Here is a 72,089-nt window from a genome sequence, read left to right as displayed (position 1 = left end):
TGGAAAAGCAGGTGTCAGTTATTTGTATTATAAAACAAATCTCGTTGCTTTCTAAATGTAAGATTTCAGGGAAATCATTTAAATTCTTTGTGATGGATTTTCTCTGTCTGTAAAGTTCTTGTAATTATTAAGAATATGTATAATGTGAAGAAAAGTGAGGGATACTTCACTATCTAAGGTAAGTCTAAATAGAAAATAAATATGGATTCAAGGAAGTTTGAAAACAGTTTATAGCATCTACTATGGATTCCTTTATTATTAATTATATACTATGTGTATATACCATAGTCAAGAAAAAACAAAAACAAAACCCAAAAATAGTTATTATTTATTCTGACTTGAGGATTTGAGGCACAAAATAGTTTTTTTCCGAATTCATTAAAAAGGTATGTATTCTATAAAGAATCCATTTTCTTGGTAACAAACTTCTGCAATTTAGAAGATAATCCTCCTCACCTATCGGGGTAACAAATATAGGGTTTTGTGCTGGTTTATTACCAATGATTTCTTCAGACCAAAAGCACAAGTTATGGCCCAATATCAAAGACAGGTCTTTGAGCCAAAAAATATGATAACATTTTTACATATTTAAATGTAGATTTTCATTTAATAATTAAGTAAATCCTAGATTTTATTAAATCATGTACAATAAAGCATTTAAATTTGCTCCCTAATAGGTTGTGAAATTTCTTTATTGCCAAAAACACAAGAATAGCTTTCTTATCTCAAAATATTGCTTTTTCTCTATTGGAAGAATAAATTTCCTATTTGAATATATAATTTGAGTAGATGAAAACAGTCAAACAAATCAAAGACAAGGAAAAATACAATGGACATAATTATATTATTAAGGTAAATAGGGAGTTAGTCTAAATTAATTTTGAAATTTCATACATAAAATATGTCATTTTAAAATTTGATGCAAAACCAGTACTTTTGAAATAAGTTAGGATATTTGATTCCACAATGGAGAATGCCTTGGCAACCTGACAAGCATGTGTCTAATGAATGGAAAAGGTGTAGGTAATTGAGAACAGAGAAACAATAACCTGCCTAGGCAAGAAGGAAAAAGTTTACCAACTCTGGCTTAAAAGATAGTCTCAATTCTACAGCATGAATATATTCCTTTTCCTTTTGGAACCATCAGAGTATAGATTTTATTTTCTTTTTGGGAACACAATCTCTTTAATCAGCTCACATTAAACTGCCTTCCTGATAAGAGATTAATAGATAAATCATTTGATCTCTACTTCTTATATAATTGAATAATGTGGGACCATTATTAAAAGAGCGCTAGGGGGCGTTCCCTGGTGGCGCAGTGATTGAGAGTCCGCCTGCCGATGCAGGGGACACGGGTTCGTGCCCCGGTCCCGGAAGATCCCACATGCCGTGGAGTGGCTGGGCCCATGAGCCATGGCCGCTGGGACTGCGCGTCCGGAGCCTGTGCTCTGCAACGGGAGAGGCCACAACAGTGAGAGCCCTGCGTACCACAAACAAACAAACAAACAAAACATTAAAAAATGTCATCCAGCCACTTCCTTCATCCTCCTTTCTTGTCCCAGAATATCAGAACTACCAGTGATATGGGATTATAAAAGTGTCCATTTCCTTTCCCCATTGATTTTGTCAATAAAAAATGACAAAATCCAACGTGCATTCCTGATAAAACTCAGCAAAGTAGGACTAGAACAGAACTTTCTAAGCTTGATTAAAGGGCATATACAAAAAACCTATAGGTAACATCATCATACTTAGTAGTGAAATATCCATGTATTTTTCCTAAGGTCAAAAGCAAGACAAAGACATCTGCTCTCACCACTCCTTTTCAGTATTATATTAGAGGTTCTATCCAGTTAAGTAAAACAAGAAAAAAAAAAAGTAAAATGCATCCAGATTGAGAAAAGGAAGTAAGAATATTTTACATTTTTTATTTACTGACAGCATGCACATCTATACAGAACAATGAATGAAATCTATTAGAAAAAACATGACTAGCTCTAATGGATAAAAGATTTATGTACATATACTAGCAACAAACATTCACAAAATAATGTTAGTGTGTTTGTGTCCAGGTGAGAGAGAGAGAAAGGAAGAGAGAAAATTATTATATCAAAAGTTTTTAAAAAGAACATTACTACTTATGTTATAGGTATTAAACAGGTATTTTGATGTAAATGTGGTAACAAACAATAAAACCTATAGAGGTAAACAGAAGGGAGAATATCTTCATGACTTTGGGGATGACATTTTTTAAACAATTACAAAAAGCTCTGATCATAAAGAAAAAATCATATATCGACGAACCTCAGAATTAAAAACTTCTTTAAAAGATATTGCCGAGAAAGTGAAAAAGGAAAAAATAAAATGGAGTAAGATATAAAGAAATTAAATTATCCCATCAAAGGACTTGTATCCAGACTATATAGAGAATTTCTACCTTAATAATAAGAAGAAAGACACCCCAATAGAAGAAGGCAAAGAATTTGTACACATACCTCAGAAAGGTGATATTGAAGCTACGTAAAGTTGCTTAAACCAATTAGTCATTAGAGAAATACAGAGTAAAACCACAATGAGATGCCACAGACATTTATTAGTATGGCTAAAATTAAATATGTTAGCTATATTTTGGCTTGATGAGGACATAGAGAACTTCAAATAGTATACTGCTGATCAAAGTGTAAATTGGTGCATATGATTTGAAAAGAAGTTTGAAAATTTCTAAAGTTGGACAAATGCACACTCTAAGATGCAGCAATTCTACCCGTTACTTAACCAAGAGAAATGTGTACATATATGTGCAATGAAAGACTTTCATAAGAATGTGCACTGCAGCACTATTTTAATCACTGACAAATAGTAACAACCCAACTGTCCAGCAATTGTACCATGGATAAGTAATTTGTTGAATATTCACATACACATAATGGAATGCCTTACATCAGTGCTTCTCAAATGTTAATATGAATCAAATTCACTTGGAGGTCATATTAAAACTCAGATTGCTGACTCCATACCCATAGTTTCTGATTCAGTGGGTTAGACTTGGGCCTGCAAATTTGCATATCTCGTGAGCTACTTTTGCTCAGGATACCACATTTTATGATGGAGCAGGCTACATTAAGGAAACCTAGACAAAAGCAAAATAACAAGTATGATATGAATTGATCTCACAAATATGTAAATGAAGTAAGCTAAATATTCAAGAGTACATACTTTACGAGTACAGGAAAAACAGGCAAACTACTTTATGGTGAAAACGTTCACAAATAGTGATTTTCTTTGGAGATGGGGGCTCCTGTCTGGAAGTGCACGGGAATAGAGCTTTAGGGGGCTCTGAGAAAGTTCAATTTCTTTTTCTTGGTGCTAATTTCATGGGTATGCTCACTTTGTGAAAACTCATCAAGCCATATCCTTAGTATTTACGCACTTTTCACCCTAAATGTTACACAAATTAAAATGGTTATAAGAAAGGAAGCCTATGGACTTCCCTGGTGGCACAGTGGTTAAGAATCTGCCTACCAATGCAGGGGACACAGGTTCGATCCCTAGCACAGGAAGATCCCACATGTCGCGGAGCAACTAAGCCCGTGCACCACAACTGCTGAGCCTGTGCTCTAGAACCTGTGAGCCACAACTACTGATCCCACGTGCCACAACTACTGAAGCTTGCATGCCTAGAGCCCGTGCTGCCCAGCAACAGAAGCCACTGCAATGAGAAATCTGTGCACTGCAACGAAGAGTAGCCCCTGCTCACCGCAACTACAGAAAGACTGCATGCAGCAAGGAAGACCCAACACAGCCTAAAATAAATAAATAAATAAATAAATTTATTTAAAAAAAGGAAATCTAAAATGAATCCATAAATATATATAAATTGTATATGTTATAAATTACACATATGTTATAAATTATATATAAGTTCATATTTGTAAATTAAAATTATACTGAATTAATGAAGAAGCAGTTCTGGGTTATTTAAATATCCATTGTTTAAAAACAGACTGTGAGTGACAGGATTTAGACAAGACGTTTTGGAGAACAGAAAACCTGAGCAATTCTCAGGTTTAAGTGTAATCCCTTATCTATAGCACTTGTGCCCACTGGTGTTATTTTAATCCTTGGGATATATGGACAAAATTACTATTTTTTAATAATTTATACAGGGATTGCAATCCCTCATCTTAATATCTGCATAATTAGTAACAGAAATCATATCACAAAGTTTGTTTTTTTTAAATGTGCTACCTTGGTGGAGGGAACTTCAAGATGACAGTGGAGTAAAATGTGGAGATCACCTTCCCTCCCACAAATACATCAGAAATACATCTACCTGTGGAACAACTCCCACAGAACACCTACTGAATGCTGGCAGAAGACCTCAAACTTCCCCAAAGGCAAGAAACTCCCAAAGTACCTGAGTAGGGCAAAAAAAAACCCCAAAAACAACAGAGACAAAAGAATGGGACGGGACCTACACCTCTGGGAGGGAGCTGTGAAGGAGGAAACATTTCCACACACTAGGAAGCCCCTTCACTGGCAGAGACGCGGGGTGGGTGGGTGGGGAAGCTTTGGAGTCATGGAGGACAGTGCAGCAGCAGGGGTTCAGAGGGCAAAGCAGAGAGATTCCTGCACAGAGGATCAGTGCCGACCAGCACTCACCAGCCCGAGAGGCTTGTCTGCTCACCCGCTGGGGCGGGTGGGGGCTGGGAGCTGAGGCTCGGGCTTCGGAGGTCAGATACCAGGAAGAGGACTGGAGTTGGCTGCGTGAACACAGCCTAAAGGTGGCTAGTGCACCACAGCTAGCCGGGAGGGAGTCCTGGAAAAAGTCTGGACCTGCCTAAGAGACAAGAGACCATTGTTTCAGGGTGTGCGAGGAGACAGGATTCAGAGCACCACCTAAACGAGATCCAGAGATGGGCGTGAGCCGCAGTTATCAGCGCAGACCACAGAACCAGCATGAAATGCTAAGGCTGCTGCTGCAGACACCAAGAAGCCTCTGTGCAAGCACAGGTCACTAGCCACACCTCCCCTCCTGGGAGCCTGTGTAGCTCGCCACAGCCAGGGTCCTGTGAAACAGGGACAACTTCCCAGGGAGAACACACAGAGTGCCTCAGGCTGTAGCAACGTTACACTGGCCTCTGCCACTGCAGGCTAGCCCCACATTCCGTACCCCTCCCTGCCCCCGGTCTGAGTGAGCCAGAGCCCCTAATCAGCTGTTACTTTAACACCATACTGTCTGAGCAGGGAACAGCTGCCCTCAGGCGACCTACACACAGGCAGAGCCAAATCCAAAGCTGGACCACAGGAGCTGTGCAAGCAAAGAAGAGAAAGGAAAATATCTCCCAGCAGCCTCAGGAGCAGCGTGTTAAATCTCCAGCATCAACTTGTACCCTGCATCTGTGGAATAACTGAATAGACAAGAATCATCCCAAAATTGAGGCGGTGGACTTTGGGAACAACTGCAGACTTGGGGTTTGCTTTCTGCATCTATTTGCTTCTGGTTTTATGTTTATCTTAGTTTAATATTTAGAGCTTATTATCATTGGTAGATTTTTTTATTGATTTGGTTGCTCTCTTCCTTTTATTTATATATATATTTTTTCCCTTTTCTCTTTTTGTGAGTGGGTATGTGTGTGATTCTTTATGTGATTTTGTCTGTATAGATTTGCTTTTACCATTTATCCTACAGTTCTGTCATTTTTTTTTTGTATACTTTTTAGTGATTGTTATTATTGGTGAATATGTTTTTAGGTATGGCTGCTCACTTCTTTCTTTTTTTTAAATTACATTTTATTTTAATTTTTAAAATATTTTCTTTTATAACATTATTTTATTTTTTCTTTCTTTCTTTCTTTCTTTTTTCTCCCTTGTTTTCTGAGCTGTGTGGCTGCCAGGGTCTTGGTGCTCAAGCTGGGTGTCAAACCTGAGCCTCTGAGGTGGGAGAGCCGAGATCAGGACATTGGTCCACCAGAGACTTCTCAGCTCCATGTAATATCAAACAGTGAAAGCTTTCCCAGAGATCTCCATCTCAACACTAAGACCCAGCTCGACTCAACAACAAGCAAACTAAAGTGTTGGACACCCTAAGCCAAATAACTAGTAAGACAGGAACACAACCCCACCCATTAGCATAGATGCTGCCTAAAATCATAATAATGTCACAGAAACCCCAAAACACACCACTGGATGTGGTCCTGCCAACCAGAAAGACAAGATCCAGCCTCATGCACCCAAACACAGGCACCAGTCCCCTCCAGCAGGAAGTCTACACAACCCACTGAACAGAACTTACCCACTGGGGGCACATACCAAAAACAATGGGAAATACAAAACTGCAGCCTGTGAAAAGAAGATGCCAAACACAGTAAGTTCAGCAAAATGAGAAGACAGAGAAATACACAGCAGATGAAAGAGTAAGGTAAAACCCTACCAGAACAAAAAAATGAAGAGGAAATAGGCAGTCTACCTGAAAAAGAATTCAGAGTAATGATAGTAAAGATGATCCAAAATCTTGGAAATAGGATGGAAAATATAAAAGAAACATTTAACAAGGAACTAGAAGAATTAAAAAGCAAGCAAACAATGATGAACAACACAATAAATGAAATTAAAAATTCTCTAGAAGGAATCATTAGCAGAATAACTGAGGCAGAAGGACGGAAAAATGATCTGGAAGATAAAATACTGGAAGTAACTACTGCAGAGCAGAATAAAGAAAAAAGAAGGAAAAGAAATGAGGACAGTCTCAGAGACCTCTGGGACAACATTCAATGCACCAACATTCGAATAATAGAAGTCCCAGAAGAAAAAGAGAAAAAGAAAGGGACTGAGAAAATATTTGAAGAGATTATGTTTAAAACTTCCCTAATATGGGAAAGGAAATAGTCAGTCAAGTCCAGGAAGCAGAGACTCCCATACAGGATATATCCAAGGGGAAATATACCAAGACACATATTAATCAAACTATCAAAAACTAAATACAAAGAAAAAATATTAAAAGCAGCAAGAGAAAAGCAACAAATAACTTAAAAGGGAATCCCCATGAGGTTAACAGCTGATCTTTCAGCAGAAGCTCTGCAAGCCAGAAGGGAGTGGCAGGACATATTTAAAGTGATGAAACGGAAAAACCTACAACCAAGATAACTCTAACCAGCAAGGATTTCATGCAGATTCAATGGAGAAATGGAAACCCTTACAGACAAGCAAAAGATAAGAGAATTCAGCACCACCAAGCCAGCTTTACAACAAATGCTAAAGGAACTTCTCAAGGGGGGGAATACAAGAGAAGGAAAAGACCTACAATAACAAACCCCAAAAAATTAAGAAAATGGTAATAGGAACATACATATCGAAAACTACCTTAAATGTAAATGGATTAAATGCTCCCACCAAAAGACATACACTGGCTGAATGGATACAAAAACAAGACCCAGATATATGTTTGTCTACCAGAGACCAACTTCAGGCCTAGGGACACATACAGACTGAAAGTGTGTGGATGGAGAAAGATTCCATGCAAAGGGAAATCAAAAGAAGCTGGAGTAGCAATTCTCATATCAGGCAAAATAGACTTCAAACTAAAGCTATTACAAAAGACAAAGAAGGACAATACATAATGATCAAGGGATCAATCTAAGAAGAAGACATAACAATTGTAAATATTTATGCACCCAAAATAGGAGCACTTCAATACAAAAGGCAAATGCTAACAGCCATAAATGGGAAAATCGACAGTAACACAATAATAGTACGGGACTTTAACACCCCACTTTCACCAATGGACAAATCATAGAAAATGAAAAAAAAAAAAGGAAACACAAGCTTTAAATGATACATGCAACAAGGTGGAATTAATTGATATTTACAGGACATTCAATCCAAAAAACACAGAATACACATTCTTCTCAAGTGCTCATGGAACATTCTCCAGGAAAGGTCATATCTTTGGTCACAAATCAAGCCTTGGTAAATTTAAGAAAATTGAAATCATATCAAGTATCTTTTCCAACCACAATGCTATGAGACTAGATATCAGTTACAGGAAAAACACTTTAAAAAATACAAACATATGGAAGCTAAACAATACACTACTAAATAACCAAGAGATCACTGAAGAAATCAAAGAGGATATCAAAAAATACCTAGAAAAAAATGACAATGAAAACACAACAACCCAAAACCTATGGGATGCAGCAAAAGCAGTTCTAAGAGGGACGTTTATAGCAATACAATCCTACCTCAAGAAACATCTCAAATAAACAACCTAACCTTACACCTAAAGCAAGTAGAGAAAGAAGAACAACAAAAAAAAAAAAACAAGAGTTAGCAGAAGGAAAGAAATCATAAAGATCAGATCAGAAGTAAATGAAAAAGAAATGAATGAAATGATAGCAAAGATCAATAAACTGAAAGCTGGTTCTTTGAGAATATAAACTAAATTGAGAAACCATTAGCCAGACTCATCAAGAAAAAAAGGGAGAAGATTAAAATCAGCAGAGTTAGAAATGAAAAGGAAAAGTACCAAATGACACTGCAGAAATACAAAGGATCATGAGAGATTACTACAAGAAGCTAAATGACAATAAAATGGACAACCTGGAAGAAATGGACAAATTCTTAGAAAAACACATTTTCCAAGACTGAACCAGGAAGAAATAGAAAATATAAACAGACCAATCACAAGCACTGAAATTGAAACTGTGAGTAAAAATTTTCCAACAAACGAAAGCTCAGGACCAGATGGCTTCACAGGCGAATTCTATCAAACATTTAGAGAAGAGATAACACCTATCCTTCTCAAACTCTTCCAAAATATAGCAGAGGGAGGAACACTCCCAAACTCATTCTATGAGGCCACCATCACCCTGATACCAAAAACAGACAAAGATGTCACAAAGAAAGAAAATTACAGGCCAATATCACTGATGAACATAGATGCAAAAATCCTCAACAAAATACTAGCAAACAGAATCCAACAGCACATTAAAAGGATCATACACTATGATCAAGTGGGGTTTATGCAGGAATGCAAGGATTCTTCAACATATGCAAATCAATCAATGGGATAAACCATATTAACAAACTGAAGGAGAAAAACCATATGATCATCTCAATAGATGCAGAAAAAGCATATGACCAAATTCAACACCAATTTATGATAAAAACCCTACAGAAAGTAGACATAGAGGGAACTTACCTGAACATAATAAAGGCCATATATGACAAACCCACAGCCAACATCATCTTCAATGGTGAAAAACTGAAACCATTTCCACTAAGATCAGGAACAAGACAAGGTTGCCTATTCTCACACTATTATTCAACAGAGATTTGGAAGTTTTAGCCACAGCAATCAGAGAAGAAAAAAATAAAAGGAATCCAACCAGAAAAAAAGAAGTAAAACTGTCACTGTCTGCAGATGACATGATACTATACATAGAGAATCCTAAAGATGGTGCCATAAATCTACTAGAGCTAATCAATGAATTTGGTAAAGTAACAGGATGAAAAATTAATGCACAGAAATCTCTTCCATTCCTATACACTAATGATGAAAAATCTGAAAGAGAAATTAAGGAAACACTCCCATTTACCATTGCAACAAAAAGAAAAATATGTCTAGGAATAAACCAACCTAAGGAGACAAAGGACCTGTATGAAGATAACTATAAGACACTGATGAAAGAAATTAAAGATGATACAAACACATGGAGAGATATACTATGCTCTTGAATTGGAAGAATCAACCTTGTGAAAATAACTATACTACCCAAAGCAATCTACAGATTCAATGAAATCCCTGTCAAACCATCAATGGCACTTTTCACAGAAGTAGAACAAAAATTTTCACAATTTCTTTGGAAACACAAAAAACCCAGAATAGCAAATGCAATCCTGAGAAAGAAAAACAGAGCTAGAGGAATCAGGCTCCCAGACTTCAGACTATACTACAAAGCTCCAGTAATCAAGACAGTATGGTAGTGGCATAAAAACAGAAATATAGACCAATGGAACAGGATCAAAAACCCAGTGATAAGCCCACACACATATGGTCACCTTATTTTTGATAAAGGATGCAAGAATATACAATGGATAAAAGACAACCTCTTCAATAAGTGGTGCTGGGTAAACTGCACAGATTCATGTAAAAGAAGGAAATTAGAACACTCCCTAACACCATACACAAAGATAAACTCAAATGAATTAAAGACCTAAATGTAAGGCTAGAGACTATAAGACTCTTAGAGGAAAACATAGGCAGAACACTCTATGACATACATCACAAGATTCTTTTTGACCCTCCTCTTAGAGAAATGGAAATAAAAACAAAATTAAAAAATGGGACCTAATGAAACTTAAAAGCTTTTGCACAGCAAAGGAAATCGTAAACAAGATGAAAAGACAACCCTTAGAATGGGAGGAAATATTTGCAAATGAAGCAACTGACAAAGGATTATTATCCAAAATTACAAGCAGCTCATGAAGCTCAATATCAGAAAAACAAACAATCCAATCCAATAATGGGCAGAAAACCTGAATAGACATTTCTCCAAAGAAGATATACAGATTGCCAACAAACACATGAAAGGATGCTCAACATCACTAATCATTAAAGAAATGCAAATCAAAACTACAATGAGGTATCAGCTCACACCGGTCAGAATGGCTATCATTAAAAAATCTACAAACAATAAATGTTGGAAAGGGTGTGGAGAAAAGGGAACCCTCTTGCACTGTTGGTGGGAATGTAAATTGATACAGCCACTATGGAGAACAGTATGGAGGTTCCTTGAAAGACTAAAAATAGAACTACCATAGGACCCAGCAATCCCACTACTTGGCATATACCCTTAGAAAACCATAATTCAAAAAGAGTCATGTACCACAATGTTCATTTCAGCTCTATTTACAATAACCAGGACATGGAAGCAACTTAAGTGTCCATCAACAGCTTAATGGATAAGGAAGATGTGGCACATATATACAATGGAATATTACTCAACCATTAAAAGAAACAAAATTGAGTTATTTGTAGTGAGGTGGATGGACCTAGAGACTGTCATACAGAGTGAAGTAAGTCAGAAAGAGGAAAACAAATACTGTATGCTAACACATATATATGAAATCAAAAAATAATAAAAAATAAAAAACTGTTCTGAAGAACCTAGGGGCGGGACAGGAATAAAAACCCAGATGTAGAGAATGGACTTGTGGACACAGGGAGTGGGTAGGGTAGCCTGGGATGAAGGGAGAGAGTGGTATGGGCATATATACACTACCAAATGTAAAACAGATAGCTAGTAGAAAGCAACCACATAGCACAGGGAGATTAGAGTGGTGGGATAGGGAGAGTGGGAGGGAGATGCAAGAGGGAAGAGATATGAGGGCATATGTATATATATAGCTGACTACTTTTTTATAAAGCAGAAACTAACACACCATTGTAAAGCAATTATATTCCAATAAAGATGTAAAAACAAAAAAAATTGCTTCTTTGCTGTTATTTTTCCAAAATGAAAAACAGAGAAGTTCAACAGTTAGGTGTGTTTTCACTAATAGAGGAGATTGCATGCCATTCAATTCCTCAAGCATAAAAGTTAAGCTGCATTTAAAATATGGAATCATAAAGGTCAATTACAATATAATCTAAGGCTTTTTAAACATTAACTCTACTATATGGCTTGAAATGACTATATGGCTATATGTCTTCCTATACTTCTGAAATCCACAATGAGATAAAAACTGATAAATTCTGGTGAGCTAGGCTATTTTATTTATAAATAGTGGGCTTTATTATCTTCATAAGTGTCTATAAAATCCTCAGATACAAAGCCTTGTTGAGGCAGAAACAGCGGTAGGTCAAGTGTAAGATGTCCAAATTTTTCCTTTATTTATCTTCCTCTTTTTCTTGTTTATAATATGGGAAAATTGAACTAGAGGACTTCAAAATCTCTTTCCAGCTTTCTTATATTCAAATCCTAAAATCAAATTAAGCCATGAGACCCATGGCTAATTTTAAATATTTTAATAACTCAAGACCACATGTTCTCATCATCCTTTTCTTTGAGTCTGTGAACATCTGCTGCATAACAGTAAACATGATTCTATATTAGATCGAACACTGAATTTTCTACATATAAAGATCACGCATTATTTAAATGTTGAAAACTTCCATCTGTCCTATTCACAAAAACATATACTCATCAAAATCTCCTCTTATGTAGGTATTATCTTTGGGTGGAAGATGAGTATAATATGGGTATTGGCATAACTAAATTCTTACTCTTTTATTATAGACACTTATGATTCAACTGTCCAAGCTCTGTCTATATCATTTTTCATCATGGTTCCTCCAGACACCACAAAAAGACAGGGGGATTTAGTCCTATGATGAAAAGGAATATTAAGAGAAAATACCATTTGTAATTCTGGGAATTATTAATCCATGAATGGCACTCGTTTTTATATTGCATCTCCTTTACATCTCTCTGCATCCTTATTGCTATAGATCAAATCCAATATTTCACTGGTCCAGGTTGTTTCTGAGGAAAAAATAAATGGAAGAAACTCTAAACTTTTCTGTTAAAAAGGGTATGAGAGGGTTAATAGAGGTAGAGAAGCTGTGTAACATCAAAAAAAAATGTGCTCTTCATTTGCATTCCTTTTATCTCCTCTCTTTTCCTAGGAGACATCATTATCTATCTTGAACGTATACATATGTACTGTGTGTGTGTGTGTGTGTGTAAAATCTGATTAAAATAACCACAAAAGCAAGACATGAAAAGAAAGTAAACATGAAGTATTAAGGAGACAGAATGTAAGAAATGATAGCACACCCGCCTGGGTGAAATGGATGGGGGAAGCAGCCAATTTCAATGACTCTGATAAGCAATTTTTACATTTCCTATTTAAATAAAATTATTACTAGGTTTTGGGACTGAAGATCACTTCAGGTAAAAATGTTCAACATTTGGTGGAGGGGTGAAGAAGGGAAACAAATAACTCTGTGACTGCATCCGTGGAGACCAGTGTGCCATTCACAAACAAAAATTAAGGATCCTGAATGAGCGGAGCAGATCAAGTCACTCTGATCTTTCTGAGATTGTGCTTCACCAGTCTTTTGAGAAATGAATCTAAAGTATATGAGGATATGGTCTACCCAATTGCCTATGGCACTCAATGATCAGGGTATTGAGGCACTGCTAAACAAACAAACAAGCAAACAAACAAAAAACAACAAAAAAATTATAATACCCAGGAGAAAAATACCTCTTAACTGTTTCTCTCCTCTTCCTCTTTACCAAATGTGTAATGATAGCCTCTAAATTGAATAATCATGGATAGAAACTAAAAATTTAAATTAGATAATTGATCTGTATACACAGCAACATTTCTGAAGAATGATCTGTCCTTGGATGCACCTTTGGATTGGTTCCAGATGTTAGAGTACTTTAGACTTCATTACTATTCAGTCCTTTCTTGTGGACAACTCTTCCTCCTTCTTGTCCCTAAATCATGAGTATGAGACTCTCTTACCCTTTCTTCTAACACAGACAATTACAGTGCTAAGAAAAAGATGAGTCCAATGAATGCTACCCTTGAACATCTTGTTGCCTGATGTGGTTTAGGCTTAAGCAATGATTCATGGGAAAGAAAGAGACCTAAATGCCAAAGTACAATATGACACATTTTATTTTCTATCTGTGGGTGTTTCAAATTGTGGCCAATGAAATCTGATTAAAAGCAATGCTAATTTAGCTATGCTTTGAACTGTAAACATTTATTTTCCATAATATTTGAAAAAATAGCACACGGTTTAGCTCATTAAGGAGTTCATTAACTTGGATCTTTTATAACAAAATCAGCAGGGCACTGATGTATTAATAATTTTAAGACATGTTCTAAATAGCTTGTAAGGGAAACAAAATAAAAGAAAAAAAAAGAAAAGGACCAAAGAGCATATGATTAATTTATGTGTAGCCATCTAGCTTTTATTATGTCAGAAAAAATTCAGCTTCAAAGGTCACTTTCATAGGTGAACAATTTGTATGATGGTAGCTTCCAAAGACTGTCTTTAGAACACTCCCAAACACCTAAAAATAAACAAATGGTTGGGTTGTTTGTTTGTTTTGATATTAAGCTGCATGAACTGTTTGTATATTTTGGACACTAATCCTTTGTCTGTTGCTTTGTTTGCAAATACAGTATTTTCTCCCATTACGAGGGCTGTCTTTTTGTTTTGTTTATGGTTTCTTTTGCTGTGCAAAAGCTTTTAAGTTTAATTAGGTCCCATTTGTTTATTTCTGTTTTCATTACTCTAGGAGGTGGATCAAAAAAGATCTTGCTGCAATTTATGTCAGAGTGTTTTGCCTATATTTTCTTCTAAGAGATTTATAGTATCCAGCCTTACATTAAGTCTTTAATCCATTTTGAGTTTATTTTTGTGTATGGTGTTAGGGAGTGTTCTAATTTCATCCATTTACATCCAGTTTTCCCAGCACCACTTATTGAAGAGACTATCTTTCCTCCATTGTATATTCTTACATCCTTTGTCATAGATTAGGTGAGTGGGTTTATCTCTGGGCTTTCTATCCTGTTCCATTGATCTACATTTCTGTTTTGGTGCCAGTATATTCAGAGACAACCATAATTTGGAAAGATACATGAACCCCAATGTTCATTGTAGCACTATTTACAATAGCCAGGACGTGGAAGCATCCTAAATGTCCAACAGAGGAATGGATAAAGAAGATATTGTACATATATACAATGGAATATCACTCAGTCATAAACAAGGATGAAATAATGCCACCTGCAGCCACATGGATGGACTTAGCGATTGTCATACTGAGTGAAGTAAGTCAGACAAAGACAAATAGTATATGATATTGCTTATATGTGGAATCTAAAAAATAGGTACAAATGAAATTATCTACAAAACAGAAATAGAGTTACAGGTGTAGAAATCAAATTTATGGTTACCAGGAGGTAAATGGGAGGGAGGGATAAATTGGGGGATTGGGATTAACATATACACACTACTGTATATAGAATAGATAACTATTTTAATAATAAGGACCTACTGTACAGCACAGTGAACTCTACTCAATACTCTGTAATAGCTTATATGGGAAAATAATCTAAAAAAGAGTGGATACATACTTATGTATAACTGATTCACTTTGCTGTACACCTGAAACTAATGCAACATTGTAAATTAACTATACTCCAATAAAAATTAAAAACAAAGTAAATCAAAGATTGTCTTAACAGTTTCCTGCTTGTAAATATATCAAAAAAAGCAAAAACAAAAGAGCATGTACGTTCTCAATTAAAATCCTTCATTTTCTAAACTTGTACCTAAGCAAACAAATGTAAAGTAGGTTTGGTCCTAAACAATTTGGGTTTAGTGAACTGCTCTTTTCTAGTAACGAAAGAAAGGAAAAACTAGTTTTTGCCAAAATAAACATGTTTTTCATGTCTACAAAGGTCCATATCATACATTTGTTTACTTCCTAGTGGGAGCCTTCTGCTCTCATGCAGTGTTTGTAATTTTAGCATATTAGAATCACATAAGTTTTGCAGGGCTTTCCTCCTAGGACTTGTTATATATTGCTTTGAGGTAATTTTAATATTTATAATCTAAAAAAGATCAGCATTCAATATACTTATTAAAAATTTATTTTCCTCAATTCCTTTAAGAAATGAGGCAGGAATATAAAGGAAAATTGGCTTCAGAGACTGCAGTAATTAGACCAGTTGATTAATTACAGTCTGAAGTAAATTAACTGGATAAAAGGCAAGAGAGAGCCTCATCTCTCTGATATCTTTCTGTATATGTATCACTGGGTAAATTGAAAGACTCTATCATTAAAAAATAGGAAGAAATACAAATTTTTTTATTGAAGTATGGTGATTTACAATATGATTTTACTTTCATGTATATAACAAAGTGTTTCAGTTATATATATCTGTTTTTGAGAAATACGAATTATTGATCCTTATTGAGTCATAATAAATTCTCCTTTTTTTTTAAAACCTTCCTTGGAGTATAATTACTTTACACTGTCGTGTTAGTTTCTGCTGTATAACAAAGTGAATCAGCTATATGTATACATATATCCCCATACCCCCTCCCTCTTGCGTCTCCCTCTCACCCTCCATAGTCCACCCCTCTAGTTGGTCACAAAGCACCAAGGTGATCTCCCTGTGCTATGTGGCTGCTTCCCACTAGCTATCTATTTTACCTTTGGTAGTGTATATATGTCAAAGCCAATCTCTCACTTCTTCCCAGTTTACCCTTCCCCCTCCCAGTGTCCTCAAGTCCATTCTCTACGTCTGTGTCTTTATTCCTGTCCTGCCCCATGTTCTTCACAACCATTTTTATTTTAGACTCTCTCTATATATGGGTTAGTATATGGTATTTGTTTTCTTCTGACTTACTTCACTCTGTGACAGACTCTAGGTCCATCCACCTCACTACAAATGACTTGATTTTGTTTCTTTATATGGCCGAGTAATATTGCATTGGATATAGGTGCCATATCTTCTTTACCCATTCAGCTGTTGATGGACACTTAGGTTGCCTCTGTGTCCTGGTTATCGTAAACAGTGATGTAAAGAACATTGTGGTACATGACTCTTTGAATTATGGGTTTCTCAGGGTATATGCCCAGGAGTGGGAATCTGGGGCCTAGGGTAGTTCTATTTTTAGTTTTTTAAGGAACCTCCATACTGTTCTCCATAATGGCTGTATCAATTTACATTCCCACCAACACTGCTAGAGTGTTCCCTTTTCTCCATGTCCTTTCCAGCATTTACTGTTTGTAGATTTTTTGATAATGGCAATTCTGACCAGTGTGAGATGGTACCTCATTGTAGTTTTGGTTTGCATTTCTCTAATGATTAGTGATGTTGAGCATCCTTTCATGTGTTTGTTGGCAATCTATATATCTTCTTTGGAGAAATGTCTATTTAGCTCTTCTGTCTATTTTTGGATTGGGTTTTTTATTTTTTTGGTATTGAGCTGCATAAGCTGCTTGTATAATTTGGAGATTAATCTTTTGTCAGTTGCTTTGTTTGCAAATATTTTCTCCCATTCTGAGGGTTGTCTTTTCGTCTTCCTTATTGTTTCCCTTGCTGTGCAAAAGCTTTTGTTTCATTAAGTCCCATTTGTCTGTTCTTTTCTTTTCATTTGTCTAGTAGGTGGGTCAAAAAGGATCTTGCTGTGATTTACACCATAAAGTGTTCTATGATTTCCTCTAAGAGTTTTAGAGTGTCTGGCCTTACATTTAGGTCTTTAATCCATTTTGAGTTCATTTTTGTGTATGGTGTTAGGAAGTGTTCTAAATTCCTTCTTTTACATGTAGCTGTGCAGTTTTCCCAGCACCACTTATTGAAGATGATGTTTTCCCCATTGTATATTCTTGCCTCCTTTATCACAGATAAGGTGACCATAAGTGTGTGGCTATATCTCTGGGTTTTCTATACTGTTCCATTGATCTATTTTTCTGTTTTTGTGCCACTACCATACTGTCTTGATTACTGTAGCTTTGTAGTATACTCTAAAGTCAGGGAGCCTGATTCTTCCAGCTCCATTTTTCTTTCTCAAGGTTGCTTTGGCTAGTCAGTGTCTTGTGTGTTTCAATATAAATTGTGAAATTTTTTGTTCTAGTTCTGTGAAAAATATCATGGTAGTTTGATAGGGATTGCATTGAATCTGTAGATTGCTTTGGGTAGTATAGTCATTTTAATAATGTTGATTCTTCCAATCCAAGAAATTGGTATATCTCTCCATGTGTTTATCATCTTTAATTACTTTCATCAGTGTCTTATACTTTTCTGCTTACAGGTCCTTTGTCTCCTTAGGTAGGTTTATTCCTAGATATTTTATTCTTTTTGATGCAATGGTAAATGGGAGTTTTTCCTTAATTTCTCTTTCAGATTTTTCATCATTAGTGTATAGGAATGCAAGAGATTTCTGTGCATTAAATTTGTACTCTGCTACTTTACCAAATTCATTGATTAGCTCTAGTAGTTTTCTGGTAGCATCTTTAGGATTCTCTATGTATAGTATCACGTCATCTGCAAACAGTGACAGTTTTACTTCTTCTTGTCCGATTTGGATTCCTTTTATTTTTTTCTTCTCTGATTGCTTTGACTAAAAGTTCCAAAACTATATTTAATAATAGTGGTGAGAGTAGGCAACATTGTCTTATTCCTGATCTTAGTAGAAATCATTTCAGTTTTCACCATTGAGAATGATGCTGGCTGTGGGTTTGTCATATATGCCCTTTATCATGTTGAGGTTAGTTCCCTCTATGCCTACTTCCTGGAGAGATTTTATCATCAATCGGTGTTGAATTTTGTTGAAAGCTTTTTCTGCATCTATTGAGATGATCATATGATTTTTCTCCTTCATTTTGTGAATATGGTGTATCACATTGATTGATTTGCATATGTTGAAGAATCCTTGCATTCCTGGGATAAACCCCACTTGATCATGGTGTATGATTTTTTCAGTGTGCTCTTGGATTCTGTTAGTTAGTATTTTGTTGAGGATTTTTGCATCTATGTTCATCAGTGATATTCGTTTGTAGTTTTATTTTCCTGTGACATCTTTATCTGGTTTGGGTATGAGGGTGATGGTGGCCTTGTAGAATGAGTTTGGGTATGTTCTTCCCCCTGCTATATTTTGGAAGAGTTTGAGAAGGATAGGTGTTATCTCTTCTCTAAATGTTTGATAGAATTTGCCTGTGAAGCCATCTGGTCCTGGGCTTTAGTTTGTTGGAAGATTTTTACTCACAGTTTCAATTTCAGTGCTTGTGATTGGTTTGTTTATATTTTCTATTTCTTCCTGGTTCAGTCTCAGAAGGTTGTGCTTTTCTAAGAATTTGTCCATTTATTCCATGTTGTCCTTTTTATTGGCATATAGTTGCCTGTAGTAATCTCTCATGATCCCTTGTATTTCTGCAGTGTCCATTGTTATTTCTCCATTTGCATTTCTAATTCTGTTGATTTGAATCATCTCCCTTTTTTTTTGATGAGTCTGGCTAATGTTTTATCAATTTTGTTTATCTTCTCAAAGAACCAACTTTTAGTTTTATTGATCTTTGTTATTGCTTCTTTCATTTCTTTTTGATTTACTTCTGATCTGATCTTTATGATTTGTTTCCTTCTGTTAACCTTGGGTTTTTTTTGTTCTTCTTTCCCCAGTTGCTTTAGGTGTGAGGTTAGGGTGTTTATTTGAGATATTTCCTGTTTCTTGAGATAGTATTGTATTACTATAAACTTCTCTCTTAGAACTGCTTTTGGTGCATCCCATAGGTTTTGGGCCTTTGTGTTTTCATTGTCATTTGTTTCAAGGTTGTTTTTTTTTTATTTCCTCTGATTGCTTCAGTGATCCCTTGGTTATTTAGTAGTGTATTATTTAGCCTCCATGTGTTTGTATTTTTTACAGTTTTTTTTCCTGTAATTGATATCTAGTCTCATAGAGCTGTGGTAAGAAAAGATACTTGATATGATCTCAATTATCTTAAATTTACCAGGGCTTGATTTGTGACTCATGATATGATCTATCCTGGAGAATGTTCCATGAGCACTTGAGAAGTGTATTCTGTTGTTTTTGGATGGAATGTCCTATAAATATCATTTAAGTCCATCTTGTTTAATGTATCATTTAAAGCTTGTGTTTCCTTATTTATTTTCATTTTGGATGATTTGTCCATTGGTGATAGTTGGGTGTTAAAGTCCCATACTATTATCGTGTTACTGTCGCTTTTCCATTTTATGGCTGTTGGCATTTGCCTTATGTATTGAGGTGCTCCTACTTTGGGTGCATAAATATTTACAATTGTTATATCTTCTTCTTGGATTGATCCCTTGATCATTATGTAGTTTCCTTCTTTGTCTCTGGTAATAGTCTTTATTTTAAAGTCTACTTTGTCTGACATGAGAATTGCTACACCAGCTTTCTTTTGATTTCCATTCCATGGAATATCTTTTTCCATCCCTTCACTTTCAGTTAGTATGTGTCCCTAAGTCTGAAGTGGGTCTTTTGTAGACAGCATATATGTGGGTCTTGTTTTTGTATCCATTCAGCCAGACTATTTTTTTTTTTGGTTGGAGCATTTAATCCATTTACATTTAATGTAGTTATCAATATGTATGTTCCTATTACCATTTTCTTAATTGTTTTGGTTTTTTATTGTAATTTTTTTCCTTCTCTTGTGTTTCCTGCCTTTAGTATTTGTTTTAAAGCTGGTTTGGTGGTGCTGAATTCTCTTAGCTTTTACTTGTCTGTAAGGGTTTTAATTTCTCCATTGAATCTGCATAAACTCCTTGCTGGTTAGAGTTATCTTGGTTGTAGTTTTTTCCCTTTCAACACTTTAAATATGTCCTGCCACTCCCTTCTGGCTTGCAGAGTTTCTGCTGAAAGATCAGCTGTTAACCTTATGGGGATTCCCTTTTAAGTTATTTGTTGCTTTTCCCTTGCTGCTTTTAATATTTTTTCTTTGTATTTAATTTTTGATTGTTTGATTAATGTGTCTCTTGGCATATTTTTCCTTGGATTTATCCTGTATGGGACTCTCTGCACTTCCTGGACTTGACTGACTATTTCCTTTCCCATATTAGGGACGTTCAAATGTAATCTCTTTAAATATTTTTTCAGTCCCTTTCTTTTTCTCTTCTTTTTCTGGGATCCTTATAATTTGAATGTTGGTGTGTTTTATTGTTGTCCCAGAGTTCTCTGAGACTGTGCTCAATTCTTTTCATTCTTTTTTCTTTATTCTGCTCTGTGGTAATTACTTCCACTATTTTGTTTTCCAGGTCACTTATCCGTTGTTCTGCCTCAGTTATTCTGCTATTGATTCCTTCTAGAGAATTTTTAATTTCATTTATTGTGCTGCTCATCTTTGTTTGCTGTTTATTTCTTCTAAGTCTATGTTAAACGTTTCTTGTATTTTTTCCATTCTATTTCCAAGATTTTGGATCATTTTTACTATCATTACTCTGAATTCTTTTCTCTTAGACTGCCTGTTTCCTCTTCATTTGTTTGGTCTGGTAGGTTTTTACCTTGCTCCTTCATCTGCTGTGTTTTTATGTGTCTTCTCATTTTGTTTAACTTACTGTGTTTGGCATCTACTTTTCACAGGCTGCAGGTTCATACTTCCCATTGTTTTTGGTGTCTGCCCCCAGTGGGTATGGTTGGTTCTGTGGGTTGTGTAGGAATCCTGGTGGAAGGGATTTGTGCCTGTGTTCTGCAGGATGAGGCTGGATCTTGTCTTTCTGGTGGGCAGGACCACGTCCAGTGGTGTGTTGTGGGGTGTCTGTGAACTTATTACCATTTTAGGTAGCCTCTCTGCTAATGGGTGGTGGTGTGTTCCTGTCTTGCTAGATTTTTGGCATGGCGTGTCCAGCACTGGAGCTTGCTGGTTGTTGAGTGGAGCTTGGTCTTGGTGCTGAGACGATCTCTGGGAGAGCTTTCACCAATTTATATTACCTGGGGCTGGGAGGTATCTGGTGGACCAATGTCCTGAACTCAGAGCCCCCACCTCAGAGGCTTAGTCCTGACACCTGGCCCAAGCACCAAGACCCTGTCAGCCACATGGCTCAGAAGAGAGTGGAGAAAGTAAAAGAAAGAAAGAAAAAATAATAAATAAAATAAAATAAAGTTATTAAATTAAAATTATTAAAATTAAAAATAGTAATAAAAAAGAGTAGAGAGCAACCAAACCAATAAACAAATCCACCAATGATAACAAGTGCTAAACACTAAACTAAGATAAACATATAAATCAGAAACTAGTCAGTCACATACAGCAAAATCCAAGTCTACCGTTGCTCCCAAAGTCCACTTCCTCAATTTTGGGGTGATTCGTTGTCTATTCAGTATTCCACAGGTGCAGGGTACATCAAGTTGATCGTGGAGATTTAATCCATTGCTCCTAATGTTGCATGGAAAAGTTTTCCTTTCTCTTCTTTTTTTGCACAGCTCCTGGTGTTCAGCTTTGGATTTGGCCCTGCCTGTGAATGTAGGTTCCTCTCTGGCATCTGTTCTTCCCCCAGACAGGAGGGAGCCAACAGAGTGCCTGATTAGGGGGCTCTCACTCACTCAGGCTCTGGGGAGGGAGGGGTACCGAATGTGGGGTGAGTCTGTGGTGGCATAGGTCGGCATGATGTTGCAACAGCCTGAGGCATGCCGTGTGTCCTCCCGTGGAAGTTGTCCCTGGCTCATGGGACCCTGGCAGTGGCATGCTGCACAGGCTCCCAGGAGGGAGGCCTTGATAGTGACTTGTGCTTGTACACAGGATTCTTGGTGGCTGCAGCAACAGCGTTAGCATTTCATGCCGGTCTCTGGGGTCCACACTGATAGCTGCGGCTAGCTCCCGTCTCTGAAGCTCGTTTAGGCGGTGTTCTACCTTCTGTGGGCAGACAGGGAAGGAATCTCCTCTCCTCACACACCCCAAAGCAGTGGTCTCTTGCCTCTTAGGCAGTTCCAGACTTTCTCCTGGACTCCCCCCCAGCTAGCTATGGCACACTAGCCCCCTTCAGGCTGTGTTCATACAGCCAACCCCTGTTCTCTCCCTGGGATCTGACCTCTGAAGCCCGAGGCTGGTGAGTGCTGGTTGGCACCGATCCTCTGTGTGGGAATCTCTCCACTTTGCTCTCTGCACCCCTGTTACTGCGTTCTCCTCCGTGGTTCTGAAGTTTCCTCCCCCACACCTGCTCACCCCCTTTCTCCACCAGTGAAGGGGCTTCCTAGTGTGTGGAAACCTTTCCCCCTTCACAGCTCCCTTCCAGACGCGCAGGTCCCGTCCCTCTTCTTTTGTCTCTGTTTTTCCTTTTGCCGTACCCAGGTACGTGGGGAGTTTCTTGCCTTTTAGGAAGTCTGAGGTCTTCTGCCAGCATTCAGTAGGTGTTCTGTAGGAGTTGTTCCACATGTAGATATATTTCTGATGTATTTGTGGGGAGGAAGGGGATCTCCACATCTTATTCCTCTACCACCTTGATGGTCCTGTCTAAATTCTCCTTTCTGAAATTGTATACTGAAATCAGAAGTTGTTTAAATTTACTGCAAAATATTTCTAAACATATTCATAAAATATGTTTGAAATAATAAAATATTTTACAAAATATGTTTAAAATATTAAAATAAGCAAAATATTTAAACATTAAAACATACAGAATGTTTGGCACTTCCCTGGTCGTCCAGTGCTTAAGACCCTGCACTTCCTCTGCAGGGGGAGCGGGTTCGATCCCTGGTTGATGAACTAAGATCCCACATGCAAGATCCTGCATGCCACATGTGGCCAAAAAAAAAAAAAGTATAGAAAGTTTATATGTGTATATATACTCTAATGTAAATCCTTTATATAGGCAGTTTAAAATTTTTTTATTTGACTTTAAAAAGAAAAGACAATTGCATTAATTTTCCCTCAGATATAGCCTCCATCTGATTGCAGACTTTTCAAAATAAGAAGTGAGTTTTTGTGATTTAAGATAAAAAAGTCCCACAACTGCTACATGTGTTCACTTATCAAGTGATCTGCATGTCAGTGGGCTTACATATATGGATCAGTAACTAATCAGCTAGTACAAACAAGTGAAAACATCTTACCAGTTTGGGATAGGTGGAAATCAGAAGTTCATCTGGTCAGCTTTCAAATGACTCCACCTGGGACCACTTCTCAACAGTGCTGCAAAAGAGGGGTACACCCTGAACGTCCACTAAATCTGACCTGAAGATACCCATCCAGCTTGCTGTCCATTTTTGAAACACTAGATTTTTTCTTTTTTGCTTTCAATTTTATATTTTTAACATCTTTTTCGGAGTATAATTGCTTTACAATGGTGTGTTAGTTTCTGCTTTATAACAAAGTGAATCAGCTATATGTATACATATATCCCCATATTCCCTCCCTCTTGCGTCTCTCTCCCACCCTCCCTATCCCACACCTCTAGGTGGTCCCAAAACACTGAGCTGATCTCCCTGTGCAATGTGGCTGCTTCCCACTAGCTATCTATTTTACATTTGGTAGTGTATATATGTCCATACCACTCTCTCACTTCGTCCCAGCTTACCCTTCACCCTCCCCGTGTCCTCAAGTTCATTCTCTACATCTGCATTTTTATTCCTGTCCTGCCCCTAGGTTTTTCAGAACCATTTTTTTTTTTAGATTCCATATATATGTGTTAGCATACAGTATTTGTTTTTCTCTTTCTGACTTACTTCAGTCTGTATGACAGACTCTAAGTCCATCCACCTTACTACAAATAACTCAATTTTGTTTCTTTTTATAGCTAATATTCCATTGTATATGTGTGCCACATCTTCTTTATCCATTCATCTGTCAGTGGACACGTAGGTTGCTTCCACGTCCTGGCTATTGTAAATAGTGCTGCAATGAATATTGTGGTACATGACAATTTTTGAATTATGGTTTTCTCAGGGTATATGCCCAGTAGTGGGATTGCTGGGTCATATGGTAGTTCTATTTTTAGTTTTTTAAGGAACCTCCATACTTTTCTCCATAGAAAATATCTGCAAATGAAGCAACTGACAAAAGATTAATCTCCAAAATATACAAGCAGCTCATGCAACTCAATATCAAAAAAACAAACAACCCAGTCCAAAAATGGGCAAAAGACCTAAACAGGCATTTCTCCAAAGAAGATATACAGATTGCCAACAAACAAATGAAAGGATGCTCAATATCACTAATCATTAGAGAAATGCAAATCAAAACTACAGTGAGGTATCACCTCACACCAGTCAGAGTGGCCATCATCAAAAAGTCTACAAACAATAAATGTTGGAAAGGGTGTGGAGAAAAGGGAACCCTCTTGCACTGTTGGTGGGAGAGACTAGATTTTAAACAAAGGGGAGCAGGTTAAATGGTCTTTATTTTAATAGTATCAATCAAATTAAAAATCAATTTATATTGTATCAAATAAAGTAACACTTCATTACTCTAGATCTAGCAGCCTAGATCACAGTACTGTGCATTATGAATCGGTGGAAAAAGAAGGTATTATAAAAACTAAAGAGGTATTGCACAATTCATTTCATTTATGTGCTATGTTAAATAATAGTTACTGAACTTTGGAGTAAGGAGAAATTGTCTTTACAACAGTGCTCCAGTGCATCACAATGGACATTTGAACAAGCCCCTTAACTGCACTGGACCTTTTTAACTGTAAAATCAGGAGTGACCTAAGTTAGTACTTCCATCCCCTTAGATTACAGAGTGGATTGGTAAATTATTCTATCTAAGCTCATACATACTGATATAAAGAACACTGTCATGAAAGCAAAATAAATTAATTAAAAATTTATTGAATATTACTATTAGCATTGAATATTATTATTTAATATCTGGCAGTCACTGTGCACTGGAGAATCTAATGATGAGGGGGAAAAATGTGGCTGTCTTCATGGTGCTTAGAAAAGTGGGTGGGAAAGATAAATACTTATCAAACAATCATGCCAATAAATTGAAATTTTCATCAGTGGTAACTGCTATGAGGCAGAGGTGTATCCACAAATTGAGGGAAATTGACAGAGTCAAGCTGCTTAGAAATGTTTCCCCTGAGTAATGAGCAAGAGTTAATTTGGAAAAGAGAACTTTCCAGCCAGGAAATAGCATGTGCAAAGACCCTGTGAGGGGAAAGAGAGTAGTAAGGTCTGTGTGCCTGGAGTATACAAAGTGAGGAGTAGTGTGTGAATACTTTGCCAAATTATGTAGTAAGAAACTAGAAATTTCAGGGTGATTAAGAGTGTCTGGGATATACTAAGTTTCTGGTTAGAATCTGCCAAAATAGGGATGTCCACTAACCTGCCATTATGCATAGTTTCAACAGCAGTTTTGTCCTCGTGTAAGAGCCTGGTGATATGCAACTGATTCTGGGATGATTCTGAACATCACTGGGAGAGGAATATATAATTAGGTATTAGTGATATAAGTTGGGTTTTTTTAACCAAAATGTTTGGGGATTTATAAAAACCATATAGTTTCAATACCAGTAGATAATGAAAAGTTACTTTTTGTGTTTGTTATACCTCGAAAGTAAATTTATGACAACATTGGGGTATGGTTTAATCATACTGGTACTATAATATTTCTTGTCGATTTTGGCTAAGTTTCATGAATTCCTAACTGTGAAAAGAAAGCATAAGAAATGTAAAGTTTAAAAAGTGCACAGTTAGAAGTTGTTTCTTTCCCATCCTGTCAAAATAACACATTTTGATATATTTATTTAATAGTATTTGCTGGAAACTACTGGATACCAAATACTATTTCCAGGCACTGGTGATAGAACAGGGGATGGGGCAGGAAAAGTGCTTTGCATTCACAGCACTTTTATCTCTTTCTGAGCATAAAGACTATGTTTCAGTCTCCCTCGCAGTTAGATTGGGAGGATGTGACTGAGTTCTAGCTGATGGGCTGTGGATGATGTAAAACCATTCCTCCACCCTGCGGTCCTCTCTTTCACTGCCATGGAGCCCTTGGAGTGTGTGTGTTCGAATGCTTAGGTACAAGATTGAGATGATCTTCCTCATACTGTGGCAGTGAAAAATAATTATTTAATATGTTAAACCATTGATATTTTGCTGTTTGTTTGTTTGTTTTGCAGTAGTATAGCCAAACATATTGTGGATAATATAGGACCACTGTCACATTGATCTCCCATCTCTTTGTTTATTCTCAATTTCCAAAAAAATATTTCTACCTATTTAGGTCAGAAGTATTGTTTTTCCTTTGAGTCCCATGGTTGACTTCCTTATTTTACACTCTTTTCCATGGTTTGAACAACCACCTGTAAGCTGATGCCTCCAGAAGATAATCTTTTTTTTAAATTTTCTGATCTGAGCTCCAGACCTATATATCCAACTGCTACTGCTACTGCCTGTCTTTCCCCAGAGTTCCTCAGCCAAGTCTAATTCAGTAATTACAAATTTAACTCATTAGCCTTGCTCTCCAGTGAACAAGTTCTTGTCCTAGATTCCCTACATACCTCATATTTTGGTGATACCACATTCACTCCACCACTTAAGTCAGAAAGCTGGAAGTCATCTTAGATTCTGCCTTCTCCTTGACCCTTCCAAATCCAATTGGCTCATAAATCTGATTGTTTTTATCTTTCAAGTATCCCTGGGAAAAGCAGCTTCTCTTCATGAGCTTAGTGGTTAAGACTAAGATCTCTAGATTCAGAATTCTATGCCAAATCTGTCATTTACTATCAGTGGGACTCTGGACAAATCATAAACTTAAGCTCAACTTCCCAATCTTAAAACAGAGGTAATGACTTATTTACTTTATAGAGCTATTGTGATGGAGAAATCAGAAGATGGATGTAACATGAATGTTCATAAAACATGGTGGGTGTATTTGGTAAATGGTAGCCATTATTAATATTATCATTATTATTATCCCCCACAATCTGCCTTAATTTATGTCCTTATCATCATTCACCCTGTACTCAGGCAATAGTCTTAAAATTAGTCTCCTTATCTCTAAGCTCACTTCCTCCCTTTCACCTGCTAACTATCATGATCTCTGTAACACCTGATCACAACCCCACGTTGAAAGGATAAAGTTTAAAGAGCTTTGCCATGGTTTTTCCAATTAAACTTCTCTGACCCTCTCTAGTTTTTAAAAATGATAGACCCACCCCCTTACATCTAGGTGTTGCATGTGCATGTTTCTGTCTTTGAGCTGATACTCTTATTTCTCTTGTCTATCCAGGTAACTCATTCTTTTCTCAAACTCTTGTACAAGTTTCACATCCTCTGAAAAGCTCTCCTGGTGACCTAAAGAAAAATTAATTACTCTTTCTTCTCCATTTCCATATACTAAATATACTGATATTATTTTATATATTTTAGTATGTTGTTATTATCTGTTTACAACGTGTTTCCCTGATTAGAATTTAGGTTCCTTGTCCGTAGATTGAAATATATATTTGACTTTGTAATTCCAAGGCCTTTACTGTAATGAGGTTAATAAATGTATATTGAAATGAAATGAAGTTTCTCTAATATTCTAGGTGGAATAATCAGGGTTTTAATTCTTTTATCTTCCCATTATAATTTTGATTATCAAGTTAGCACTTTGGGATATACTGGGAAGTATCAGTAGGTCATAGACCCAATCAACAAGGAGTTTACATTCTAATTCGTTATTCAAAATACATTCACACACACATTTATATACACACACAACCCTGCTTTCAGTGCATGTATTATGTTATTCAATCATTGAAAAAATCTTCTAATTTAAGTTCTATTATCCCTATTTTACCAAGAGGAAAATCAGTATAGAGAAAGCTTAAGTAATTTGCCCAGGTCTCATTATCAGTTAGTGGCAGGACTGGGTTTGAACCCACATAGTCTGACTACAGGGCCAGCAATCTTAATCACTATTCTACACTACCTTCTAAATATAAACATTGAAATTTTAATACATGATATAGGAGAAGTGCCAAGTTATGGTAAGGTGGTTGGTTGGTAGATCTCTAGAACAAGCTGTGATTTGATTTTGACCGCAACGTTTGGCTAATTAGAGATTCAAAAAATATTCAAGGTAGAAAAAATAAAGAAACAGTATTCTTTTTTGCTCAATATCACACACACTAAAGTGCTTCATATATATGGAAAAGACTACTAAAGTGCATAGGAAATTACTTTTAGAAAAACTGGATCACACTAATGATTTCTTTTAATAATATTTGTTTTCCTTTAATACTCATATTTTTACCTGATTATATATAATTTCATTCAGAACCATTTCTAAAGGGAGATATTATGCATTTTAACCTTGTTTCATGTATGAAAACTGTACAATGAAATGTTTTAATTTAATTTATACACAGGTTTTTGTAACTTTTGGAATATTTGTGTTTTTTCCAATATCTGGTTATTATGGATCATACATTGAAGGTGAACTAATCACATCAGTGTATTTTAATAATTCCTGAACTGGATTCAAATTTTGCATGAGTTTAATATTCTAAAGCAACATTATGACTCTTAAAAAACTGAAAAGTATTATTAGAATAAGTACAGTCAAATTTAACTTACCTTTAAACTCCTGAGAGATCTTTTTTTTTTTTTGCCGTACGCGGGCCTCTCACTGTTGCGGCCTCTCCCGTTGCGGAGCGCAGGCTCCGGACGCGCAGGCTGCGCGGCCATGGCTCACGGGCCCAGCTGCTTCGCGACACGTGGGATCCTCCCAGAGTGGAGCACGAACCCGCGTCCCCTGCATCGGCAGGCGAACTCTCAACCACTGCGCCACCAGGGAAGCCCCTCCTGGGAGCTTTAAATGAATATCCTCAAGTTAAGAATCAGGGCCAGGGCTTCCCTCGTGGCGCAGTGGTTGAGAGTCTGCCTGCCGATGTAGGGGACACGAGTTCGTGCCCCGCTCCGGGAAGATTCCACAGGCCGCGGAGCGACTGGGCCCGTGAGCCATGGCCACTGAGCCTGAGCGTCTGGAGCCTGTGCTCCGCAACGGGAGAAGCCACAACAGTGAGAGGCCCGCGTACCGCAAAAAAACAAACAAACAAAAAAACCTGAAGGTCCAGATTTTGTTTCTACTGCAATTGGTTAATGGAAGCTTTCACTCTATATGTTGTTTCAGTCAACTGAGATAATCCACCCTATGCATTAGGAAGGCAAAAAAAGGAAGTCTATAAAACTGTATGAAGTTGATGACTAAACTGTAAAAACGTCTGTTGTTATTTTATGCATTAAAAGCTTACCAGAAGGCTTTTTTGTTGTCTCTTGCGGTGGTAAATAAAATGAAACAAAGAGCCCATGGAAATCTACTAAGTTTAGCAACTGTAATTAACTGCTCTCAGATGATTATGTGCAGTAAGTGAAGGCCCTTTACTTTTGCTTTGACTTTTGCTTCTGATTTCAACAATAAAGGCCAAGTAAAATACAGATGCTCTTTCATGGCTTCAGGGCTTCTATTAAAAACCCTCACTTAGGGCTGCCCTGGTGGCGCAGTGGTTGAGAGTCCGCCTGCCGATGCAGGGGACACGAGTTCGTGCCCTGGTCCGCGAAGATCCCACGTGCTGCGGAGTGGCTGGGCCCGTGGGCCATGGCCGCTGGGCCTGCGCGTCCGGAGCCTGTGCTCTGCAACGGGAGAGGCCACAGCGGTGAGAGGCCCGCGTACCGCAAAAAAAAAAACAAAAACACGAAAACCCAAAACCCTCACTTAAACGTGATTTATCCTTACCTCTAGAAGTGCCAGCATAAATTCAACAAGCAAGAGCATGCTCCCTGTGTAGGATCAAAGGGAAAAGGAAATGCAGCCAAGAAAATGTGGAGCATAGTGTGCATATTAGATAAGGCCTGTACCATCTAGAGGCAGGTCTCTATATCACCTTTCTTAGCCACCTAGTAATAGTGGTGACTGTGGTAAAAACACCTGATTCAAAATAGAAAAAAAACTTGTTTGAAACTCTTGTCATTTTCCATATGACCAAAATATTTTCTATTACTTGGTTCCTTTTTGTCTCTAGATACTGAAATCATGATACTGACAAAGGACAAAGTTTTTAAAATCTTTGAGTTTTTAGATCTGTACAATAATGGAATTTGAAGTTGAAACCTCTCATTCAACAAAATATGAAGATGTAAATATTTTTTATTGTCATCTTCTGTGAACATCCTATACAAATATTTTATTTGAATCCCTTGGAGAAAATCTAGATTAAGATATTTTCTGTCCTGTGATTCAGGGAAGAAAACAAGAAACAACTTGAATGTCAAGCTACTACAGAGTTAAGAAAGGCAGAACAACTAGAGGCAATTAGATGCTTTTACAGTTTAGTCTGAAAAGCAAGGGAAAAGCATTCCTAGTTTGCCTGTCTACATGCCTTGTAACCAGAAAATGATCCTCAGGTTCTCAGCATGCCCTATGTCTGCCCCATTTCTCTCATTGCAGGAGACTGGGGATTTATAGTCTAGAAAAATGGCAGTGTAGGGATTCAGGCATTACGATCACTAGATATAGCCAAGGAAAAATGTGTCATAATGAAAACAAGGGAATTGTGGTAATATTACTGAACATGAGGGAAAACTAATATTTAGTTTGTCCCTTATTTTCTTTCGCATTTAGAAACAACCAGCTCTAGGACAAAATTACTCTCTTTTTCTCTTAACAAAAATATTTCCACTTTTTAGATTGTATTTTTGCAGACAACATATATCTTACATTTTTCATATATTGAAATACTATTATTTTTAGCAGCTTTCCTAATTATATATGTATTACAATTTTTAACCTTTAAAAACTTTAATCTCTAATGCAAACAAAGAACTGTTTGTTATATTAGCATTTTTTGATTGGCAAACTTATGAACAGATCTTAAAACCTCTAAAAATATGTATAGTTTCACAGCATAATTTCTCTCTTTAATGTGATACAAGATGTCCATTTAACAAATCCAAATATCTTTTTTTTTAATTGAAGTATATAGTTGATTTACAATATTGTGTTTGTTTCAGGTGTACAGCGAAGTGATTCAGTTTTATATACATATGTATTTTTTCAGATTATTTTCCATTGTAGGTTATTATAAGATATTGAATATAGTTCCCTGTGCTATACAGTAAATCCTTGTTGTTTATCTATTTTATGTATAGTAGTTTGTATCTGTTAATCTCATACTGAAACCGCACTCCTTCTCTGGTGGGACTCGAAACCAACCAAAACTCAGATTGGGACTTGAACCCATGATCACTGAATTAGGAGAGGACTCAAACTCATTGTTTTTTTTAATTGAAACTGCTCATCTGGTGTCAGGACTTGTGGAAGCTCAGGTTCTTTTGTCTCAGCACAGAAAGATTCTAGCGAGAGGCAAAGTGGCAGGAAAAGATAGAGTTTATTAGCATCCAGGACGCATACTAGCCTGCAGGCGAGAAGGCTCTGCCCTTAGGTCTGAGAGGACTTTATTTTTATAAACAAAAGAAAAATGGGGAGGGGGAGAAGACCACCTCCTTCCTTATTCTTTGGCAGACATCAAGGCTTACATCATTAGCTCCTCCTTTGACCTTATAAGGTTTAACCAAGACTGTCATGGTGCTATTTAAGTCATATGCATATTTAGCTGAAGGGTGGTAACCTATACTGATATATAGTAATTCATCTCAGGTTTCAGTACAATGTCCCCTTTCACCTAGTTTTTTTTTTTTTCCCCCTTTCACCTATATTCCTGTCTTGGCTATATACAGAAATGCTACTCTTCAAGGACTATTAACTCCCTGACTTACCATGTAAGAAGATTCAGACCCCTTACCTATTGTTTATCAGGATTTGTGGTTTGAGTGTGTCTGGTGATTGGTTGCACCTGGTGTTCCTGCAAGGTAATGTAAATTGTTTCTAGGTTACTGGATTCTTTTCTTGAGTGGTCATTAAATTACAAGTCTCCCAAACCCCCTTAAAATTCCCTTTCTTTAATATGTTAGTGTGATTTCTAAACTATTTAATTATCCTACTCTATTCTTATAAATATTCTTAATTCATCCCTCCTCCCCCTCCCTGTCCCCTTTGGTAACCATAAATTTGTTTTCTATGTCTGTGAGTCTATTTCTGTTTTGTATATAGATTCATTTGTACTATCTTTTAGGTTCCACATATAAGTGATATCATATAATATTTGTCTTCTCTATCTAAGTTACTTCACTAAGTATAATATTCTCTGGGTCCATCCATGTTGCTGCAAATGGCAATATTTCATTCTTCTTTATGGCTGAGAAATATTCCATTGTATACATACCAAATCTTCTTAAGCCAATCATCTATTGATGGGCACTTGGATTGTTTCCATTTCTTGGTTATTGAAAATAGTGCTGCTATGAACATTGGGATTGCATGTATCTTTTTGAAGTAGAGTTTTTGTATTTTCTGTATACATACCCAGGAATTGGATTGCTGGATCATATGGTAGCTCTATTTTTAGTATTTTTAAAGAACTTCCATACCATTTTCCACAGTGTCTGCACCAATTTACATTCCCACCAACAGTGTTGGCGCGAACTCATCTGAACATACTAATTACTAGTAGTGAAGTTGAATTTGTAATAAAAAAATTATAAATATATACACACAAGACAACAAAGTCCCCAAAATATATGAAGCAAACCCCTGCAGGGTCCTTCTCCATTTTAGTAAGACTTTTCCAGTTAATTTGATTGAAGTATGCAGCTCAATTAATTTGACTTCATGGGAAAGAGTCAGGAATTAATCAACTTGACTTCACCATCTTTATTCCCTCAGATCTCCGGGCAAATAGAAACCAGAGGGCCCAGAATCCTGTTGATGTAATCCATATGCATCAGCCTCCAGTGCACAGAACAGGTTGAAAAAAAAGTGGGGAATGAATCTGGAGGGGTGAACTAAAGATATACAGCATGGCAAACTTGTCCCATTTTTCAGAGGGAAAACCCTAACAAAACTATAATTATTATTTTCCTAAAAAGCATTGTCAATTTGATTGGTGAAAAAATGTGTTAAATATTTTTCTGTATGGATACATTTTGTAACTAAATATTCTCTCTAGGAATAAATCTTATAAGTTTGCGTCTCCCTAGGAACATATATATGTGTATAACAGATTCACTTTGTTATAAAGCAGAAACTAATACACCATTGTAAAGCAGTTATACTCCAATAGAGATGTTAAAAAAAAACAAAATAACTAACTAAATAAATCTTATAAGTTTGCAGATCATATGTGTGTGTGTATAGAAATCAAGATTGAAATAAATGAAAATACATACTTAAAGATGAATTATTCATAGCATAAGACTGTGAGTTTTTGAGAGAGAGTATCATATCAGTGGATTTTATCAACACTATCCTAGATTTGATAAGGCTGAACCTAAGGATAAGATTATCTCAAAGCATAGATCTCTAGCTTCTCATCACTAGATTTTATTTCAAATCACTAGATTTGTCATTATGTACTATGGATGATTTTTTTTTTTTTTACACTGGATAGATTGCCACAGAGATGATCATCTCATGGCAAGTTGACTAACGTGACCTTAGCCCAGCTAATACCTCCCTTGTTTAATTTGCTTTCTCTTTTTTAAAAAATTGAAGTATAGTTGACTTACAATATTATATTAGTTTTAGTTGTACAACATAGTGATTCAATATTTTTATAGCTTAAACTCCATTGAAAGTTATTACAAAACAATGGCTATATTTCCCAGTACTGTGCAATGTGATATAGAGAACAAACTAGTTGTTACCAGTGGGGATAAGGAAGAAGATAGAGGTATGGTTTTAAGAGTTACAAATTAGTATGTATAAAATAGATAAGCAACAAGGATGATCTTTAAGGTGTGGATCAATTTGATGTTTTCACTGTGGCCCAAGAGTCACAAATGGTTCTTACACTTTGGGCCAAATATTGGGAGACTCAGAGGCCTTAATGTGAGTACTGTGTGATAAATTCAGCATTTTCTTAACAGGAAAATAAATAACTGAATTTTAGGGATGGCAGGGGGTTAAGAATGAAACTACAAAGTGCTTGAACTCTTGATAATACAATTCTTCCTGTAGAATATCAGATAGATAGCAACAGTTCTGATTATGAAGGCTATAAAAAGGTAAGAGAAGATTGTGGAAGTTGATGTTAACCTTGGCAAATATTCACTGTCCTCCACTTTGCTGGGAAAGGAGTATATACTTTCCTGCCCAATAACTTTGGGCTTGGCCATGATATCTTTGCCCAATTAATTGTGAGCAAAAGTGAGAACACGCCAATGATGCTTTAAGAGGCATTGCATTTTACAATGGATCTCTTGTTCTTTACTGTGTCTAACTTGAGAATGAACATGTACCCCAAGGGGGCTGCTTCTTCAGCTTGGGTCCCAGAATGAAAAACATGTATCAGAGTCTCAGCCTGTCTAAATCCTGGAAATGCATGGCAGTAAAAGGTAATATGAACTAGGACTAGCCCTCTGTTATTGTAGGTAATGAGAGATTTCAGATTGTTTTGTTTTTTTAGTAAAGCTGGCTAACATAATTGCTTCTCACAGACCTTCCCTAAAATAGTTGCTAAGTTGGAGACTGGTTTAACATTTTTCCTATAAGTAGTTGTTCTAAAATATGTACAATTAATCGTTCCCTTTATAGACAACTTTGGTCTTAATATTTAGAGATTTGAACAAAAGTACTATATAATTCAGTTAAAATTAATGTTCAATGGTTTCAAGAGTTGATATAAATGAGAAAAATGACATTTTCACTGGTATAAGTAAGGAATTTATTTTTTAAACTCTTTTTAATAACAGAAATGTACATATGTACCTGGGTAGACATTCATTCATTCATTCATCTAATATTCATGAATATATACTGTACACAAGTCACCGTACACAAGGCTTTGTATTGATCAGTGAATAAAACATAGTCCCTGCCTTCGTGGAGTTTAACTGTATTTAGATTGGAGAGAGACAAAATAAATGTTATCTTTGATTATTGATCAAGTTGGAGTCTGATAGGTTATGTGCATCTTAATGTCACCTTTCTCTCTTTTTAATTGATTAGCATTGTCTGGAGAGGTACACTTAGTATCTGCGATATCCAGTTCTACACTGGATTCGTTATATACTATAGTGTAACAAATTACATACACTAAAATGTAGTAGCATAAAGCAACAAACATTTATTATCTTACGCAGTTTCTAAGGGTTTGGAATATGGGAATGACTTAGCAAGATAGTTCTGGCTCTAGGTCTCTCACAAGGTTATAGTCAAATTGTTGGTTGGGGTTCCAGTCATCCAATGGCTTGACTAGGATTGGAGAATTCAGTTTTAAGTTCTTTGACTTGCATGGCTGTTGATAGGAAGGCTTAGTTCCATTCCAGTTATTGACAAATGACCTAATTTCTTTGTCATGAAGGAATGTCCACAAGGTTGCTGAGTATACTCATGACATGGTAGCTCTCTTTCTTCCTTTGCAATCTGTGTGCTATTTATTTATTTATTTATTTATTTATTTATTTATTTATTTTTGCCTTATTACAGTGGCCAGAGCTTCTACTACCAGGTTTAATAAGAATGATGAGAACAGGTATTCTTGCCTTGTTCCTGATTTTAAGATGAAAGGATTCAGTCTTTTCACAATTGAGTGTGATATTAGCTGTAGGCCTTTTACAGATAGTCTGTATCAAGTTGATATAGTTTTCCTCTATTCTCAAATTGCTGAGAGTTTTTTTCAATGAATTCTATAAAATGATTTTCCTACATCAATTCATATGGTCATATGATAACTCTTCTTTAGCTTATTAATATGGTGATCTATATAGATTGATTTTCAAATGTTGAAAACTCCTTACATATCTAATATGAATTTCAATTGGTCATATTGTGTGTTTTGTTAATATATATATTGCTAGATTCAGTTCACTAGTACTTTTGTTGAGGATTTTTGTGTTTAAGTTCATTATGGATATTGACCTATGGTTTTCTTTTTTGTACTATGTTTGTCTGGTTTTAGTATCAGGATAATATTGGTTTTATGAGTTGGAAAGCATTCTTTTCTTTTTTGTATCCTAGAAGAGATTGTGTAAAATTGGTCTTAACTCTTCTTTAAATGTTTGGTAAAATTCTGCACTGAAGTGACGTAGGAATGGCTATTTCTTTTTCAAGAGTATTTTAATTAAAATTCAATTTTTAATAGTTACAGGACTATTCAGGTTATATATTTTATCTGGTCTGAGTTTTGATAGCTTGTAGTTTTTAAGTAATTGGTTCATCTTTTTCTAAGTTGTCAAATTTATGTGCATAAAATTGTTTATAGTATTTTCTTATTATCTTTTTATTGGCTATGTAATCTATGGTAACATCTCTTCTTTCCATTCCTGATATTGATGATTTACATCTTGTATCCTTTAATCTTTGCCACTCTTGCTAGAGGATTGTCAATTTTATTGACTTTTTTTTAAGAACTAGTTTTTAGTTTATTAATTTTCTCTATTTTTTTTTCTGTATTCAATTTCACTTATTTATGATTTAAATTTTTATCATTTCTTTCCTTCTGCTTCTTTGGGGCTTATTTTACTTTGGTGAAATAATGAAAATACTGTTCCATAAATCCAGAAGAAACAGAAATCTAGAGAATCGAACCCTGCTAATCCCATAAAGACTTCTGATTTCCTGAAAGGTGGCTGAGAAGCTGAGCATAGCTTTTGACAGCCCTATCGGTTTAGGAAGATAAAAGTTGGATTCTAGGCCCCAGAAAAAGATAGGGGAGAGGCCTTGTATAACCACTGTGTTTTCAATTGAATCCTGAAGACCACATAAGTTCAAATTCATATTTCTTTTCTTCATATTTCTTTTCCTTGAAAGTGGTAACATTACTAAGGGCTAAAGAGTTACTGGGGTCTAGCGGGCAACAGCATACCTGGGTGAGGAAAAAGTGGCAGTGAATCTAGGGGTCAAGTAGGTGGCAGGCAAGAGCAGATAGTAGCATTAGCATGAGGTTGGTTACTATGGGGAAAGAGGGGTGTGATTAAGCAAAAAATAAGTACATTAAAGATAATGGGAAATAATTTAGAAATTTGGAAAATGAAAAGATTGTATAGTATTATTGAAGTTATAGGTGTAGATGTAAACTTGTATTTTTCATAGTATATATACTTTGATTCAAATTACATATATATATATAGATTTATCTATTCATTTACCCCTATGTATCTATATGTCTATCTATCTATAGAGAAAGATATTGAGAAATGAAGAGTGATATAGCTGTGCACTAAGGTGACTCAGAAGCAATGACAGTCTAGAAACAATGAGCACACAAAATACTCAAATCTTGATTTCTAAATGGTATCTTCCACTAAATTAACTCAAATTCCTTGGAAAAAATAGTTTGTTCCAAGGCCGATGCAAGGAAAATACATAAGTCAGATAATAAGTTCTCAAAAGATGAAAAGGGAATGTCAAGAAGGCACAGAGCCAGTTTGAAGGGACTCCCACTGGCCAGAACTGAGATAATTTGAGTATCAAATAAATTTTGATATGACATATAATAACTTTTGAATTAAATGGGAAGTCATGAGTTCATATTGATATGAATAAATAAATGAGGGGAAAGAAAAATTCCTTTCTTATAATATAATGCCATGCAATAAATTAAGAATGATAGAAATAGAAACTATTGACAGAATTTGCAATCATTTTAGTGGTGAAAGATTTAGGCTAAATAATCAGTGGATGCCAAATGCAAGGGAGTGAATTATAGCCTTAAATTTTCTCCCCACAAAATACTAATCAATCACAAAGATAGAAAAGCTGACATTATGTTAGAGAAAAAGGGCAGACACCAATTTAACCAAATGATCAAGTTTGACAACACCAGTGTGCAACAGGCTGGTATTGCATGCCCTCTGATGTGATGTGCTGAGAGAGCCACAATTTTTCTGTATGTCCTGAGAGTTGAGATGGGCAAGATTGGAAGATATTGTGCAAAATTAAAAGTCTATATTCTAAAACTGCAAAGGTCATGAAACACAGAAAATACTGAGCAGCTGTTGAGACTGAAGGAAATCTGAATTATGATAATAAAATGCAACATGTTATCTCAGATTGGATCCGGGACCAGAAGGAAAAAACAAAAAGCCTTTGATGAAGCAGTTGGGATGGATGTGATTGCAATATATGGATTGGACGGTAGTACTGTGTCAATATTGATTTCCTGATTTGGATAGTTGTGATTATACAGGAAAGTGCTTTATTTGGGGGGAATAGACACTGGCATATTTAAGGGTGATTATGTCTTTATCTCAGATGGTTCAGAGAAAGAATAATGATAATGAATGAGTCTGAATGTGTGTATAGGTATATTCATGTGTGTATGTATGTAACAGCTGTTCCCTGCAGAGACTGAGATTCTAATTACCACCTCAACCCAAACAAAATCTTAAAAGTTTTCAAGACTCTTCAATTTTTGTATAATGCATAAAAATATTACACTAAAAAATAGCTTTTATTCTGAAAATCATAATTATTAAATAGGGGGCTGAGAAGTTCCTAGCCTTTCCCCCAAAGAATAAGAAAACATATATCACTTTCTCCCTAGATTTGATCTTTGAGTTTAGGAAGTAATGACATTCTATTCTACTAAAGACCCATAGTGAATTTTTTAAGATCTTGTGTGTCTTCTGATTTAGAGAAAGGAAGCACTGACTGTTAAAAGAAACATGCTATAGAAAAAAATGATCAAGAGAATAGAGAAAAATAGGAGACATAAGCCAAAACAACATTGTTTAAATAAAAAAAAATAATTCTTCTTTTACTTTTGTTTGTATTTTATTTTACTGGCATATATCACGTTCTTTAAAACTTTACAGAGCTTAATTTTATTATCTTGTGTATATGACAGAAATAATACTAAAGCATAACTATATCAAATTAGCTAAAGACATTCAAGCATAAATAACACTCGTTGGGATTATTTATAAAGGTCTGGAAATCAGTTCTGTTATGCCCCAAATTTACATTAAACTAAGGTAAATTCCAAATTAAGCCATTTTGCAGAAAGTGAAAGAAAATATCAGGAAGGAAATAACAGATCTATTTATACCCTCATATTTATTTATTCTTTAGTTCTTTCTGTCAAGGTTTTCAAATTCCATGTAAATATATATATTTATGCATATATGTATATAAATATATATATATATATATATATATACTAAATGTACTAACGAATGGAAAAAAGTAACAACAAAGTTAAAGAATTTGGAATGTTTGGTTATTTTTGATGAGGCTTTAACAACTTCAAAAATTTGTGTGTTCCTACATCATTCTCATAGGTTATAGATTTGTGTAATAATTTGTAATAAAGAAAGAAAAGGAAAAACATTTTAAAGATAACAGCAGGGAAAAAAATCTTTCTTGCTTTTTTATATGAAGATCTCAATAATCATGTGAACTTGATCATGATCTTTCACATGACTCGCTCTCTACCAGTCTAAAATAAAAGAGGTAAGGAATGATGAGAACACTTTAATCTCAGATGTGTCAAGAAAACCCTTCCTAGATCTCGGTTCGTAACTTCAGTGTAGACCCCTTCATTTGCTGCTCATAGTGCATGTCAAATTTCTCATTTAGGGCTACTGTAAAGTAATTCTTCCAGTCTCCTGCAATCCCTGTAACAAAAGAGAAAAAAAACAGTAAATATTATGTCTTCCAGCCAGAATAATGAAATTTTCTAATATTCATCACTTTCATTAGCACTAATCAAATTTTATTCTTGTAATCCTTAATTATAGAAATAAAATATATACCATATATACTATATATTTGAGAGTGCAAGCAAGGATTTGTCCTGATTGTTAAAACAAAACAAACAGCAAATTTATTTCTCTGACCTTCCCCGTTATGCTATCAATACTTCACTTAATTTTTCTTCTCCAATTTCCTCTGAAATGCTGGGGCTCCTGAGATCCATGTTTTACCTACTCCCAAGATATTAAATATCATCTTCATGCTGATAATATTAAAATGCAGACTTACGTCTTCATATCCAAGTGCCTACCTGATATGACCACTTTCATTCCATACGAGCATCTCAAATTCACCCAGTTTAAAAATAAATTCATTTCCTTCCCTACAAAATTGCATTTTATTGGTGACCTTTTCCATAACCTGGTTAATGGCAACAGCAGGTATCCACTGCATAAACTTAACAGTTATCCTTCAACCACAATATCTAATTCTTTATTTATATTCAGACTTTCTTCATAGCCATGCCTTCTCTCCATTTCTGCTGCCAGCTACAAAGAAGCTCCTCAGCGTTTCCCACCTGTGTGTTACAATAGCCTAGCAGGCTCTTCTTTTTGCTTTTCATCACATCCAACCCTCCCCTGACAGAAGGAAGTCACCTTGTATTTTAAATTACTCAATTGTTCAATTGCCCCGTTAGCTCAAGGAGATCTAAACTTTCCCAATGACAAGACCCAAAAAGCAGAAGATAGAAAATGTGTCTTGAGAATCATGTGGGGTCTGAAAGTATAACAGTACAAAGCCCTTTACAAACATGGCCATTATTTTAAGTTTGTTGTTTTATCTTAAAAATATATGAGGACATTATGGGAAAAGAAACTGAGATAATCTGAGGATTCAATAATTTAAATATACTCTGCATGTTAACTCTCTTTCATGTGTGCCCTATTTTCACCCAGTGGCAGGTTTGTTATTCCAATTGTTTAAAAAATCCCTGACCCTCTCAATGACAATTTGGTTCCAAGAGCAAGATTTTCTCTGTTCTGTTTCTGCTTCACATATCAGTAAGACTGGATGTCCCAATACTCTGCATATCCTACATGCCTTTGGATTTATAAACTGACTATATCTCATCAAGACCACCATGCCTCCTCCCAATAGATGTCACTTCATTGTATTTTGATATTTTTGCTAAGCCAAGCTGTATTTACCACTAAGTGTTTTGAAACTTAGTCTTTTTTAAAACAACTTTATTGAGGTCTAATTTATATACAGAGAACTGTACATATTTAAAGTATACAATTTGATAAGTTTGGAAATTTGCCATTTAGTCTTGAAAAATGCCTTCCACTTGGTTAAGAAAAAGCTGACTAATTGTTCTAAGCTTGTTTCTTCATCTCAAAATTAGATTATAATAGAATTTTCTCTTAACTCTTGCATTAGAATTTAAAAAAAATTAGAATTTACAATTTATATGATGTATGTGATGCAGCACCAAGGCACAAAGACTTAATAAGTAATAGCTAGTAGAGTGTGGTATTAGTGCTAGTACTGAGGCTGGGGTGGCTGCTGGTCATTCTTAATATAATTTGCTGCATATACAAAGTAATCAACAAGTAATAGTAATTTATTAGTAGTAGTACTAATATTTTATGCTTCTGCAGAACTGGTCACTCAAATGTGAAACATCTCTGAAGAAAACAAGCAGGGTCCACAGGCATGAATAGACCTTAATAGATGTTTGCCTATAACTATTTCAACTTATGATTTCCTACAGCAATGGAGGCAAATAACATGACTATCTCACCCTTTCTCATGAAGGGAGATACTTTTTGGTTCATGACTTCATCCGGTAGCATTGTGTAATTGGTAGATGGATTGTTCTTCATCTCCTGGAATGAAGTGTGTTTTATAATCTTGTCCACAAGCTCATCTGATGCCTTCCTTCCCAGAAATTCTATCAATTTCATCACCTCTTTTCTGATATTCTAAGAAGAAAAAAATATTTTGAAGACTCAGTTACTAAAATTGAATACATTACTTTGTGGATAAAAAAGGACACAGAAAGAAAACTTTTCTTCCCTCCTCTTCCCCCCACTGATATTGGAATTAGGATTCTAGTGAGCAAAAACATTTCTTGGGGAAGTGGTATTTTTTAACTTCTCTAAGCATAATTTTCCTCATTCATAAAATGAACATAAAAGAAACTTCAAAGATTTTTAGAACACTAAATGAGATGCTGTTTATAAAATATTTATTTTAGTCATTTATGCATAATACATGCTCAATAAATACTATCTATGAATATAATATACACTCTTAAAGACTACAGTCCCCTTTGACAGATCAAGTTTGAGGTTGAAAATATGCAGACAGCTTTCAGTTTTCTTTTAATTTATTGATGTAACTAGTGAGAAGCAAAGGAACCAGAAAGATTAAGAAAGGGTGTAAAAAGTCAAATACTCAACATGGAACAATATCAGATTTTCATGAACCATAGCTACAAACATCCCCATCTCTAGTCACTTCTATAGCATACCCTATTATTCGGCTTAATCATTCAATGCAATGATTCTCAAAACCAACTATAATGCTTATTCTGGTATATAGTTCCCTTTACACAGAATGCTGTTCTCTAATTCTCTGTTCTACAAATTACAGCTTGCCTGTCAAACTTCAGCTTAAGTATCACCTTCTTTGGGATAATTTCCTCGACTATTCCAATTTGAGTTAGATAACTCTATTTTTGCTCCCGTAAATCCCTATATAAATCCATTGTACCATATACGTATTCTCACGTTTTTTATTTACTTGTTTTCCACAAAAAAAGGTAGTATCTCTACATAACAAGGTTACTGTCTTTTTCTCTTTCTACTTGATATGTTGTAGAAACAAGAGAAAACATTTATTCTTCTGTTCCTCATTCACTCAAATAGAGAAGAAACATAAACACGGCCATTTTTGACCAAAATAGGGAGTAAATAGACATGAACAATTTGGAAGGGTGAAATGGTTGGATTAACTAATACATTTTTTTGTGTGCCTTTTAAATTTACTGTCTTCAATATTCTCGTTACAGAACACAAATTTAAGTAATAAAATAAACTATAGATCATGGCTGCTTCTCATTCCAATTTGTTCTGTGTTAAATTCTATCAAGAAGTAATAATTCAGTTTCTAAAATAATACTTATGATTTTATTTTAAATTTGTCCTCATCAAAACAACTCTAGAATTACTGCCACATGAATCTTAATAATTGTGCAAAGATGTGGATAAGACATGGATATCAATTGCTTTCTTGGTACTAATAAAGAATAAATAAATAAATAAATAAAGAAGATATTTCTTACCCTTTAATAAAAAGACCCAGTAATTTGTCTTTCATTTTAAAATTATTTGATATGTGCACATATGTGCTTTAAAGAATAAAAATCAATATAGCACCCTTACCTACTACCGAATGTATGCAATAAGACATTCATAATTGGTTGAGTTTTTCCATTTGCAAGTTTCCAACTTCATTCTTTTCATTCTCCATTCCAATTTCCACAAACAACAACAAACTTGCTATCCTGAAATTGACCTAATCAATCCTGTGCTTTACTCTGTAGATTTGAGGCTCATGTATGTAACCCTAGACAACATATGGTTTGGTTTTACCCAATTGATGTGCACATTTGAAATGTATTCCTTTTCATTGCAATATAATATTTAATTGTAGAATAATAGTATATATCGTGTATTGATTCCTGAATATATGTATATTTGGGTTGTTTCCAATTTTTATGGTCATGGGGAATGTTGCTATGAAGGTTGCTGTATATATAAACTACTACACACAAGTCAGTGTTTCTCAAGAGCATATATCTACTAGTGGAATTCCTGAGTCTTAAATTATGTGCATGTTTGCCCTCCCTAGGTAACACATTGTTTCCATAGTGTTTGTATATTTTTATACTCTTAACAGAAATGTGTTACTTCTCACTAACATACATCCTGACTGGTATTTATTATTGTCAGACTTTTTAATTGCTGTCAATCTGGTGGATGTGAAAAGGCATCCTAGTAATTTTTATTTTGAATTACCCTGATTATTAAAAAAGCTGGAAAAAAAACAGATTATGAAGAAATTGTGATATCCTCACTCTTTTTCATATTGTTGTTCCAGCATTCTCTTTACTCTCTTCTTCTGGAAGTTTGAGTTGATATATGTGAGACCTTGTTAATCTATCTTATATATTCATTACCTCTTCTGAAGTATTCTGTTTATCTCACTGTGGTACATCCTGTGGACTTTCCTCAGCATCATCTTCTACATTAATAATTCACTATTTAGCCATGTCTTATCTGTTATTTAAACTATGTTTTAATTTTCTAATTTTAGTTTTTAAAATTTATTTTAGAAATTCTATTTTGCTGGGGGGTTTTCAAAATCTGCTTTATCAATTTTAGTAATCTCTTGTTTCTTTGTAAAATTTTTAATTTCTTCTTTTGTTTCTTTAAATATGTTCAGCATAGTTATTTTATGGTCCTTGTCTGATAATTCCTACCTCTATGGATTTGGAGACCAGTTAACTCTTCTTGCCCATTGTGATTCCTTGTGTGCATATGTGTGTGCATGTTGTTGTTGTTTTGTTTTATGAACTCAAATTCCTTCTTTTATCTTTGGTAAATTTTTGAGACTTGGGTTTATATGTATTCACTTACAGAAGGTTTTTATTTACTAGCTTCAAATCTGTGCTAAAGTATCTGGATTATTTTAACTTTTGGAGTTGGCTGCATCATTTATTTAAAGGCAGAATTTTGTATTTACCATGGTGTCAAATTCTAACATTTTGAGAATTACTAAGTTGCCATATGTTTTGAGTTTCTCACCTCCTTCATGTCTTCATAGAAAAGAAATAGCACTTGTGGATTCTCTCTCTTTTCCCACCAAGATTTTGTGTGTTCATACCAGGAACCATAAGGAACTAAAATTAGAGAGAAAAATAATGTGAGGACATAGCATCATCTTTATATAGCTTGAAAATGAGTCTTCAGACAAAGAAATATAAATAAATGATCATGGAATGAAAACTAGAGATCAGCTGCACATCTGAAGCAAATTTCTCTGCAGCAAAAGCAGCACAGTATGTTGAATAAACTATATACAGAAACATATTCCCAACTTTCATTATTATGACATGGTTTATGACTCAGAGGAAAAGTGAAGGAAGACTCCATCCATTTGATTCAGAGCTTATGAAAGCATTTTTGAAAATGGTGTGTGTGTGTGTGTGTGTGTTTGTGAAATCAGGTTGTTAGTGAAATGAGTTGAGTAGTGGAATTATCAACATTATTATGATCAGAATTCAGTCCAGGTCTCATATGTACCATTTAAAAACTAGCTTTGTGGCTTCCCTGGTGGCGCAATGGTTGAGAGTCCGCCTGCCGATGCAGGGGACACGAGTTCGTGTCCCGATCCGGGAAGATCCCACATGCCGCGGAGCGGCTGGGCCCGTGAGCCATGGCTGCTGAGCCTGCGCGTCCGGAGCCTGTGCTCCGCAACGGGAGAGGCCACAACAGTGAGAGGCCTGCGTACCGCAAAAACAAACAAACAAACAAAAAAACTAGTTTTGGTAACTGAAGCTAGCAGCTATATAATTTTTGTTACACCACTCACAGTTTAAATGGTAAGAGGTGCCCTCTTAGGGACGCTTAGTATCATTCTCACTCTAAAAAATTAGAAGATTTTGGAGATGATGTGGTATGACCATATACGGTTTCTTCCTTTCTCTTCCCTCATCTTCTCTCACATATATCCAAGTATTTTACCCAGTAAAAAGCTGACATGATAATATAATGATGTGTGAGTCAAAGTACTCTGCTTTGCATTAAATCATTACATACCTCTTCTGTTCTTTGACTCTACCGACAATTTATTTATTTATTTATTTATTTATTTATTTAGTATAGTTGGCTTACAATATTATAGTGGTTGTACAACATAGTGATTCAATATTTTAATAGATTATACACCGTAAAGTTATAATCAAATATTGACTATATTCCCTATGTTGCCCATTACTTCCCTGTGACTTATTTATTTTATAACTAGCAGCTTGTACCTCATAATCCCCTTCATCTATTTTGCCCCTCCCTATCCCCCTCCCCCGTGGTAAACACTAGTTTGTTTTCTGTATATGTGGGTAGGTCTGTTTCTGTTTTGTTACATTTATTTCTTTACAGAAAAAGTCATATAATGATTTTTATAGTGATCTTATTCGTTCATTTTGCAGAGGTACATTATCTTTCTCTGCCTTATAACACCTGTTTGATAATCTTGAGGCATGTATTTTATTCATGATGCTTTAGCATAAAATTTTCCAAATGTAGAGATAAGCATAATGCACATATACCACATTTTCATTGAGTCAATATTAAATTTTGTGGATATAAAAATGGTGTTATTATCTTTTTTCCTTACAATTATTACTACAGGATTAGAATGGCCTTCTTTAGTTAATACTAGATTCTCCTGAACCCTTTATTTCTCAAATTTGAATACTCAAGTTGCTTTAGTTGGGAGTTAAATAAAAAGACAAAATTTCCCAGAATTTCTGCTCAGGTAACTCTTACACTGTTCTGAGAAATCTAGTTGAATTATTCAGACTGCACAGTAGTTAGAATGAGTAAGAACTTTGTAGATATTCAGACTTCTTTGTGAATTCTGGCCCCATGTAGTATCTGAAATTTTTCTTAGAAACAAATGAACATTTTCTCTCCTCTGTCTTTTTCCCCTCTTGTTCAATGAAGTTGAAATAACACACTGTGAAGTGCTTCTGTAATAAAAAGAGATGAGAGAGAATTGGACACACATACATTTGTATACTTATTTGTAGGCACCAAACTAGAGTATCCAGGTTCTGCAATTTTCCATCCGTATCTGGAAACTCTATGCTTGTTCTAAAGTTCAAGGCCTTCTAGAATTTCTGTGTTTTAATTAAGGACTAGGAAGGATAACAGACCAGAACGGACCACAAAAATTTTTGCCCAGAGATGCCATTTGTCTTGTATCATTTACCTTGAAAGAATTCAGAAAAAGAAACTGTTCATACCTTCTCCATCCATGAATTTTTCCACAAAATCTTGAAAAGAACCAGGATCTGGATTAGCAGTCACCATTAAAAAGAAATAGTAATAAGAAACAACCACATCCTTGGCATTCCGGCAAACATAGATGATCTAAGAAGATGAAATTAGATATTAAATCAGCTAATATTTTTCAAATATAGTCTCACCAAGATTTAAAAAGGAAATGTTTATGTTTTCAACTATAAACATAACACATATTTATTGTAGAAATATATAAAATATATAAAATTATAAAGAAGAAAACTCCTTAAATAATCTAAAGTGACAGCATCTTTTGCATTGTTGTTCAATGTTAGCTCTCACTTTTCATTTTTGTGCCATATTCATTTTTATTTCACATATTTCATTTGAGTGTCTCAAATTCCATTGATATAAAATGGATGAGGCAGATTATTATCCCCAATTTATAAGTACAGAAACTAAACTGAAGCTTAGTCAGAATACATGGTTGAGAATAAATGTACCCAATGAGAGTAAAAAGTCTTCTGGCCTTTATGCTACACCACTATTCCTTATAGCAATAAAAAAAAAAAGTCCTGTTATTTTCTTGCTTGCAATCTTGAAGAAAAAATCATGTTTATGAGGTTCTTTTTAAGTGCATGTTGCTGTCAGTGAAAAAATATAATCTTCACTCACACCTTGTTTAGTTTCCATTTTATATAGCAAGGAAACATCAATAAATGAACAGACAGGAAGCCTTGGTTTTAGACGCTGGTTCTGGCACTAATTTCTACCATCTTGTGCAAAGCACCAATCATTTTGGACCTACATTTTCTATCTACTAAACAAATGAGTTACATCAGATCGTTACAGTCTTTTCTAGGTCAGACACTCAGTGCTGCCAGAAAAGAGCTGCAAAAGTAAACTTCATCTCTCTGGTCTTCCACTTCCTCCTTCAGGCACCTGAGAAATGCCATTGGGAATGGCTGCTCTTGACTCTCCACTCTTTCCTGGATATGATTAGGCTCATAACCTGTCTTACTAAAGTTAATACATTTTCAAACAATTTTAAAGAAATCTTTTTGTTTACTCTAAGAAGTATGGTTTTCATTTTTAAGGTCCCACTATAAAACGCTCCAAATGCTACAGTAAATAAAGCGAACTTTCTTTTCTCATCAAAGCTATCATTAGCCATATTGAACTTTTCCAACCTTACTTAAAACTCTCCCTAGTCCTTTTTGCCTATTAGCTGAATGGAACTCTTTGCCACTATTTCCAACACTTTACTTCATAATTTTCATCCCTTTTTTTATTCATGCTTTTCCCTCTGTCTTGAATATTCTCTGCATCTCAAAATACTATCCATGGATTGGTTTAAGATGGAGGAGTACAAAGATGTGTTCTTACTCTCTCTTCCAAGAGCACCAGAATCACAACTAACTGCTGAACAATCATTGACAGGAAGACAGAAAGACAAAGAAAGATACCCCACCTCAAAAGACAAAGAAGCTGAAATGAGATGGTTGGAGGGGAGCAATCATAATAAGATCAAATCCCATAAATGGGGGGTGGGTGACTCACAAGCTGGAGAAAAATTATACCATAGAAGTCCACCCACTGGAGTGAAGGTCCTGAGCCCCACGTCAGGCTTCCCAACCTGGGGGTCTGGCAAAAGGAGGAGGAATTCCCAGAGAATCAGACTTTGAAGGCTAGTGGGATTTGATTGCAAGACTTAAACAGAACTGGGGGAAACAAAGACTCCACTCTTGAAGGGCACACACAAAGTAGTGTGCACATCAAGACTCAGGGGGAAGGAGCACTGACCCCACAGGAGACTGAACCAGACCTACCTGCTAGTGTTGGAGGGTCTCCTGCAGAGGTGAGGGGCATCTGTGGCTCACTGTAGGTACAAGGACACTGGCAACAGAAGTACTCCTTGGCGTGAGCCTTCCTGAAGTACACCATTAGCCCCACCAAAGGACCTGTAGGCTTCAGTCCTGGGTCACCTCAGGCCTCACAACCAACAGGGAGGCAACCCAGCCCCACCGATCAGCAGACAAATGGATTAAAGTTTTACTGAGCTCTGCCCACCAGAGCAACACCCGGCTCTACCTACCACCAGTCCCTCCCATCAGGAAGCTTGCACAACCCTCTTAGATAGCCTCATCTACCAGAGGGCAGACAGCAAAAGCAAGAAAAACAGCAATCCTGAGCCTGTGGAAAGAAAACTACATTCACAGAAACACAGACAAAATGAAAAGGCAGAGGACTATGTACCAGATTAAAGAACAAGATAAAACCCCAGATAAACAACTAAATGAAGTGGAAATAGGCAACTTTCCAGAAAAAGAATTCAGAATAATGACAGTGAAGATCAGCCAGGACCATGGAAAAAGAATGGAGGCAAATATTGAGAATATACAAGAAATGTTTAACCAAGACCTAGAAGAATTAAAGAACAAACACCTAGAAGAATTAAAGAACAAACAAACAGAGAAGAACAATACAATAACTGAAATGAAAAATACACTAGAAGGAATCAATAACAAAATAACTGAGGCAGAAGAACAGATAAGTGACCTGGAAGACAGAATGGTGGAATTCACTGCTGCGGAACAGAATAAAGAAAAAAGAATGAAAATAAATGAAGACAGCCTAAGAGACCTCTGGGACAACATTAAATGCACCAACATTCGAATTATAGGGGTCTCAGAAGGAGAAGAGTGAGAGAAACGATCCAAGAAAATTCTTGAAGAGGTTATAGTCGAAAACTTCCCTAACATGGGAAAAGAAATAGCCACCCAAGTCCAGTAAGTGCAGAGAGTCCCAGGCAAGATAAACCCATGGAGAAACATGCAGAGACACATAGTAATCAAATCAACAAAAATTAAAGACAAAGAAAAATTATAAAAACATTAGGGGAAAAATGACAAATAACATACAAGGGAACTACCATAAGGTTAACAGCTGATTTCTTAGCAGAAACGCTACAAATCAGAAGGGAGTGACATGATATACTTAAAGTGATGAAACAGAAGAACCTACAACCAAGATTACTCTACCTGGCAAGCATCTCATTAAAATTTGATGGAGAAATCAAAAGCTTTACAGACAAGCAAAAACTAAGAGAATTAAGCACCACCAAAACAACTCTATAACAAATGCTAAAGGAACTTCTCTAAGTGGAAAACACAAGAGAATAAAAGGACCTACAAAACAAACCCAAAACAATTAAGAAAATGGTAATAGGAACATACATATTGATAATTACCGTAAATATGAATGGATTAAGTGCTCCAACCAAAAGACACAGGCTTACTAAATGGATGCAAAAACAAGACCCATCTATATGCTTTCTACAAGAGACCCAATTCAGATCTAGGGACACATACAGACTGAAAGTGAGGGAATGGAAAAAGATATTCCATGTAAATGGAAATCAAAAGAGAGCTGGAGTAGCAATACTCATATCAGATAAAATGGACTCTAAAATAAAGAATGTTACAAGAGACAAGAAAGGACACTACATAATGATCAAGTTATCGATCCAAGAAAAAGATATAACAATTGAAAATATTTATGCACCCAAACAAAGGAGCACCTCAATACAAAAGGCAAATGCTAACAGCTATAAAAGAGGAAATTGACAGTAACACAACAATAGTGGGGGACTTTAACGCCTCACTTTCACCCATGGACAGATCATCCAGACAGAAAATTAATAAGGAAACACAAGCTTTAAATGACACAATAGACCAGATAGATTAAATTGATATTTATAGGACATTCCATTCAAAAACAGCTGATTACACTTTCTTCTCAAGTGCACATGGAACATTCTCCAGGATAGATAACATCTTGGGTTACAAATCAAGCCTTGATAAATTTAAGAAAATTGAAATCACATCAAGCATCTTTTCCAACCACAGTGCAATGAGATTAGGAATCAATTACATGGAAAAAAACATAAAAAACACAAACACGTGGAAGCTAAGCAATACGTTACTAAATAACCAAGAGATCACTGAAGTAATCAAAGAGGAAATCAAAAAATACCTAGAGACAAATGACAATGGAAACACGACAATCCAAAATGTATGGGATGCAGCAAAAGCAGTTCTAAGAAGGAAGTTTATAGCAATACATTCCTACATCAAGAAACAAGAAAAATCTCAAAACACAATGTAACCTTACACCTAAAGTAACTAGAGAAAGAAAACAAACAAAACCCAAAGTTAGTAGAAGGAAAGAAATCATAAAAATCAAAGCAAAAATAAATGAAATAGAAACAAAGAAAACAATAGCAAAGATCAATAAAACTAAAACGTGGTTCTTTGAGAACATAAACAAGATTGATAAAACTTTAGCCAGACTCATCAAAGAAAAGAGGGAGAGGACTCAAATCAATAAAATTAGAAATGAAAAAGGAGAAGTTACAATGGACACCACAGAAATACAAAGCATCATGAGACTACTGCAAGGAACTCTATGCCAATAAAATGGACAACCTGGAAGAAATGGACAAATTCTTAGAAAGGTATAGCCTTCCAAGACTGAACCAGGAAGAAATAGAAAATATGAACAGAACAGGCACAAGTAATGAAATTGAAAATGTGATTTTAAATCTTCCAACAAACAAAAGTCCAGGACCAGATGGCTTCACGGGTGAATTCTATCAAAGATTTAGAGAACAGCTAATACCCATCCTTCTCAAAGTCTTCCAACAAATTTCAGAGGAAGGGACATTCCCAAGCTCATTCTATGAGGCCACCATCACGCTGATACCAAAACCAGACAAAGATATTACAAAAAAAAGAAAATTACAAACCAATAACACTGATGAATATAGAGGCAAAAATCCTCAACAATATACTAGCAAACAGAATCCAACAATACATTAAAAGGATCATATACCACGATCAAGTGGGATTTATCCCAGGGAGGCAAGGATACTTCAATATACACAAATCAATCAATGTGATACATCATATTAACAAGCTGGAGAATAAAAACCATATGATCATATCAATAGATGCAGACAAAGCTTTTGACAAAATTCAACACCAATTTATGATAAAAAAAAAACTCTCCAGAAAATGGGCATAGAGGGAACCTACCTCAACAAAACAAAGGCCATATATGGCAAACACATAGCAAACATCATACACAATGGTGAAAAACTGAAAGCATTTCCTCTAAGATCAGGAACAAGACAAGGATATCCACTCTTGCCACCATTATTCAACATAGTTTTGGAAGTCCTAGCCATGGCAATCAGAGAAGGAAAAGAAATAAAAGGAATACAAATTGGAATAGAAGTAAAATTGTCACTGTTTGCAGATGACATGATATTATACATTTAGAATCCTAAAGACGCCACCAGAAAACTACTAGAGCTAATCAATTAATTTGGTAAAGTAGCAGGATACAAAATTAATGCACAGGGCTTCACTGGTGGTGCAGTGGTTGAGAGTCCGCCTGCCGATGCAGGGGGCACGGGTTCATGCTCCGGTCCAGGAAGACCCCACATGCCATGGAGCGGTAAGGCCCATGAGTCATGGAAGCTGAGCCTGCGCCTCTGGAGCCTGTGCTCTGCAACGGGAGAGGCCACAGCAGTGAGAGGCCCGCATACCAAAAAAAAAAAAAAAAAAAAAAATTAATGCACAGAAATCTCTTGCATTCCTACACACTAACAATGAAAGATCAGAAAGAGAAATCAAGAAAATAATATCATTCACCATTGCAACAAAAAGAATAAAATACCTAGGAATACACCTACCTGAGGAGGCAAAAGATCTGTGTTCAGAAAACTATAAGAAACTGATGAAAGAAATCAAAGATGACACAAACAGATGGAGAGATATAGTATGTTCTTGGATTGGAAGAATCAATATTGTGAAAATAGCTATACTACCCAAAGCAATCTACAGATTCAATGCAATTCCTATCAAATTACCAATGGCATTTTTTACAGAACTAGAACAAAACATCTTAAAATTTGTATGGAGACACAAAGGACCCCATATAGCCAAAGTAGTCTTGAGGGAAAAAAAAACGGAGCCGGAGGAAGCAGATCCCTGAGTTCAGACTATACTACAAAGCTACACTAATCAAGACAATATGGTACTGGCACAAAAACAGAAATATAGATCAGTGGAACAGGATAGAAAGCACAGAGATAAACCCATGCACCTATGGTCAACTAATCTATGACAAAAGAAGCAAGGATATACAATGGAGAAAAGACAGTCTCTTCAATAAGTGGTGCTGGGAAAACTGGACAGCTACATGTAAAAGAATGAAATTAGAGCACTCCCTAACACCATACACAAATAAACTAAATAAATAAAACAAAATGGATTAAAGACGTAAATGTAAGCCTGGACACTATAAAACTCTTAGAGGAAAACATAGGAAGAACACTCTTTGACATAAATCACAGCAAGATCTTTTTTGACCCATCTCCTAGAGTAATGGAAATAAAAACAAAAATAAACAAATGGGACCTAATGAAACTTAAAAGCTTTTGTGCAGCAAAGGAAACTATAAACAAGACAAAAAGACAATCCTCTGAATGGAAGAAAGTATTTGCAAATGAATCAATGGACAAAGGATTAATCTCCAATATATATAAACAGCTCATTCAGCTCAATATTAAAAAAAACAAAAACCCAATCAAAAAATGGGCAGAAGGCCTAAATAGACATTTCTCCAAAGAAGACATACAGATGGCCAAAAGGCACATGAAAAGCTGCTCAACATCACTAATTATTAGATAAATGTAAATCAAAACTACAGTGAGGTATTACCTCACACTGGTTAGAATGGCATCATCAGAAAATCTACAAGCAATAATTGCTGGAGAGGGTGTGGAGAAAAGGGAACCCTCTTGCACCGTTGGTGGGAATATAAATTGATGCAGCCACTATGGAGAGCAGCATGGACGTTCCTTAAAATACTAAAAATAGAATTACCATATGACCCAGCAATCCCACTACTGGGCGTATACCCAGAGAAAACCATAATTCAAAGAGACACATGCACCCCAATGTTCATTGCAGCACTATTTGCATTAGACAGGTCATAGAAACAACCTAAATGCCCATCAACAGATGAATGGAAAAAGATGTGGTACAATGGAATATTACTCAGCCATAAAAAGGAACGAAATTGGGTCATTTGTAGAGACATGGATGGACCTATAGACTGTCATACAGAGTGAAGTATGTCAGAAAGAGAGAAACAAATATCCTATATTAACGCATATATGTGGAATCTTGAAAAATGGTACAGATGAACCGGTTTGCAAGGCAGAAATAGAGACACAGATGTAGAGAATAAACATATGGACACCAAGAGGGGTAAGCAGGGTGCGGGTGGTGGTGGGATGAATTGGGAGATTGGGATTGACTTATATATACTAATATGTATAAAATAGACAACTAATAAGAACCTGCTGTATAAATAAATTAATTAAATTAAATAAAAAAATACTATCCATATTTAAACCTTTGCTCCAAGTCCTCCATAAAAGTTTTTATTCTCCAGGATGTGGGGCGGGGGAAGGTGGGAAGTTAAAGCAATTCCTCTTTCCTTAAACTTCCATCAGTTTGTCTTATCTCTTTTTTGGAAGATCCTATTCTCTTCCCTAACTTTTCACTGCACATGCTCTTCCTGCCTTCGAGGTAAATCTAGGTCTTTCCACTCACTTCTCTCAAGTCAAAGTTTCTAGTTTGCCCACAATTCACTTGGGATCATAATCTATCTTAAAATTCCTACACTTGAAAAACCCCTGATCCTATAATAATTCATACTTCAACCAGCTGTGACATTTTTAAGCTTGTGGTCATTCCCTTGTTTTAACTGAAGATTTGAACACCTGCCTTATAGTGTTACTCTCCATACCAAAACTTTTCACCACACTGTATAATTTTAGTGTCTGTATGCATGAACCATCTGATTCTCTAGGTTCATGTGGTCATTGATCATTACCTCTATTTTACTTCAACTAACAATATTTTTAGCCAAATCTTGAAACTTGTCAGTACCCTAAAGTTTCTGAAGGCTTGTCCTTGAGCACCATGTTTTCTTCCAAGACAGTCCTGTTTCTTTATTCTTTCTTTCTTATCAGGAATATACCTCTTCTGCAACAACTCCAAGTTCTCAAGTTTATTGGCCTCAATTGTTTCTTTTATCTATTAGCCTGTTCCCTTTTTTTTTTTTTACTTTCTTCTTTTTTATCACTTAAAGTTTCTAGTCCAACACTCCAAACACACTTTTACCAAGAGTCTCAATCCACTTCTCTTCTTGTCTACCAGTGAATCACCCTGGAAGTACTCAGGATGTGAATCCATCCAGTTTTCTCCTAGTCTTTGATGATCTCTGAGATGATCAGCAGTTTTGTGAAGACTGAGGCTATTATAAAGGTACAGTATGTATTTTCATTTAAAAGTAAAGGGGGGGAATTCCCTGGTGGCACGGTGGTTAAGAATCCACCTGCCAATGCAGGGGACATGGGCTGAAGCCCTCGTCTGGGAAGATCCCGCATGCCATGGAACAACTAAGCCCATGTGCCATAGCTACTGAGCCTACATGCCACAACTACTGAAGCCTGCGAGCCTAGAGCCCATGCTCTACAACAAGAGAAGCCACTGCAATGAGAAGCCTGTGCACTGCAATGAAAAGTAGTCCCCGCTCGCTGCAACTAGAGAAAGCCTGCGCACAGAAATGAAGACCCAACACAGCCAAAGATAAATAAATTTATAAATAATATACTTTTTTAATTTTTAAAAATAAATAAATAAAGGGGTAACATCAAGGCTTCATCCCATTCTCAAAAGAAAAAAAGTAACTTGGCCAAATCTCTTGAAAAAATAGTAATCACATGTTTCCCAAAAGATACATGAATAATGTTTATTAAAGAGAGAGCTCTTGTGTATGGAATGATTTCAGCAGCATGTATGTGATCTTTCTAAGATTGCCTATGATAAAAACAAACAAACAAACAAACAAAAACCATTGGAATCTTCAAAATTTTGCACCATGGATCTCCAGAAAATGTCATATATGCCCTGTTACGTCAGTGTACAAAATGGAAATGTTTCATGACTCAGATCCCCTTTTTGTCAATAATGACTACGCATAGTACTTTAATATCATATATGTTTAGTATGGGTCATAGTGTGTCCTAATAAAGCTAGTAAGGTCTTGAGAAATGGCTTCAGTGTTTTAAGACAATGTTTTGCCTGTACTTTAGGATTCCATGTATTATTCTTTCTAAAAAGCAAAATTGATCATATAAATCAGCAGCTTAATATGGCTGTAACTCCTCATTATCATCAAAGTGGAACCCAAACTTTCTAAATTGGCTTCCATATCTGTTATAAACAAACCCAGCTTATCTCCCTTCACTCATCCAGCCAGTATGGACACTCAGCTTTCCAGCTAAATTGAACTGGTTTCACATCCCACCTTGGGTTGCCTCTGGGATTATATAGACTAATTCCTATACATCCTTCATATATCAACTGAGATGTTACTTGCTCCTGGATAACTTCTCTGCCCTCAATGTCTAGGCTAGAATTCTTCTCCTACTTGACTTATAGTACCTTATGTATTGTTTCTTTATTTGTCACTTTCCCCCTGTGGACCATGTGCCCATGAAGACAAGGATTGCATGCATCTTATTAATTGTCATATTGCTGGCTCAGGATAGGCACTCAGTAAATAATTATTATGTTATTTTTGTCTGGTTTGTCCTTGTCTAGTTCATTTGCATGCCTCACAATGCCAAGCACAATAGTTTTCAAAAAGAGTATATTGAATGCAATTACTAATAACAGCAAATACAAAAGTAGCTACCATATATTATTTATAACATGCTAGGTACTATGTTAAGCACTTTACAAGAATTATTTTAGTTAATCCTTATAACAACTCTATGCGGAATGCAATTATTATCTCTCTTTTATAGATGAGGAAACTGAAGCTTAGATAGTTTACCTGTTTTTCTCAGAATTACCTCTGGAGTTAGAACTGAAATCTAAACTCTTTGACTATACTGACTATGATCCACATTTTAAAAATGTCTATAGATTCAATGAAGGAATAAGTAAACAAGTGTGTATAAGACACAGTTAGGATGTTACATAACTTTATCATTGTAAAATTCTTTGAGTTCGGTGAAGTTCTAATAACACTTTACTCTGGTTACCTTACAGTTCTTTTCCCAAAATGAGGCTGGAAGAAGCTCAGGTGGCAGATGAGACTTCACTATTCTAGGAGATGCCATCTGTTTTAATTGTTTTACTCCTAATTTTTTAAAAAAACAAAAGTTAGACAACTTCAAAAATTATAAATATTTATATGGATTTTCATAGATTAAAAAAATAAAAGTAACTATATACTCTATATTGTTTTCATAATAATAATACATATTCACTATGACAGAAGTTTAGGTAGAGAAAATTATAGAGAAAAAATAGATCAAATAAAATTTCACCTTTGAAAAAAATCATTATTAACGTTTTGGTAAGCATCCTTCCATACAAAGATGTCTATACGCCCAGACTCACAGCCATACAAATACCACACACACAGATGAAATATTTAATATCTTCTGATCGCATTTTTCTTTTCTTTTAAGATTTTTTTCATGTGGACCATTTTTGTAAGTCTTTATTTAATTTGTTATAATATTGCTTCTGTTTTATGCTTTGGTTTTTTGGCCGTGAAGCATGTGGAATCTTAGCTCCCTGACCAGGGATCAAACCCGCACCCTCTGCATTGGAAGGTGAAGTCTTAACCACTGGACAGACAAGGAAGTCCCCTAATTGCATTTTTCTCGATATATTATAGTAACACTTCAATGTCAAGAAATATATGTCATTGTAACATGTTTAATGATTTCATATCACTTTTAACTCTTCTTTTGTTGATTAACATATATATTGTTTCTAATTTTTCATAATATTAAAAGAATCTGTGATAAAAATATTTTTGCATATATCCTTGAAAATTTTATGGATATCTTCCTGGCATTTAAAGTACTGTTGCATACATCCCATAAAGAGATAAATGCTCACATATTACTAGGCTCTGCTGAAAGCATGTCAGAGCTATCCTATTCTCTCTATTCCAGGCATATGCTATACCATAAACTCTGTCAAGATTTAAAATTAAATATACATTCTTTCTTATGTAGAAGACATAATACTAATTGCCACTTTTGCTTATAGTCTCTTTCCTTGCACCATTTACATCCACACTTAAAATATGTGTATATAGCTTTTAAAATTAACTTAAGCATTACCATTCATCACCTTTTCGGTTCTGCATTCCAGGTAAGGAATTCGATTAAAAATGGCATCTTCTTTGCACTTTTCCACATCACCCTCTGTATAAATCATGTATACAATTTCACTAACCCATGTTGTGCCTGAAAAAATTAAACAAATCTGAGTTTCCCACTGATGATGCATAGCTGATGATGCAGGGAGTGATAGATTTATAGTTGGATAAAGTAGGAAGTTACCAATGCAATAGTATTTGAAAGATGCCAGAATAACCACAGGACTTAAGAAATATTTCCTCTAAAATTTAATCTTATAGGATCTTAACATAGCATCAATAAATAAAGAACATTGTAATAAGATACACCTGTGGTAGAAATCTGAATGTGTCGATGATGAATTGTGACATTGTACAATCCGATAACAGTCTTGGAACTAAATTTTTACATCTAAAAAGTAACCATGCTTTCATCCACAAATTTTCTAGATAGCTTCTATGCCTCAGGTTGAGTCCTACTACAGAGTATATAGAAAAGAATAAATCTGGTCCTTGTCCTGTGATGTTCAAAGGCCCTCTGAAAAGTCAGAAAGAATGCTCAAAAATTACAACACTTCTTTTTCCTTAAGATGTTGTAATACAGATGGTCACAGGGATTCAAAGGACTTTAAAGGAGGAACTTTGTGTGCTTCTGCTGCTGCCGTGATGTTTCCACAAGAAATGCCTTCAAGATACCATGATAATTGAGCTTAGCTTTAACAAACAATTGGCATAAATTCACAAGTTTTGTAAGGTAGGAAAGTGGTCTACCAGACAGAAAATCTGTTTGTTTGTTTTTCTTAATCAAAGGCCAGATACTTACAAATAGTAAAGAGGCAAGGAAACAAATTGGATGTAGATTATAAAGACTAAATCAGAGGCTACCTGAAGGGATGTGTGGAGATGAGCTTACAGCAGCAACCAGACACTGAGCCTAAAAAGCCTTGTAGTTCATACTAGAGTTCAAGTTGTTTTCTAAAAGTTTTTCAAAGGCATTAGCATACCTTAAGCAAGAAAGCAAGATTATCATGGTTATATTTTGGAAGAATTCCTCTAGAGCCAAAGTAAATAAAACAATGGAGTGAGGGGTCAATAAGAAAGGTGACAAGAGACCTGTAAGAGACTGACTGTGAGGCATATCTAAGAGACTAAAAGGGCAAAACACATTGATTGACTGAATATGGGAGATGCAGAAGTAAGAGAAATTGACTCTGGAGTAGCTCTCAGGTGTCCTCTTCATGTGACTGGTTTTGTGCTGACATAGATCTAGATAAGAAAGAGAAATGCAGGAGCTCTTTACAGTCAGAGTAGTCAAAGACATATTTAGTGTTTGACATACTTGTGTTAATTGGAACAGTTAGAGAAGATAGAGAGAGAGAAGATAGAGAAGAAGTCTGTACTGGACCTTTCTAATTTCTAAAGATCTAGGATTGTAAGACTCCAGAGTTATGACTAACAAGCTAATTTCAGGAAAAAAGACATTGCTTGCAAATAGAGTTTCAGAGATGGACTTTATAAAGAGGAGCTGGTTAGCTGAAAAAGTGTTAAGTTTTAAAAAATCTGTGAAAATTGCTTATACTTTGTCTATACAACAATGACATAAATGAAATAAGGTAAACACAGTGGGTAGTTTTAAATTTTAGTTATGGTTCCATATTCATCCATCTATATTATGTGATTTTCTAAAGTGGCCAACAATACCCATTTGTCAATGTGCTGCTCAAATTATAGGTACAGATTGTGGTCTTAGAATAGAGCTATCGTATGCCACTTTTTGTATGTCTATACCAAAACTGCTATATCTGTCCTTATTTAATATAGAGAATGAGTGTGGGAGGGGTGAATGGCTCAATATTTACCAGTCAAGGTGGGTTTGTCATTTCTAGGTGAAAAGGGAAAAACTTTGACCTAACAAAGAGACTTACCAGATTTGGGATAGGTGACAATGACAAGGTCATCTGGCCTTGCCTCAAATGCCTCCACATCATGCCAATATTGGATAAATTCTTTATACAGTAGAATTCCATGGATTCTGCCAAAGTAATCTAAATAGGCAGGTTTGGAAGAATTCATCATAGAGTGGTACACTGAAAGAAAAAAAGGTATGCTTTCCACTTTGTATGTACTTTAAAATGTTTTAACATTAATAATAGCCCTGTACATTGAGTTTCTCTTGGGTGTCTAGCATTTCTTAGCTGTTGAGCATATGGGGTAAATGCATATTAAAGAAGGATATAACATAGCCTTGGTGTTTTAAGAGTTTCTAATCCTATTAATAAGTCTAACATATGAAAGAATAAGTACAAAGCACAATAAAGTAAGATGTTTCAAAACTATGTACAAAATGTGTGATACATTCAACAGAGCCTTCGATTTCTCTGTCAAAATTGATGGGGCATATAAAAAAGCTAAGAGAGTGAGAAAATACAACAATACTTTGGCAAATAATCACTGATTAATTCTGTATACATTAAGTAACAATAAAGATTGATGGTCACATTTGATAGCTATTGCCAAATATCAAAGTCAGAGCTTCCTTAGTTCCTGAATATGTTTCATTTAATGAAAAAAAAATCAAATGCTTGTTGAGTGTATTAAAAAGAAGATGAAATTAATGACACTGTAATGGATACGTCTAAGACGGATTCTTGAGGGTAGAGAAGATTCCTGTGTGACCCCTAGCATTACTTATACTTTTCTCTCTCACTTGATCAGTAAAGAAGTCGACACTCCCATTGAGTGACTTGTGTGACAATTATAAGGTTAAACAACATGGTTATCATTGACAGTTCCTCTCCTGATCCCATGTTAAATCATTTCATGTTCAGAGTTAGCCTTAAAATTTTTAATTAAGCACACTTTCCTTTATTTGCTTTCAACTTCTTTCACTACATTTTTACTCCCCAAACTTACCCCGTTCTGAGTTTGTGATAGAGTATCTCAACAAATGTTGTCCTTCTTTGATATTAGCATTACAGCTAATATCCACCCTTGCCCGAAAAACTGCCAGATAAGTTGTTATACCCCTATACATTTGTGACTGCTGTGGCTTTTAGTGCCTTTTTCAGAAAGTTCATACCATAACAGGAGCCTCTTGGAGGCAGTAGTTCTTTTAGTCACCTAATGTGTTTCCTTTAATACAGACCATCCCAAACTATGAGAAGTACACTCTAAAGAGGAAGTGAAATTAGCAGATATTGTAACAAATGCATTAACCCAAAGGAAGAAATAACTGATGGTAAAATTTTAGAAAGATGTGACCTACAAATCAAACCAAGTATTTAGACCACTGACTTACACTGAAAGCTCCTTCTGGTAGTGTTTCCCCTACTACATTTCAGGCTAAACAGTGGAGATGAAAACTTTCAGATGTTACCTCCCATCTCTCCCCCACTAGCACCAGGCACTCAAACCCATTGATTCCATCGCCATTATTTTCTTCTTTTTTCTATCTTCATGGTCACTGCCCTAGTTAGGAAGCTCAACAACTACTGACTGAATATGAAAATAGCCTTCCAGCTGGCCTCACTGTAAGAAGTGCCTATTTTTTTTCTACAACCACCCTAGGAAAGAAAATGGATGTTATTTATTAGACACTTTTTGCCAGACATGAAAAGTTTTATTTTAAAACGTTATGCATATGTCATAAGGTTCTATGAAAAAGCAGACATCATTATAGATTAGGTTAAGTTTGTCCTGCAGGAGACTCTTTGAGGATTGAACCATATCCATTTTACACAAAGAAGGATAAATTCGCACACATTCATGCATCCATGTAAACATGCACATATAAATATCCTTATTTTTGACACGTTGAAAACATTAAGTGATATAGAGAAAATGAAAGTGCTCTCTTTATTCTACACATAAGACATGATCATTCCTAATAATGCTGTTTTTATGTTTCTAAATATTTAAGTATATATAAAATCTATACACTTATGAATGTAGTTTAATTTGTATTCTATTTTACATTCATTTGTAATCTATTTTTATACTGAACTGTATGATGTGAACATATTTTGCTGCTGGTACATAAATTCTGTTTTTATTCTTATAAATAACACATAGCAATCCATAGTATGGATGTAACATAGATGATACAACTCTTTATTGTTGGAAATCCCTGTTGTTCCTTTTTTCCAATATAAATGGTACTGCAACAAATTTCTTCGAGCATATGTCTTTTCACACTTATCTTTGCAGTGATGATGGAATTGCCAAAGTAAAAGGTATACACACTTAAGAAATTGGCAATTGTCTTTAACAAATCACTAAAGGAGTGTGCACATTTGCGCGGTATATGAAATTGCCTATTTTCTCACTGCATCATCAGTATTGGAAATTTAATTGTTGCAATCTTTCATAATTGAATATATATTATTTAAAATCTGTATTTCATAGATATTTTATAATTTTTCATATTTCTTAAGTTTATTGGTTCTTTTAATCATTTTGATCAATTTTGCCCATCAGGAGTGTTGTTTTGTCCTAACTGATGTATAGCTAGTAATTTATTATTTATTTATAAATTGAAGATATCTGCAGTTTTCCCATCATGTATTTCCAGTTGTCTTTAACTTCCTTACTGGTTTGCATAGAAGTCTATTGTTCATATAATCACTAGAAAAAACTGTGTGAGGAAGGCATCCCTTGCCCTGTCTGTTGATTTGTTTATTCATGTGAACAACTTTCTTGATGTTCTGCCAAGTTTGTAAGAATTGGCTTATAGTCAATCGGGAGTAGCTGATTTATTATCAAACAGTTGACTGACTTCTGGCTGACCCTTCATGGTCAATTTGAATCTGAGTTAAACTAGGTGGCATATAATAAAATCTCTTTCTTTGTTTACCTAACTTCTTTTAGTAAATTATCTCACATCACAATGTATAGATTCACCTCTAGCTGCTTTTTTCTTTCTCAAAAGACCTATTTCAGTTAGAAACTGTCAATTTCATTTCCTAACTGAGTATGTAGGTTACTGGTGTCTAGAAACACCAACAAAAATTATTAAAACTGTGATTCATAAATTCAGTTGAAGGAAGAAATATTTCTTCTTTCTCTTTTATTTCTTCTTTCCTTCCTCTTTTTCTTTCTGTGTTTCTCCATCCTCCCCTCCTCCACTCTCAATCTGCCTTTAATTCAGCAAGTACTCTCTGTCTGAGTTCCTCTGTTGTTACCAAACCCAGTGATAAGTGCTGAATACCAGGGTGAGTGTAGATGCAAAGAGCTCACTTCAGCCTCACCTTCTTCGACTTACTTGGATTTGAGCAAAGTGGCTGAAAGTAGAGAATATCCTCTTGTACATCATTCTATCCAGAACCTCAGCACTGTGTCACAAAATAGATGCTAAAAAATCCTCATTAAATTCAATTATTTAATTGTTAGATCAAATCTCTTCGGGCTCTCTAGGTTCCACTAAAGTCTCCTAGATAAAATAAGTACTATCCTGACAATGGTCTACCTGTCAACAACTTACCAAGGACTTGGATTTCTGCTCTTGTGTATCTCATATCTCTCACTTAAAAGTGATAGTAATATTTTCAAGGCCTCTAGTGGTAATAGACTTCTGATATATTTCACAGAAGTAAACACCTGACTAGAATTCAGTCTCCCCTCTAACTTTTCTACTCTGTTGCTTTGTTTTCTTATCAGTAAAATAGAGAACATGTCCAACATGCAGGACTTACAAGGCAATTAGGATACTGTAGTTTTATGTTAAAACTCTTTAAACAGCAAAGCATTATATAAATACAAGATATTATTTTTAATGATAAATAAGTGATTTAATAAAGCTTTACATGTTGTACATTATTAAGTGACTAAAGTATTGATTAAAAACTTCATTATCTCTATATTTCCTTTTTAAAACAGTTTTGTAATAAATAATTTGCATTCTGTATTTGCTATATCTAAAATCTAAATATTAATGTCAGCAATAATGAGATAAAACCTGTCCAGACGGTCCTGTGAAAGAAACTTGGTGATCCAATCCAGTTTTCTTCAAATCTCCACTCAGATTTCAAGCTGCAAAAAAAGATGAGAACTACTGTGCATTTGGAATGTTTCTGGTGAGCTTTTATTCTGAATGCCAGAGAAGGAGGCGGAGATTAATCTGCAGGGCTAGGCTTTCTGGAGTTTGTGTTGCAACGGAGTAATACAAATATGGAATCATACCTGCAGATGCAGTGAGCCACACAGAGTCATGTTTATTCATACAGAGATGTAGAAATTCTTCTGTTATTTTTCATTCTTGGTTCATTATCAAATTTCTATCTGCCAATAGCCATCTGTGGGTTGAGGAGAAGGAGGGAGAGGAAGTGAAGGCAAAGAAGAGGGAGAAAAATGTAAACATGATGCAACAGAGTATAAGAGAGCTTGGAAGACAGCGTCCCTTACTCATTCACTGATGAATAATCAAATAGGCGGGCTTGATCTTTGAGAGAATAAACTTACTAGGGGAGTAAGAAACAGAGAAGAAACAGGAGGGCATCGAGGACCCTGGATCAGGAGACCTAGATTAGTTTAGGGAGACCTGTCAAAGAAGGCATTGTAGTACTTGCTTGTGTCCTAAGTCACTTGGAAAACACCTTCTATTTAAATATCTTTGCCTTTAACTCTTAAGCATCCCTGAAAATCAAAAACAGGTGACAGCTAAGGAAAGCATGTAAACGGCACTCACCTTTGGATTATTATTATTTTATTTTTATTTATTTATTATTATTATTTTTTTTTTGCGGTACGCCGGCCTCTCACCGTTGTGACCTCTCCCGTTGCAGAGCACAAGCTCCGGACGCGCAGGCTCAGTGGCCATGGCTCACGGGCCCAGCCGCTCCGCGGCATGTGGGATCTTCCCGCACCGGGGCACGAACCCGTGTCTCCTGCATCGGCAGGCGGACTCTCAACCACTGCGCCACCAGGGAAGCCCCTGGATTATTATTTTTAAAATCTCACTTCTCTCTGCTCCCAGTCACATGTTCAATGATGTAGTGTGAAATTTCCAGGTAAAGTTAGCCATTGGCACCATTGGCACCATCGGAATTTAGATAAGAGAATGAGAAAAATGGACTTGGAGTGCATTATGCTAAGTAAAGTAAGTCAGACAGAAAGACAAATCCTGTATGACATCACTTATATGTGGAATCTAAAGAAATACAACAAACTAGTGAATATAACAAAAAAAAAGCAGACTCACAGATATAGAGAACAAACTAGCTGTTACCAGTGGGGAGAGGGAAGGAGGGAGGGGAAAGATAGGCATAGAAGCTTAAGAGTTACAAATTGTTAGGTATAAAATAAGCTACAAGGATATATTGTACAACACCAGGAATATTGCCAATATTTCATGATAACTATAAATGGAGTATAACCCTTAAAATTGTGACTCACTATATTGTACACCTGTACTTATATAATATTTACCTCAACTATACTTCAATTCAAAAAAAGTCCAAGGGTTTTGGAACGCATGAATCCTTCACATTTTTTCCTTTTCATGTCTCTGCACCTACTCTGTCTTCCGCTGAGGATATTCTCCTTTGCTCCCACCTTATACCCCCATCAATACCTCCAGCCCAGTTAGTTCAAAGCCTGATTAGTTCTCCTTTGTCTCTTGACTCTAATTTGATTGCACTGTCTTTGAGACGCTTTTCCTGACTCTTGCAAGACTGAATATCCCTCCAAGTGACCTTTGAAACCTTGCACCGCATCCTATTTAGCATTTACCTCATTGTGTCATAATTAAAATTTACTTGTCCAACTCCCGTATTAGTCTGTGTATACATTTAAAACAGAGTGCTATTCTGTAATTAGCTCACTGCATGGCATTTAGCAGGCTGGGCATTGAATGCATATTAACTGAATGAAAGTGGCTCATGTGTTCAAGAAAAAAAAGGAGTTAAGAGAACTGTGGTTGTTAATTGTAAAAGGCATTAATATCCAGCCCTACGACATAAATACACTACCATGTATAAAATAGATAGCTAGTGGGAACCTGCTGTATAGCACAGGTAGCTCAGCTCGGTGCTCTGTGACCACCTAGATGGGTGGGATGGGGGAGTGGAGGTGGGAGGGAGGTCCAAGAGGGAGGGGATATAGGTATACATATAGCTGATTCACTTCACTGTACAGCAGAAAGTAACACAACATTGTAAAGCAATTTTACTCCAATAAAAAAAGGCAAAAAAACAAACAAAAAATAAAACCAAAAAAACCCAAACAAACAAAAAAATAAAATAAAATGAACAGTTAGGTGGTTTTTGAAAAATGATAATTTTTCATGATAGAAAATCAAAGTAGAGCAGGCTTAACCAGGGGCTTATTTTTAGATTGTATATTATTTGGTCTTATGTAGTTGGTCATTTTATTTTTTATATTTATTTGAGTTGAATAAAATGTGTTAAAACATTTAATTGTTAAAAATACAAATTTCATTTGGCCTGTATTATTTAACACTATTGTGTAGCTTAACTTAATTTTTAAATTATCATTATTTAATGATAAGGATCTGTGATGTTTCCTTCATTGTTTACCAAGATATTCTTTGATCTAAAAAGTCAGGGTATGAGCAAAGGCTAATATGAACAAATTTAACCTTCTCTCTTGTCTTTCAAGCCATCTCTCTTGTCTTTCACTCTCTTGTCTTTTCTTTCTGTATGACACACTTACTTCTTTTAGATCTAATTTGAGGGGGTCCTAACATTTGTTTTATAAATGACAAGATTTCGATATTTATAGTGAAAAACTGTGGCAGTGTGACGGAGTGGTTTTTATTGTTATTATTAGTAGTAGACTTTATTTTTCAGAACAGTTTTAGGTTTACAAAAATGAGCAGGTAGGAGCTTCCCTGGTGACGCAGTGGTTGAGAGTCCTCCTGTCGATGCAAGAGACACGGGTTCTTGCCCTGGTCCGCGAAGATCCCACATGCCGCTCCGCGGCTGGGCCCGTGAGCCATGGCCACTGAGCCTGCGCGTCCGGAGCCTGTGCTCCGCAACGGGAGAGGTCACAACAGTGAGAAGCCCGCGTACCGGAAAAAAAAAAAAAAAGAGCAGATAGTATAGAGAGGTCTGATATATCTCTTATCCCCTGTTTGCTTGCTCCTATTTATTAACATCTTACATCAATGTGGTATATCCGTTATAATTGAAGAACCGTTGTTGAAACATTAGTATTAAATGAAGTCCATAGTTTACATTAGGTTTCAATTTTTTGAATTGTACATTTCTGTGGGTGTTGACAAATGCTTAATGTCAAGCATCCACCATTATGGTGTCATACAGAATAGTTTCAACGCCACCCCCCACCCCCGACACAAAAGAATATCTATTCATCCTGATTCCCCTCCTGTGAACTGAAAATCAGTGATTCTTTTACTGTATCTGTAGTTTTGTCTTTTCCAGAATGCCATATAGTTGAAGTCAAACAGCATGTGTAGCCTTTTTAGATCAGCTTCTTTGACTTAACAATGTACATTCAAAGTTCCTCCACGTCTTTTGGTGCCTTGATAGCTGATTTATTTTAATTGCTGAAAGATATTCTATTGTCTGAAGGTACCAAAATTTGTTTAACTATTCACCTCTCGAGGGACTTCTTGGCTGCTTCCAATTTTCACGAGTATCTATAAAGCTGCTATTAAGATTCATGTGCAGGTTTTTGTGTGGAAATAAGTTTGCTCCTCATGTGAGTAAATATGTAGAAGTATTATTGTGAGATTGAATGATTAAGACTATGTTTAACTTTGTAAGAAACTGTCACTGTTGCTGTACCATTTTGCACTCCCACCAGTGGGAATCAGAGTTCCTACTGCTCTAAAGCCTCACCAGCATTTGGTATCGTAAGAATTTTGGATATTATCTGACTAAGAGTTAGGCTGTATTTAATGTTTGCTATAGTGTCACATACTTGAATTTCCTCTAGTGTCCTTGCTTTGGTCTCCTCTGTTATATTTTCCCTCCCCTTTATGAGACAGGAAGCCCAGAGGGGGCTGTAGTTGAGTATTTCCCTTCTGCCGCGTGAGATAAGATTATGGTAAGATCTTTTTCTTTAACGAGTAGGCCCTTATTGTGGAGGACACTCTAGGTTTTTTTTTTTTTATTTTTATGTTTTCCTTCAGCAAAACATGTTGGTTATAAAGTTTATTAGAAAGACACAGAGCAAAAATATCCATTAAAATTCTGAAAAGAAGAACTCTAGGAAACACTTCCTTAAATATTTAAATTTTTCAATGAATTTTGAAGGGTGAAGAAAATGAGACAATTACCTTTCAACAGAACAAATACTAGACAGAATATTTAGCTACATTTTTCTTTTTGTTTATCTCCAATTCTTTCTCATAGATGGAACTTTTATTTATAAGCAGATTTAGGTTTCAAAATATCCTCTAACATTCAGGAAGACTTTATTAAGTAGATAAATCTATGCTTTTTTTTCCGTGACCCTCAAGTTTGAAGAGATTTCTCATATTTGAACTAGGCCTAAATGTATTTCAAAAATAAACACAGACTCAAATCAAATACGTTGACATTGTCTCTGTACATATTAATCATGAAGACATTATGAGCTTTGCGTAGAAAGTAAGCCTAATATTGATGAAATAATGTTCCTCTTGGAAAATCTGTGTAACTGTAATTAAGAAGGCAGGACGAAGGATAAGAGCTCCTTTAATATGTGGCTGGATATACCCAATATCAAACATCTAAATAAATGATCCAAAGTTCAGTTTATCATCTGTATCTCTATGACTATAATTTTTACTTTCATCTGTTTATATTAAGATACTAATGACTATAGACACTTTTCAAAACCTTTTAATTTCAGGTACTTTTGAAATTTGCATTCTGATTTTTTCCCTTCAGTTTTTTTTTTTTTTTTTTTTTTTTTAGATTGTTATTCTTCCCCTCTCACTGTCTGAACTCAGGGGATTTTTCTCCATTTGTTCTTCAACATGATAACCTGGTGAGACTCTTGGAAATAAAACTCACAAAAGCCTGGGGTTTTTCTCTGACTGGGCCCTCAGGAGTTTTTAACTCTTAAACTAAGCCACACTGAGCCTCCAGCATTTCGTCAGTTCCTACCGGTTACTGGCTCCACTGGCTTTCACTCTCATTGGCTCTCATTCTATGTATTCTCCTGTTTCTCCCGTTTTGGGGACTGCAGTTTGCCCTGTGACCTCATTTCTCTGATGGATCTAAGACACATTGTTGATTTCCCGTTTTTTTGGTTTTTTTTCTTGTTGTGAGGATGTGATTGACTATTTACACGCTCTTTATATGTCAGAGCAAATCCAGTAGTCTGACGGCACTTTAATGCATCTATGTGGCTTCACTTTTTGATAGTCTGTGAGCCTAAAAATGTAAAATGACTACAGTCTTCTCCCACTTGTGAAAAGTCCCCTGAGAGTCTTATCAGGAAAGAAAGACATAACCACTAACTTTTCAGTAGTGTTCATTAGAGCAGATAGCTTCTTTGAAATGCCTGATACTTGGAACGCCAGAAATTTTTAAATGATTTACAAAACTCGACATCTTTGTTTATCTTAGTAAAAGAAGCACAAACCCGTGTCCCCTGCATCGGCAGGCGGACTCTCAACCACTGCGCCACCAGGGAAGCCCAAGAAAATCTTTTTGAACTCAGATTTTTTCAACATCAAATTTCGTACTTTATTTTTCAGTCCTATCAGATATATACCTGCTATCCACTTGATAGTTACCTTTAAAGCTCAAACAGTAGTTGTTGGCCTCTAAATTGTACTGTGAATTCCAAATTAGCCTTATCCAATTATTTTAACGATGTTGTACATTTGAAAGTAATAAACTACATATAAAATAGACTATAATTCATAGTATTTTGCTACATATGTCATGACATTATTAGTGTAATATTGCTGTGCTTTAAATACAGCACTGGTAATTTTGTAAATACTTTAAAAATCCTTACATTATAGTCCTATTTTTCATGGATTTCTTTATTTTGTAAGGATTTTTTACCTTAAGTTCAAGCAAGTATCAGCTTCCAGGAAGATTATGAAATCATATGTTCCTCTTACTGTTTTGATTCCATTCCCCTTGATGGCTCTAATTCTCAAACATGATATCAATATGCAGATTCAAGTTTCCTCATTTTACCATTCCTGAACATTCTACTCCCAATTCTTGGAAAATTAAAAATTATTTTGAAAAAATATTAATACTATACTTCTTTTATGGTAAGTCAGCCCTGTTACTGGTCTAATGTTAGCCTGTATCTAGTAATTGGGCTCTTTCTTTACTCATGTGTCTGCAGCAGCAACAATGACAAGAAGAAGAGGACATAGTAAAATTTATAGAATTTATATACCATTCAGTTTGTGTACAGTTATCTGTTATCTTCATATTTATCCAGTGGAAGTATGTCCTACAACTATGTCTTGAGATATGCAGGTGGGAGGACACACCTGTGATATTGGAAACGAACTACACAAAGACGCATCATGGTGAAGAGAGAGTGAGAGAAACCTGGGCTAATCTTAAACCCTTTCCAGAAGTCATGGTCTTCATCTTTAAAATGATTCAGATTTGAGTTAGATTTCTTGATCAAAAAAAAAACACGTTATCACAGAACAGATAGGCAGAAAGTGCTAGGACAATGGAATTCAGAGAACATGCAGTAGTAGGTAATAGAAAGGTGGGTATTAAGAGTCAGGAATTGGAGAACAGGGTCAGAAAGAGCTGAGCAGATGATAGAAGTCTTGCTATAAACCTGGAGCTCAGGAGCAGGACTAATTCCCAGAGAGAAAGAAAAAAAACAAGTCTGAATCCTATATAAGAGGAGCTTAAAGTACCGAGATAAAGATTCAGATGTGGAAGAAAAGTGAGAAACCTGGGATATAATGGAATATAATGCAGGTTTTATCATAAGACAGAATTCCTCACCTGATTTGTAAAACTGCTAAAATTATCTCAAGTTTCATGAGGGCTTATTTCATCCCAGGAACTATGCTGAGTACTTTTCATAGATTATCTCTTTTTTTCCTCACATCAATTAGTGCTTTTATTCTCATTTTAAGACAAAAGAAAAGAAGTTCAGTTAGGTTAGGTAAGTAGCAAAAATTTACAGCCACTAAGTGGCTGACTTGGGATTTGAACCCAAGCCAACTGATTCAAAAGCTCATTCAAAGAACCCTGTGGCAAAGGACTGTAGCAGTTAAGTACACCTCACTTCCCTGCACCACCTCTATCTTCATCTTCTCATTGCATCCTCATTCTTAGCAGGATTGGCTTCAGGGCATGAGGAGATGCCACAGCTGTGGAAACCAGAAAGATTTCGGGGGAGTGAGAAGAGATGGATTTTTAGATATCCCCCAATTGCTTAGTCAAGTCCAGTAATTCTCTAATCTTTAATCAGCATATTGAATTCCTACTTTATTTTCATCTTTTTTTTCACTAGCTCC

At 35.7% G+C, this 72,089-nt stretch overlaps 1 protein-coding gene across 1 annotated transcript; it reads right to left on the bottom strand.

The window, feature by feature from the left end:
* Positions 1 to 40,070: 40,070 nt before the first annotated feature.
* Positions 40,071 to 60,745, bottom strand: SULT1E1 (sulfotransferase family 1E member 1). The gene is made up of 7 exons (XM_060147250.1): positions 60,589 to 60,745; positions 58,647 to 58,772; positions 57,549 to 57,646; positions 47,359 to 47,485; positions 45,137 to 45,231; positions 42,067 to 42,247; positions 40,071 to 40,183 (listed from the first exon to the last, which is right to left on the bottom strand). The coding sequence occupies exons 1-7, from the start codon at positions 60,737 to 60,739 to the stop codon at positions 40,071 to 40,073; spliced, it is 891 nt and encodes a 296-aa protein (XP_060003233.1). The 5' UTR covers positions 60,740 to 60,745.
* Positions 60,746 to 72,089: the final 11,344 nt, after the last annotated feature.

The sequence above is a fragment of the Lagenorhynchus albirostris genome, chromosome 4 (assembly GCF_949774975.1).
Source record: "Lagenorhynchus albirostris chromosome 4, mLagAlb1.1, whole genome shotgun sequence".
Taxonomy (NCBI): Eukaryota; Metazoa; Chordata; class Mammalia; order Artiodactyla; family Delphinidae; genus Lagenorhynchus; species Lagenorhynchus albirostris.
The sequence above is the reverse complement of the archived record's forward strand: the minus strand, read 5'-3'. Positions and strand labels throughout refer to the sequence as shown.

Coding starts and splice junctions, on each gene's coding strand:
- SULT1E1 (XM_060147250.1), bottom strand. CDS start 60,739: ATGATGAATTCTTCCAAACCTGCCTATTTAGATTACTTTGGCAGAATC. Junction 58,773..60,588: donor TGTCACCTATCCCAAATCTG/GTAAGTCTCTTT, acceptor TAATTTTTTCAG/GCACAACATGGGTTAGTGAA. Junction 47,486..57,548: donor TTTGGGAAAAGAACTGTAAG/GTAACCAGAGTA, acceptor TCATCTTCTTAG/ATCATCTATGTTTGCCGGAA.